We start from the raw sequence: 72,089 nt of genomic DNA, 5'->3' as shown, positions 1-72,089 counted from the left end.
TATATAAATAATTATGAATTCTTGGAATTTCATGGGGATAGTTGGCGTTTTGAGATTATACAATTGGACAAATATAAAGGTTATTGAATGACATTCGATAAGAATATAATGTTATTGAATGTAATTAGATAAGAATAGGGAGTAATTAAGCACTTTTAAAAATTTAGAGGGTTGTTGGAATGTATGAAACTTATTATTTGATACTGATTAAATATCTCACACAAATGGTCTAGCTGATATAACTGTACTTACTGATTTCACAACTTTGGTTTTCTCTGTTCCTCTCTTCTATTCTCTTCTTTGTAAATATGTGTGCATTCTACACTACAAGAAAAACAAGCAGCAATGACCAAAACTTAATGAGTGTACACTATACCATCATTAAAAGCATTATTTTTTATAATTTTAATGATAGGAATACCTTTAGTGATCAAATATTAATTTTTTCAGTAACATAAACAAAATTCCGCTTATTATTATTGTTTCCAAAATTTATGGAGACAAACTTCCCACCAAAATAAAACAAAAACAAGTTATAATAAATAAAAACAAATAAAACCCTAAAAAACACGGTTTCTCTCTTCCTATCTATGTGAGAAAGCCCCTCTACGCAGACCCTAATTTTGCCTCCGCCTTTGTGGTTGCCTCCGCCTCCGCCTTTCGCCTCCGCCTCCGCCTTTCGCCTCTGCCTCCGCCTCCGCCTCTACGCAGACTCTACTTTCGCCTGAGCCTCCGCCTTTGTCACTACCTCCGCCTCCGATCTCTGGTCACTACAACAAAAATTACCTACGGTTTTTTTATGTGTAGGGGCGGTTTTACCGACCGCCCCAAATCTGCCGCCAAAGGGGACCGGAGCTACAAAATAGCGACGAAAATTATCACCGACGGGGTAGATAAAATTTAGCGACGGATATATAGAGGCAGTTTAAACCGCTCCTAGTGTCGTGCTGGAATATTCCCTTCTCAGCTGTAGGGGCGGTTTTAACCGCCCCTATCAGTGAATTTTGCTTTTTATTTATATTATATTTCTTATATTTCAATTGGTACCTAATACTAATTATGAACCAACAATTCAAATTTATATCCATAGAACTTTCAAATAGAGCATGTAACATCAATTTTTTTGAATTTTCATACATTGTTAGATTCAACACATTATCCTAAATGGATCCAAAAGTTAAGACCCCTTGGCATCATCTTCATAATCAGTCCGGAAGCCATCCATATCATCATTATCTTCAGCTTCTTCTTCCTTTGCAACTTCTTCTTTCCAAAGCCTCTCCCGGTAATTGATTTGCAAGAAGCGCAAGTGATGTCAACCCCAAGCAACAAACCTTCTTGTCATGCTCCCTAAGAATTTTGAAAAGGACAAGATAAAATAACTTAGTTAAACGTGTTCATAATGTATGATAAGTATCACAAAATGTTTACTGCCTACGTTCATAAGATCAATTCCTTAAATTTTGAAAAGGACAAGATAAAATAGAACACGTTCAAGCATTGCCTTCCATAAGACCTCATTAACAATTCCCCCATGAATTTTCTTGTTTATTTTGTTATATAAACGACTTATATTAACAGTTCTAAAGCCATGGAACAAATGCAGAAGGATAGGCTCAACATACATACATACATACCATACTGATACAACACAAAAATCTTTATAATCCATTAATGGGTGTTGATTGTGGCAAAGCATTATCTCTAAACCCTTCTTTCCATTCTGCTTCTCTCAATTCCATACACTCCATTATCTCCTTCCTCCAAACCAAAGGCATCCGCCAAAAGGATTTGCCTAGGATCTTTGGTATCTCCTCTAATCCTAACTTCTAATGTCAAAACCCATCTTACCCCTGTTTTTTATTTCCATTCTAATGATCTTAAAGTCCCAAAAAATATATTTACCTTGTAGAGGTAGCATACCCCTGAGGTAATTGTAGCTGAAATCCAATGTTTCCAAGTATCTCAACTTCCCTAGCAAAATATATACATATATCTTTAAACTCCATATTATCATTATTGCAGGCAATTGTTATTGCAGCCTCAGACACCACAGCAATCACTATAATATGGGCATTATGCAACTTGTTGAACAACAGAAATGCAATGGAGAGAGCTCAAGAAGAACTAGACCAGAAAATTGGAAAGAATAGATCTGTACAAGTTGATGATATTGATAAACTGGAGTACCTGAGGGCTGTGATTAAGGAAACACTGGCATTATACCCTGCTGCTCCATTAGGAGTTCCACGTCAGGCAGCTGAAGGTTGCTACATATCCGAATACTTTATTCCCAAAGGAACTAGTCTCTTTACAAATTTTTGGAAATTGCAGAGACCCCAATATTTGGTCCAATCCTGATGAATTCATACCTGAAAGATTTTTGACAAAGCAATCGTATTTGAGAAACTAAATTTACTGTAGAACCTAAGTTTGTCACCTATAATGTTATCAAAGAATGGTGTGTTTTATGAGAAAAGACAATATAAAGCAATTCCCATAAGAACTATCACAAGAGTGAAAATAAATTATAAACTTAGCCTATACGCCTTAATGGGAGAGAACAAAGAATAGGCGCTAACTCTGTGGATGTATGATATGTTTGTTTTACCAGGGCCTGCAACTATAATTCCACCCTGCTGCCTGAAAAGCATAAAACAAGAGTGAAACTTGATTGAGCTCTGAAATGGAACTTCTTAAACTTCTACTGAATATTCCCAATCAGAAGATAATAAACAAATTTAATAAACTCAAAAACATGTAACCCAGTCCCCGGATCATGTCATTTACCTTTATCGGAAGCAAGATAATCAGAACGTTTCCTGCAGAAACACAATTGAAAACCAACAGAAAATATAAGATGGAATTAATTACCTAATTAAGCCTCAAATTAGTGCTAAAACCAATCATAATTTACTCAAAATGGCAACAACTTTCAAACAAGAGAGACACTCTTTGATTTACATTATTTAGGACATGCTAGTCTTTGTAGGTCTCACTACTAATTGCCTGTTATGATGCTTGGTTTACTTTTCACTTAAGGTATTGTCATCAGCTGTTGGTGAACTTGGTACAAATGGAACGAATCCCCGACCATCGAACACATGTCCATGGATTAAAAGCAATTGGATTTGTATAGGTGTCAGGATTCATATGAATAGAAGATGGAACAACCATAACTGTCCAGCCTTTCGGAATGGTATATCCTGGATTCAATTCAATTTTTTCATTGTTTCAAAATCCAATCAGATTATTATGATTATTATGAAAATAATAATAGAGATTTACCATCAATGTGGATGTCTTGAATTGTTCTTCTTAACATTCCTACTGAACCACTGAGTCTAAGGGCTTCATTGATAACCTATATACATATACATATTCTTTTTAAGTTTGAACCCAAAACAAAAATATGAAAAGAGATAGATAAGAACTGATGTGAAAATATTGTGTTACTAATTACAAATTTACAAGGTTCTCTTTAAGCAATTAATACTTCAATCAATTACAAAGTTCTTCTTTTAAGACCAAACTTCTCTATTAAACCCTCTTCCATTAAACAGAGGTAGAGATGCAGAAGTATAAAAGCATAAAGGCCCAAGCATCAATGAGCAAAAACTGAAGCAGAAGCATTAAAGCTCAAGCAGTATAAGATTCCTGTTAATTGACTCAAGGACAGAGAAATTACCTTTTGGGGAAGAAAAGCAGACCGGAGGACTGATTGGACAGAACGCAGGGACGACCGGAGGTGAGTGATGTGATGATCGACCGTTTAACTTCTAGGGATTTCAGAAATTTTAGGGACCGAGCTCAAGCATCACTGGGAGAAATAAGCAGAAGGCAAAGGCAATTTATAGTAAGATCTAACGATATTGTACAGAAATAAATATACTAGAAAAATCAAAACAGGACTAACCATGACTTCGAATAAACAAGCAGGAGGATTTTTCTTCACACAATCCCGATCTCTCTCTGTCCTTATTAGCCATCACTATCCAGATTGATCATAAGGCTTCAAATGTAATCGCCGAACAAAAACACATGGAGAACAGAGGTTATAGGAATTGAAAACTAAGTTGTTTGGAACATGGAGAAGAAGAAGAAACAGGCGATGAGATGAGATGAGGAAGAAGAAGAAAGTACATCGTTCAGAGTAAACCTAAAAACAGATAGTTAGGAGTTAGAATGGGCTGCCAAAGACTCTCTAATATATGGGCCGCCCAAAAGAATTTCTTTTGATAAAGCCCATGGGGCGGTTTAGAAAAGGGCCACTATTAAAAGGCTGCTAAAGCCTTCTTTTTTTGTAGTGGGTCCACCTTCTAGGGGTGGTTCTGAGACTCGTTGCGGCTGAGAGATGAAGCAACTTCGTATGCTTTTCTAACACCCTTGTTTTCTTCCTCTGTTCCTCAAACATATTATTACATTCTATTATCTTAGATTTCACTGTGTGGAAGCATGTCTCACTCTGCTCAATTCTTGGTTCAAATTTTCTCTACATTTATCCGTTTGTTTTGTCTATCTTATGATTTTCAATTGATGGATTTTGTATGTAGAGCTTCCTTTTTGAGTCGCAATAACATACTCAAAAAGCTTTGGTTGGGTTATTTCATCCAGAGATTTCATGATGTGTTGTAATTTCTAATTTGGATTTATTGTTTTCCTAATTGAGTCGAGATCTAGGATCTGCTTCTGGTTTCTAGACAAAAGCTTTGATTTGGTTATTCTATTTTTGGTTTTGAGATTGATCTTGTGAAACAAGTGGGATGACTTATGGTTTTTGTTGTAAGGGTAATGGTGTATAACAAAAGAAGTGGTTCTATACTATTTTTTCTTAATTCCTTATGTCCTATGTACTGTGATGTTTATTTGATGATTCATTAATATTAGTGCTTATCTATTGTATGGTTTGTGAGGTATGAATTTGAAATAGCTTAGAGGTGTGGTTTGCTTTATTGTATATGAAGATGTTTGGATTTGTAACCGGGATGATAAATAATTTTTAGGGTATGAAGTCAAGATGAAAGATGATCCCAGAAGTTCTGAGGACTCTTCAGTTGGGGAACCTCTTGAAAAAGTTGTTGCTCGATCAAAGAAGCAGCCAGTAGATCTCAAGAATGGCTCCATTATACCTCTTGCTAAGAAAAGGAAAGCAGACCTTCGGATCATAAATCTAGTGTGGATGAGGTAAAATTTCTAATACTTCTTTAAGTGATCATGAACAATTTAATTGGCCAATTCAGTGTAACCAGAATGATAAATAATGTCTGGAATGCATGTTCTGCAATGATGCACTGAAACGCCTATTTATGGGGGTGTGTGTGAGTGTTTCTTATGGTGCCTGACATGGAGACACCTGTAAACCAGTATGAGACATCATCATAATTTTGGGTAATTCCATCTAATGCGAGTCAGTGAGTTAGAGGTCAGGACATCAGTGTGACCGGAAGGAAGAGGAGTGAAAGGAGTGAAAGAAGTGACCTGGTCAGTGACTGGAATAACGTTTTCAATCTGCACTTGAGTTTCTGGGATAGTTGATTGATCGGAAGAGATGGTAATAGGAGAAGTAGTAATACGAATACTGTTTGTGCTGACGGGGGCAGAAGTGTTTGGAGTCAGCACCATGCTTGAAGAAATAGCATGCACAGTAATCGGCTCAACCTGACTGGTTGAGGTGGCAGAAGCATTTTGGTCAGCATGTTCCTGTTGAGAAGAAACAGAGGCTTGCTTTTCTAATGACGCTGATGTAGTAGAAGTTGGTTGGCGTTTGAAAAATTTGAGCTTAACTGATGACGGGTCCTTGGTTGTCTTTGAAACAACAAAGTCGGGAAGAGATGGTGGTGGCATAGGAGGTTCACTAACAGGCATCTCACTGGTCTTAACCAACTTTCTTCTTCTGCGAGGTGGAGTGACAGTATGAGCAGGATCTCCTGAGTGAGAAGGAGAAGATTCTTGTTGCTCATCATGAGGCTGGTCAGCTTGCTCTTGGACTTGATCAACAGTGTGTTGGTCAAGTACTTGCTCATCTCCAGCAGCCAACCCAGTATCAGCATGCTCAGCCTCACGTTCACTGGCTGTCTCCTCAGAGTCCTCAACGTCATCCTGACCGCTGGCTTCTTCTTCTTCTTCCTCTGAACTGTCACCATCAAGTTCTTCTTCAACTTGGGAGATGAAATGATCATCCAGTTGTACCTCATGTTCATCATGCTCAGCTACAGTACCTTGACACTGGGTGAAGTGAGAGTCACCAGGTACAACAAAGTCTGTAGGTATGGCATTAAGGGGAGTCAGTGTAGAAGGTTTCTGCTTCTTTTGAGGTTGCTCAGTAGTTTCCTCAGTTCCAGGCTCACCTTGCCTGATTCGTTTCTCAGCTGACTTACCAGCTGACTTCTGCCTTTTTGCTAGAGACTCAACATTTTTGGAAGGAGTCTCATCAGTTTTTCTTTTTCGGGAAGCTGGGGCCTTAGTCCTTCTCCCTTTCTTTGGCTCAGCAACTCCCTCAGCTTGCTGTTCAGCAGCAGCAGCTTTACCTTTCTTCAAAGGCTGTCCGAATTTCAATGCTCTCAGCGAAGCCGCTGTGATCTCGGATCCTCGAGTCTTCTCTTCACCTTCGAGATCAAATTTATGGTCAATCAGGATTCTGGTGATGATTGATCCTAGCGTCAGCGTACCAGAGCTGTGTAGGAAGCCAGCGACAAGAAAGACTGGCATGTTGATTGGTTTATACGTCAGCATATGCCAGATGAAGCATTGTTCGAAGTTCGTTGCCGAGGTAGTGCAGTTGATCTTTGGGTAGATGAAATAGGTCAGCAGATAATGAGCCATCTTCTGGTGCGGACCTATAGATGAAGCTGAGACTTCTCCTGAGTGTCCCTCAGGTTTGCAGAAGTTGACCTCGTACCCAGTACCATCCTGATCTCCAGATTTTCTCAGCCTTGCTCCTTCAGTTTTTAATTTGAGCAGATTTCCTAAGTAGAGAGGGTTGATGAAGATGGTTTTCTCTTTTACCACTGTACACAGATAGTCACTGTTGTCATTTGCAACGCGGAGGTTGTGGTAAAACTCCCTTACCAGGTCAGGGTAGGTATCATCCTTAATCGAAAACAGCTCCGTCCAGCCATTTTGTGAAATCCATTCGCAGAAGGGTTGTTCATTTTGTACGAAGGTTTCCGATACCCATCTTGAGGGCTCAACTTTCCATTCACGGACGTTTTCAAAGACCTTTGAGTAGGTTCTGACATTGGTAGGCTTGCCCTTACCAGAGGAATGGCCAGCTTTTCCTTTGCTGGGTGTAGGAGGATTTCTGGTAGGTTCATCGGAGCTAGGTTTAGAGTGACCAGCGCTGGAGATGTTGTAGGAAACCTTAGTCATAGCTTTGGAGAAGAAGATATGGAAGTCTTAGAGAGAGAGAGAGAGAGTTTCTTGCCAGAGAGTTCGATAATCGTAAAGAATAAAAATGGGGAATTACCCATTATTTATAGAAGTGATGTACGGTGTGGATTTAATCGAATCCATGTGTCAGTTTTGCCTTGGGATTGTGAACCGATAAAGATCCTGGCATTTATGACACATACGGTGTATACATCATCCTAGGGCTATACGCGTGCTATTGCATTTATACTAACGGATCTAACACTCAGCGTTTGAGAATACTAAGCGTTTGATATTCTGAGTGGTCAGTATTGCATAAACGGATGATTTCTAAGTTTAAAACTAACTTACTCAGTATGCAAGTTTACTTAGTATTTTCTTTTTAATTAATTTCAATGAGTACACAGCAAAGACAATCATTCAGCATAGTAATTCACTCAGCATACATATTCATTTAGTTCAGGAATTTACTGAAGAGGATTAAACATACCAATAGCTTCTCTCAGTATGCTGAACTGCTCACGACCCAGTGGCTTCGTGAAGATATTCGCAAGCTGTTCGTCCGTTGGGACAAAGGTCAGCTTGATCTCACCTTTGAGTACAGGGTCTCTAATGAAGTGATGTCTGATGCTGACATGCTTCATTCTGCTGTGTTGAATTGGGTTCTTTGAAAGATCAATTGCACTTTTGTTGTCACATTTGACTTCAATTGTCTTCGTTTGAACACCATAGTCTTCAAGTTGTTGCTTAATCCATAGGACTTGAGCAACACAATGACCAGCAGCAATGTACTCAGCTTCAGTGGTAGACAAGGCTACTGACGCCTGCTTTTTGCTGAACCAGGATACAAGACAGCTTCCTAAGAAGTGACATCCTCCAGAGGTGCTTTTACGTTCCAGCTTATCCCGTCCATAGTCAGCGTCAGTGTATCCGATGAGTGTAAAATCATGAGTATTTGGATACCATAAACCTGCGTTCACTGACCTTTGCAAATATCTAAGGATTATTTTTACAGCAATGTAATGGGATTCCTTAGGGTTAGAATGATATCTAGCACAGTAGCATACTGAAAACTGAATGTCCGGTCTAATGGCTGTTAAGTAAAGTAGAGAGCCTATCATACCTTGATATAATTTGCTGTCTACTGACTTACCATTCTCGTCAGCGCAGAGGACAGTATCAGTGCCCATAGGAGTGGAAATTGGCTTGCAATTCTCCAAGTCATATTTCTTTAATATCTCCTTGGCATATTTGGCTTGACTGATGAAGATGCCATTCTTTCCTTGTTTAATTTGAAGACCAAGGAAGAAGTTGAGTTCTCCCATCATGGACATTTCAAACTCAGTCTGCATTTGTTTGCTAAACTCCTTGCACATTGATTCGTTAGTTGCACCAAATATTATATCATCAACATAAATTTGGGCCAGCAGGGTATCTTTACCCTTTCTCTTAATGAATAAGGTAGTATCAGCTTTGCCCCTGACGTGATTTCTAGTCAGCAGGAAACTAGTCAGCCTCTCATACCAAGCACGTGGTGCTTGCTTGAGGCCGTACAGAGCCTTTTTGAGTTTATAAACATGGTTAGGGAATTTATGGTCCTCAAAACCTGGAGGTTGATTAACATAAACCTCCTCGTTTATAACTCCATTAAGAAATGCACTTTTGACATCCATTTGGAATAATTTAAAGTTCATGTAAGATGCATATGCACATAGAATTCTAATTGCCTCTAGCCTTGCCACTAGGGCAAAGGTCTCACCGTAGTCAATACCTTCTTGCTGACTGTAGCCCTGAGCTACAAGCCTTGCTTTGTTCCTGACTACATTCCCTTATTCATCCATCTTGTTCCTGAAGACCCATCTTGTTCCAATGGTCTTTTGACTCTTTGGATGAGGCACTAGCTCCCATACATCGTTTCTTCTGAATTGATCGAGCTCCTCTTGCATTGCGTTCATCCAGAATTCATTGTACTCAGCTTCAGCGAGATTCTTCGGTTCTTGAATTGAGACGAAGGCAACATTGCTGAGGTACTTCCTGAGTTGATTCCTCGTCATCAGGGTATTCCCAGCAGAATCAAGGATTGCACTTTCTGAGTGCCCTCTTGGGATCCTTATCTCTTTAGGTAGATTTATGTCTTGTGCTGTCTGTGTTTCAACAATCTCTGCAGAAGTAGATGGGTCAGTAAAAGTAATCTTTGGTTCACTTTTACTCTTGGTCAGCCTTTTCGTGAATGACTCAGTAGCTGGTTCTAGGTCAGCGGTGGTTACTGAGTGTGGATCATCTTCGGTCAGCGGCTGGTCTCTACCTGCAGGGTTAGTTTCGTCGAACTCTACATGTACTGACTCTTCTAAAACTTGAGTTCGCTTATTAAAAACTCTATATGCTTTGCTGTTTGTTGAGTAGCCCAAAAAGATACAAACTTTTGGTTCTTGAATTCTCCACCGTTATCGCTACGGATGTGAGCTAATTTTAGATCTTTTTCATTTTCAATTTTTCTAACCAAATTTGAAAATGTCTCAAAGGTCTCATCCTTGCTGGTCAGCAAGATGACCCACGTGTACCGAGAGAAGTCATCTACAATGACCAAGGAAAATCTTCTTCCACCCAGACTCAGCGGCTGGACTGGACCGAAGAGATCCAAGTGTAGTAATTCTAACGGACGCTTAGTTGAGACAATATTTTTGCTATGAAAAGATTGTTTGGTTTGTTTTCCAGCTTGGCAAGCATGGCATAATTGATCTTTTTCAAATTTAAGTTCAGGCAGTCCCTCAACCAATTGCTTTCTTGCTAATTTGGCTAGGAGGTCCATGCTTACATGACCAAGTCTCCTGTGCCATAGCCAGGAATTTTCTTCCTTTGAAACTAAGCATACAGTTTTTGAAAACTTTTTCTCTAAGTCTAGCATAAAGACATTATCTATCCGAGGGGCAGTTAAAATTAACTCATTTGTTTTACCCTCGTATATTTTACATCCAGTAGCATCAAATATAACTTTTCTCCCATTGTCACATAGCTGAGCTACGCTGAGTAAGTTATATTTGAGTCCGCTGACTAGGGAGACAGATTCAATAGTAGGATTACCTCCGATGGTTCCTGACCCTACTATCTTACCCTTCTTGTTGTCTCCAAAACTTACGCTCCCTCCTCGTTTACGCTCAAACGTGATGAACTGAGTTTCATCACCCGTCATATGCCTTGAGCATGCGCTATCAATATACCACATCTTTGACTTCTCGGCAAATCTCAGGCTTACCTCATTTGATTGCTCCTCGTCATCTGATGTGATGGATGGGTCAGCATGCTCAGAGACGCATGGCTCAGCAAGTTCGTCAGCCATGAAGCATATCTTCGCTGACTCGGTGGCCTCAGCTTCTGTGGATGAAGACTCATCACTGTCGCTCCAAGTAGCCACCATTGCCTTCTTCCCGCTCTTCTTGTCTTTCCTCAGTGTGGGGCAGTTTGACTTAATATGGCCAGTTTGATGGCACTCAAAGCATGTAATGGGCTTTGAGCTATCCTTTTTCTATTTGCTGTCGCTTGAGTCAGCTTTATACTTATCAAACTTTCTGTAAGGCTTTTTAGAATATTTGTCGTTCTTCCTGAATAGCCTTTTCATCCTCTTGAATAGCCTCCTCATCATCAGTTGAGCTCCCGTTAGTGGAGTCAGCTTTCATGACAAGTGACTTCTGCTTCTTGTCTTCAGATTTTTCCTTCACCTCAAAGTTTTTCATGGATATCTCATGGGTCAGCAACGAGCCGATGAGTTCGTCATATTTGTAGGTGGTTAAATCCTGACCTTCCTCAACAATGGTCTTCTTTGCTTGCCAATCTTTAGGAAGACTCCTGAGTATCTTTTTGACTTGTTCTTCCTCAGTGAAGATTTTCCAAAGTCTCTTGAGCTCATTAATGATGTTGGTGAACCTTGCATTCATGTCTGAAATGCCCTCATCATTGTTCATCTCGAACAGCTCGTACAGTCTCATCTGCTGATTCACCTTGGACTCCTTTACTTTATTGGTTCCCTCGTAGGTGACTTCCAGCTTTTTCCAGATCTCTTGCGCCAACTCACAACCTGAGATTTTGTTATATTCTGCAGCATCGAGCGCACAGTGAAGCATATTGATAGCCGAAGCATGGTTTTGGAGCTTCTTTAGATCATCCTCTGTCCATTTAGCCTCAGCTTTTACAACTGTTAGGCCAGCCACAACTTCGACAGGTACAAATGGGCCTTGGACTATAGATAGCCAGGCACTCATGTTTGTAGCCTGAATGAAATTTTTCATCCTATTCTTCCAGAAGGTATAGTTTGACCCGAAGAATAGGGGAGGCCTAGTAATGGACAGCCCCTCAGGCAATATCTGAGTTGTTTGGTTTCCAGGGAGAAACCGAGTGCTGTTTTCGCCCATGGTAGGGATCAGCTCAAGGTTGTTAGACCTTTTGCAGTGAGCTTTTAAGCTCTGATACCACTTGTTGGTCCCTTATAAGGTTGCAAGTATAGTTCCAAGGGGGGGTTAGGAACTATTTAAACTTTTTCGCAATTAGGGCAGACTTCTTTTTCTAAGGAAAAAGGTTTTAACAGCGGCGCTGAGTAAATAGCAAGATACTGACGTAGTCAACTGGTGACTAGGTCAGTTTCTTAGCTTGAGTCAGGAGATAGCACTTAGAGTCTATTCCTGAGCTCAGATGTTTAACGCGCACAACTCAACTTGACCTCTTTACTTGGTCAGTTTTTGGTTATTTTAAGCAAGCAATATATATAAGGAGTTAAAGGTAAGAAATACTTTACTCAGTAGATTTATCCAGGTTCGGCTTCTTCTAAGCCTATGTCCTGTCCCCGGAACACGTTCCGAGATTTCGAATCCTCTACTGAGCTCTTTAAAGGTAGAGCCTCAAACCTTTTACAATCTTAGCAACTGAGTATAACAAGAGTACCTTCCTCTATACCTCTACTCAATCCTAATCTCTCGCTGAGTACTATAACCGAGTACTCAGCCTCTCCTTTCTATTTCTAGAAATGATAAGTGTTTTGTCCTATACAATGATTTGCTAAGACACTTTAGACGATTGAAATAATCACTCTAGACTTTTAAACAAATGTATGAATTGTAGTGTAAGATTTGCTTTGCTTCTTGCTTGCAGAACTTGTGTAGAAATTTGGTCAACGTAATGGCTTGATCAAGTTCTGTATCGAATGAAGCTTCTGATGGCACTATTTATAGAGACATCTGGGCATCGGTCATTTCGAATTTCGAAATAACCGTTGGAGGAAAACGGCTTCCTGTCGTTGTCATCCTGACTTGCTTAGAGCTCTCGGCCAATCAGATTTGTGTATCTTCTGTCCTCGGTCAGCTCAGCAGACTGTCTCTCCTTTTATGGTAAAGTCAGTTGGACAGCATACTGTGTCGTCTGAACTTTACCCAAAGTAGAAATACTTTGTCTGGAAGTTTTCATTAGTCAGCTGCTGTCTTGTACGCTTTGTCGAGACTACTCAGCAGCTTCATCTTGAAGTTGTTCCTGAAGGTCTTCTAGATCCTTCTCTTGCTTAGTTGCATTTTCTCCAAAGCGACAACGTTTTAACAAACGCGGACCGAGTTGTACTAAGTTGTTTGACTTGGGCCTTGGTTTCCGTATTGGGCTTGGGCCTTTTAATTCTTGTGTCTTATAAACAATTTTAACTCAACATTGAACAAACACATTAGTAGAATAAATCAAAGCATTTAACCTTAGTGTGTTTAGAATATGTATTTCAATTATACTTAAAGAATTTTGTCAAATCAAAATTATGTGGAAAGGTGTTTCAACAGAAGGAAGGGATATCACCTACAGAGGGAGTCAAGTATAAGGCTAGAGTTGTTGCTAGAGGTTTCAATCAAAGAGAGGGAGTGGATTATAATGAGATATTCTCACCAGTGGTCAGACACACCTCTATTAGAGTGTTGCTAGCTATAGTTACACATTAGGATTTGGAGCTTGAGCAACTTGATGTAAAGACAGCATTTCTGCATGGAGATTTGGAGGAAGAGATATACATGACCCAGCCAGATGGTTTCCAGATTCCTGGAAAGGAGAATTATGTTTGCAAGTTGAAGAAGTCCTTGTATGGACTTAAGCAGTCTCCCAGACAGTGGTATAAGAGGTTTGACAGCTACATGATGCAGCTGAGCTACACCAGGAGCCCATATGATTGTTGTGTCTATTACAATAAACTAGAAGATGAGTCTTTTATCTATCTGGTGTTGTATGTAGATGACATGTTGATAGCTGTAAGGAAGAAGCACGACATTCAGAAGTTGAAGGGTCTTCTCAGTTCAGAGTTCGAGATGAAGGATTTGGGTGCAGCTCGGAAAATTCTGGGAATAGAGATTTATAGGGACAGAAGCAAAAGGAAACTTTTTCTGTCACAAAAGGGCTATATTCAGAAGATCTTGTCAAGATTTGGCATGTCTACCGCAAAGCCCATAGATACTCCTAGTGCTACAAGTGCACATCTGTCTATTGCTTTTGCACCTAAGTCTGCTGAAGAGAAGGAGTACATGTCTCGAGTTCCCTATGCTAGTGCAGTAGGAAGCTTGATGTATGCAATGGTCTGCACTAGACCTGATCTTGCACAGTCTGTTAGTGTTGTTAGCAGGTTTATGGGTGAACCTGGCAAGGAGCATTGGCAAGCTGTGAAGAGGATCTTTCGGTACCTAAAAGGTACATCTAGCGTTGGTCTCATTTATGGAGGTGATACAGAGTGTTTGGTGACAGGTTTTTCAGACTCTGATTATGCTGGAGATGTTGATAGTAGAAGATCTATGACTGGTTATGTTTTCACTCTTGGCAGTTCAGTTGTCAGTTGGAAAGCTACTTTGCAGCCTACAGTGACTTTGTCTACTACAGAAGCAGAGTATATGGCACTGACTGAAGCTGCTAAGGAGGGGATTTGGCTTAAAGGACTGGTTAGTGATCTTGGTCTACATCATGATCAGGCTACAGTGTATTGTGACAGCTTGAGTGCAATCTGTTTAGCCAAGGATCAGGTTCATCATGAGAGGACCAAGCATATAGATGTGAGGTATCATTTTCTGAGAAGTGAGAAGAGGGACAAGGTGAAGAAGGTAGGCACTGCTGACAATCCGGCTGGCATGTTTACCAAGCCTGTTCCACAGAGCAAGTTTCAACACTGTTTGGACTTGCTAAACGTCAGACATTATTAGTTACCCTGTGGGGGCGACTCTAAGGCAGAGGGAGAAGTCTGTTCATCTGGCACTGTCAGGGGTGCATCTGTTATGTTTTCAGGAGGATTCAAGTCAAGGTGGAGATTTGTCGTAATGCCTTGAATCAGAATATCCCGTTTCCTATTCGGAGTAGGATTGGGTTTCGGTTTCCTAGTTGGATTAGGATCATGGGTTCCTAGTTGGATTGGGATCATGGGTTCCTAGTTGGATTGGGATTGGGATCATGGGTTCCTAGTGGGATTAGGTTAGATTGGGTATTATAAATACCCCATTATGTAACCTAATCATTGTAATCTGAATTTTTCTCCCTCCTAATAAATACTATTCTCCTTCTGCCCATGGACTAGCCAACACAACGTTGGTGAACCACGTAAATCTGTGTTTTTCGATTGTTTATTATTTATCTTTCATTAATTCCGCACAACAAATCATCACAGAATAAAAAGCCATAAGCAACAAATAGCAAATGCCAACAAAAACTCATAAATAACTTGCAAGTACCCAACTCACCCCTCTAAACAATAATAACCTTTCTATACTAATAATAACATGTTTGTGCTAATAATATTTGTACTAATGATAACATGTTATTGTGGTAATACAATCTTCTAGATTAAAAAAAATTATTAGCAGAAACATATGCCACCATATTTTGTCAAAACCACGACTTTGATCATGGTGCATAGTGAATCCTCATCAAAGCTTAATGACCAACTCCTTGAATTTGAATTTTTGGGAGCATTTGAATCTCCATTGTTGTGTTGATCACCACTAGTTTCCAAAACAGTCCGTGGGGCAGTCATCACCATCTGAATCCCATTGATTCTGATTCCCATTAACAAAAGAGACGATGCAAAATAAAAATCAAGATCTAAAATTAAATTACCTACATCGTTAGAGTATCCCGTTTCAGTTTCCTTTCTTTTTCTATCTGTACTTTTTTAGAAATAATGTTTCTCCATGTCGGTTTTGCTTCAATGCAATATAGCACATATATAATCTTCTAATTCACAAATACGTTGTCTTTACTTGTAACAACCCAATCTAGTGAATCCAATCTTCTAATTCACAAATACACTATACCTCATCAACTTTTGTACATCTTACATTTCCAATCTAGTGAATCTATTGTATTTGGTGTTTTTTCTCTTTACCTTCCATTTGATTCTGCCTCTTATTCCATTTGATTCAGTGACAATTATTCTTAGATTATCGGGCATATAATTCGTGGTCAGATAACATGTAGCAATTTAGTTGCTGTTAAAGTTATTTTAGATGACATATTGGAACCGTCATTTGAAGCATCATTAGACGGCAACCAATCATGTGTTAGATTGTTTTTTCATAAATTTGTTTAATGGTTGTTTTTAAACTTTTACCAGAAATATATTTTTTTTACCTATGTTTGTTGTATTTTCTTTTTTCCTTGGAAATGAATATATATATATATATTTTTTTATTAATGGAAAAAAACACAAAATATTTGAAATGTTAATATATATATATATATATATATATGTGTGTGTGTGTGTGGGGTGCAAAAAATAAAAAATTAAAGAAATAAAAATAAATAAGCAAGATTGGGTAAACTTTCCATAAGAATCTTATAATAAATAATACATATATTATATATTAGGAATGGTGTGTTAAATTCTTATCCTCCTCTTATTTTTATTTTGTACACATAAAGAAAGCAATATATAGATGGTATGATCCATATAGAGAAACAATGAAGAAAAAAGGAAAGGCAGAAACAAGTACAACTGCTAAATGAAACAAGGAAAATATAAATAAGAATCTTTGGATGACATTATAAAACAAAAGAAAACCCTGAAATCCATGAGAGGAAAAACAGACAGACAACCACCATGATAATGATGAGAAAAACCTTCTTCTACAACTTTTTTCCGACAAAGGCAGAAGAAGCAGGGCATGAGGTCGGGAGAAGCCTGGTAGAAATAAGAGACTAGAACCAAACTGAGTTCCAAATGACAAACCCATGGCAGATAAGGCGGGTTATAACCAGAAAAGAAGTGGTTAGTGGTGAGATAACTCTGTGCGAGGAAGAAATGCTTCAATGTGTACTCAAGTCATGGAAACTTGACTCTGCAAAGCATGTTATTAGAGGTAATAAGTGCCTTGTGGTTTTGGTTGATTACACTGAAGATAGAAGGCCTAAAACTTTTCAGAATTCTTATATTAAGGTTTCATGGAATACCTGTCTTGTTGGTTTGATGGATGTTTTTCGTACTAGGTCTGTTCAACCTGGTGATGAGATTGTCTTGTTTTGGGATATGAGGCCTACTTCTTTTGGCTTTTGTTTTAAATTACTCTATCACTCCAAATAATACTTCTTTCTTTCTTTCTTTCTTTCAAATTATTGTGTTTTTGAGATTGTTTGTTGTAACCACAATTCTTTATTAATCAAATATATATGCAAGTTTCCCAACTACTCTTTCGAACTATGTTGATGAATATTCATATAGGAAGTCAGGAAAATGAAATTATGCAATTTACTCACTTTGTTAATGATACTTTAAACTATTCTAAGGTTTCTCAATTAATTTTCTATGGAAGTTACAAACATTTCAGAATTTATTTAACTTAAAAGAAGTTAAGATGTAAAATGATATGAGTCGAAGCAAAAATAGCTATATCCGAGCATGATTCCTATTCCCTATGCTTTAGAGAGCATTTCTTCTAGTTCTTAGTTAAAGGCTTGTAAATGGCTTTACTTATATATTGTTATATTTTTATGAATGTTTTTTTTATGAAAATGTTTATATCATTCCATTAGATGACAAAAGTAGAACTACACCAAGAAAATAATTATAAGGAATGAAACCTTATACAATAACATATTAAAACCAATACAAGATCCACGAAAGGAATAAAAGGAATATTATTAAACGATCATGAGCCGGCTCTTGACCAAACAACACCTAAATGACATCATACTGAAAAATTTCAAGAATTAAAGTTGCTTAAAATATTATTAAACTTTCAAATTTTTTATTATGAGGTTGTTAATGGTTGTTTTGATGTGTTGAGTGGCTATGGGTGTTAAAAAAGTGTAAAATAGAGTGGGTTTTATGTTAAATTTTGAAGTTCAGTGGTCATACTTAAAAAAAGAAGCAAAGTTCATTGGGTGTAATTTACCTCCCAATTTTTTACACATTTCAATTGATATAATTTTCTTTTCCATATAGTGGTGAAGCTCTTAGCGTGTTGGTTGATAGCTTACCTATGACCCTAGAGGTCATGGGTTCGAATCGCATGGGGTGGGGTGGGTTGAGGATTTCCTTTATCTTTAATGTAATCATGATACCATATGTGTCAAATGACAAAATGACGAAAACTAACGTACAAAATGGTGTAAATTTAATCTGTAACGTATCGGACAATCAAAATAGGTTTATGGATAAATTGAAGCAGTTTCATAAATTTGTTTGTTCCTTATTTGTAATTATATTAGCAACATAGTAATATTTTAGACAGTTTGACAACATTTTATCAGTTTTTTTTTTGTATTTGTTCTAGTAACATACTAAATATCTTAGAATAATGGGGTAAGGTTCAAAATTGCCCTTAACGTTTTTGGGAAGTCATATTTACACCTAACATATGAAATGATGCAATTTTACCATTAAAATTTCCAGTCAATATCAATTTTACCCCTACCCAATAGAACTTTGAACTGATTGATTTGACAGTTATTTGTCTATCAAATCGGATCTTCTAAACAAATTTGTTGATAAAATAAAACAGTTATGTGTATAGTTTATGAGTGTTTTAATAATAACCTACAAAGTAAGGTTTTTTTTTCGTGGGTAACTTGTATTTGTCAAACTTAAATATTGACATTTCAACATGTTGTTTATAACTGTGTTATGACGATAATAAATATTTCAGAAATTGTTGACTTTGAAATGTCTGGTGTGACAATTAAATAACGAGTCAAATAACAGTAAACCGATCTTTTTAATTTTTTTTTGTTAAAACATAGATAAAATTTATCTTATTTGAAAACATTAGAAGTAAAATTACACCATTTCATATGTTATGAGTAAATCTACAAGGTAGGCCAAGACTATGATGCCTTGGATCTCTTGCAACTTCTTTCATATTTCAAATAAAGTGAACCTATATCCCGGTAGGCTTTCCCACACTTCATAAGTCTTGGTTGCATCTTGCTCTTTGAGCCTGTATCCCCGTCGGCTTTCCCAAAAATAATAAGGGAAGTTTGCAACTAATCCCTAAAATTATTGATGTTTGGAAAGAGTAAAGTGCAATAAAACCAGTTTTTTTAAAGTTTTCGATTAACATATATTATAATTTCTAGGCCTAAACAATACACAGCCCGTGAACTTGTCACTTTTGGTCATTTTTCCCCTGAACTTATGGAACGGCGTATTTGTCCCTTCAACTATTTAAAAGTGGTATTAACAACCCCATTTTTTCATTATAACGGAAACAATCATGACATGTTCTCATTGCGAACACCAAGATCATAATAAAAAGGGCTGTGAAATACTAAAACAAGCTGCAAATGAGGTTAGTATAGACCGTACATAAGTTCTCTTATAAAAATTGCATATAGCTTAACTCTTTCTAAATCGTCTACATATACACCGTATGATTCTAATACTTCCATAAACACTTATACTAATGTTGAAACTACATCTTGTTTCTGTTATAATGAAAATAGAAGTTTGCTAATACCATTTTTAAATAGTTGAGGGGAAAAATAAGTTATCCCGTAGCGAATGATTGGGGTGCACTGATCTGGAAACAATATAACCCTCTGAGGCGGTCTTTTACGTGCTGGTTGGTTTTGCATAATAAAATACCAGTTCAGACAGCCCTTCAGTCCCGCGGTTTCCATTTGGCATCCTGCTGCGAGCTTTGTAAATGTCACCAAGAATCTTTCGACCACTTGTTCCTTACCTGCTGTTACACGCATGAGATTTGGAAGGCCATTGGCGACCTCTTTTTGCTTCCTATTAACACAACAAGTCATTTCACTGTTTTCCTTGTTAATTTATTGCAGCTTCCGACGCCGCGCATATTTGCTCGTGCCTGGAAATTAGCCATTACCTCGGCCACCTAGCTTTTGTGGAACCTACGGAATAAAGCAATCTTCGACAACGAACTCCCTTCAATCCAAATGTCTATCTCTAGGCTTCACGGCATCCTCAGAGAATCAAACCCTTTGCTGAACCAAAACTTGTCAATACCACCGCCTGCGCCTGATTATGTTTACGTACGATGGATGTTGAAACACCTTTCCACATGATTTTGATTTGACAAAATTATTTAAGTAATGATAAAAATATTCTAACACATTAAATTTAAATGCTTTGATTTATTTACACTAATGTGTTTGTTCAATGTTGAGTTTAATTATTTACAAGACATTAAGATTAAAAAGCCCAAAGGCCCATAAGTGGAAGTCAAGCCCAAGTCAACACATCAAGACCATTCGACCCAAGCTCTCAATACGCGATCGTTTTGTACCAAGCACAAGCTCAGCATGAAGAAGGATCGAGAAGCCTTCTTTCAAATGCTTCACGAAGAAGCTGCTGAGTTGGACGACAAGAAGTACAAGGACAGCGGCAGACAAGAACCAACTTCCAGACAAAGTATTTCTACTTTGGGTAAAGTTCAGAAGGCGCATGAAGCTGTATCATGGACTTTGCCTTAAATGTCGAAACATTCTATTTAACGGTCGAAAAGCTATCGAAGACAGAAGATGCAAGAATCCCATTGGCCAACGACGCTGAGCATGCCTAGAGTGACAACGACAGGAAGCCGTTTCCCTCCAATGGTTATTTCAAAATTCAAAATAACTGGTGACTCAAGTGTCTCTATATAAAGGCCATCCATTTGCTTCAATCGATGCAGATCTTTGATTAGTCAAAACGCTGACCAAATTCATACTCGAAGTTCTGTGAGAAAAGCAAAGAAAATATCTTACACCAATTTCCAATCTTTGTGTAAAAGTCTAGAGTGATTTCAATTCATCTAAAGTGTCTTAGCAATTATTGTTTAGGACAAACACTTTATCATTCCTAGAAGAATAGAAAGAAGAGGATGGGTACTCGGTTATAGTACTCAGCGGTAGATATAAAAGTGAGTAAAGGTAAAGAGGACGGTACTCTTGTATACTCAGCTTTTATTGTAAAAGGTTTCGTGCTCTACATTTAAAGAGCTCAGTAGAGAATTCAAAAAGCTCGGAACGCGTTCCGGGGACTGGACGTAGGCGGAGAGGCCGAACCAGGATAAGTATATTGAGTAATATCTTTCTAACCCTTTAAACTCCTTTAATATATATTGCTTGCTATAAAATTGACTAAGTAAAGAACTCACACTGAGTTAAGTTTACTAAGAAGCTGAGTTCAGGAATAGACTCTAAGTGTTATTTCCTGAATCAAGTAAAGAAGCAGACTTAGTCACAAGTTGACTAAGCTTGTGTCTTGAAACTACTTAGTGACGCTGTGTAAACCTTTTCACAAGAAAAGAAGTCAGCCTTAACAGACAAAATTTTAAATAGTTCCTATCCCCCCCCCTTGGAACAAACTTGTCACGTTATAAGGGACCAACAAGTGGTATCAGAGCTTAAAAGCTCACTGAGCAAGGTACAACTACCTTGAGCTGATCCCCACTATGGCTGAGAATAGCACTCGGTTCCTCCCAGAAAATCTGACAACTCAGATTTTACTTGAGGGGTTGTCCATTACTCGGCCTCCTCTATTCTTCTGATCTAACTATACCTTTGGAAGAATAGAATGAAAAATTTCATTCAGGCAACAAATATGAGTGCATGGCTATCTATAGTCCAAGGCCCATTTGTTCCTGTTGAAACTATTGACGGCCAAACGGTTGTTAAGGCTGAGATCAAATGGACAGAAGATGATCTCAAGAAGCTACAAAATCATGCTTCGACTATAAACATGCTTCACTGTGCGCTAGATGCTGCATAATACAACAAAATTTCAGGTTGTGAGTTAGCACATGAGATCTGGAAGAAACTGGAGGTTACCTACGAAGGAACCAACAAAGTGAAGGAATCCAAGGTGAACCAGCACATGAGGTTATACGAGCTGTTCGAAATGAACGATGATGAAGGAATCTCTGACATGAATGCAAGATTCACAAACATAATCAATGAGCTCAAGAGACTTGGCAAGATCTTCACTGAGGAATAGCAAGTCAAGAAGATTCTTAGGAGTCTTCCTAAAAGCTGGCAAGCAAAGAAAACTGCCATTGACGAAGCTCAAGACTTAACCACCTACAAGTATGATGAACTCATTGGCTCGCTGCTGACCCACGAGATCTCAATGAAGAACTTCGAGGTGAAGGAAAAGTCTGAAGACAAGAAGCAAAAGTCTCTTGTCATTAAAGCTGACTCCACTGATGGGAGCTCATCAGACGATGAAGAAATGGCTATGTTAACTAGAAAGCTGAAAAGGCTGTTCAGAAAGAATGACAAATATTCCAAGAAGCCTTACAAGAAGTTTGATAAGTACAAAGCTGAGTCCAGTGACATCAAGTACAAGAAGGACAGCTCAAAGCCCATTACATGCTTTGAATGTCATCAAACTGGCCATATCAAGTCAAGTTGTCCCATGCTGAGGAAAGAAAAGAAGAACGGCAAGAAGGCAATGGTGGCAACATGGAGCGACAGTGATGAGTATTCATCATCAGAAGCTGATGCCACTGAGTCAGCAAAGATTTGTTTCATGGCTGATGAACTTGCTGAGCCGTGTGTTTTTGAGCACGCTGACCCCTCCATTGCATCTGATGATGAGGCATAATCAACTGAGGTAAGCCTGAGGTGTGCTGAGAAGTCAAAGATGTGGTATATTGACAACGCATGCTCGAGGCATATGACTGGTGATGAAACTCAGTTCATCACACTTGTGCGTAAACGAGGTGGAGGTGTAAGTTTTGGAGACAACAAAAAGGGTAAGATAGTAGGGTCAGGAACCGTTGGTGGTAATCCTACTATTAAGTCAGTCTCCCTAGTCAGCGGACTCAAATATAACTTACTCAGTGTAGCTCAGCTATGTGATAATGGGAGAAAAGTTATATTTGATGACACTGGATGTAAAATACTCGAGGGTAAAACTAATGAGTTAATTTTAACTGCCCCTCGCATTGATAATGTCTTCATGCTGGTTTTCAAAAACTGTATGCTTAGTGTCAAAGGAAGAAAATTCCTGGCTGTGGCACAGGAGACTTGGTCATGTAAGCATGAACCTCCTGGCCAAATTAGCAAGAAAGCAATTAGTTGAGGGACTGATGGAACTTAAGTTTGAAAAAGACCAATTGTGCAATGCTTGTCAAGCTGGAAAACAAACTAAACAATATTTTCATAGTAAAAATATTGTCTCAACTAAGTGTCCATTAGAGTTGCTACACTTGGGTCTCTTCGGACCAGTCCAGACGCTGAGCTTGGGTGGTAGGAGATTTTCCTTGGTCATTGTAGATGACTTTTCTCGGTACACTTGGATCATCTTGCTGAGTAGCAAGGATGAAACCTTTAAGACATTTTCAAATTTAGTAAGAAAGCTTGAAAATGATAAAGACCTAAAATTGGCTCACATCCGAAGTGATAATGTCGGAGAATTCAAGAATCAACAGTTTGTTGAATTCTGTGAAGCCAGCGACATTGACCATAATTTTTCTGCTCATAGGACACCTCAACAAAATGGGGTTGTTGAAAGGAAGAACAAAACCTTGGTTGAAATAGCCAAGACAATGCTGAGTGGGCATAGGCTTCCAAAGTACTTTTGGGGAGAAGCTTTTAACACAGCGTGCTACATTCTCAATCGGGCTCTAGTTAGACCCAAGAGCAGAAAAGTTATGATCAATGCCGCTGGCTTCACAGAATTCAACAAACTGTTGGTTCTTGAATTCTCCACCATTATCACTTCGGATGTGAGCCAATTTTAGGTCTTTATCATTTTCAAGTTTTCTTACCAAATTTGAAAATGTCTCAAAGGTTTCATCCTTGCTACTCAGCAAGATGATCCAAGTGTACCGAGAAAAGTCATCTACAATGATCAAGGAAAATCTTCTTCCACCCAAGCTCAGCGGCTGGACTGGACCGAAGAGATCCAAGTGTAGTAACTCTAATGGACGCTTAGTTGAGACAATGTTTTTACTATGAAAAGATTGTTTGGTTTGTTTTCCAGCTTGGCAAGTGTGGCATAGTTGATCTTTTTCAAATTTAAGTTCAAGCAATCCCTCAACCAATTGCTTTCTTGCTAATTTGGCCAGGAGGTCCATGCTTACATGACCAAGTCTCATGTGCCATAGCCAGGAATTTTCTTCCTTTGACACTAAGCATACATTTTTTGAAAACTTCTTTTCTAAATTCAGCATGAAGACATTATCAATGCGAGGGGCAGTTAAAATTAACTCATTAGTTTTTCCCTCCAGTATTTTACATCCAATGTCATCAAATATAACTTTTCTCCCATTATCACATAGCTGGGCTACACTGAGTAAGTTATATTTGAGCCCGCTGACTAGGGAGACATACTCAATAGTAGGATTACCACCAACGGTTCCTGAACCTACTATCTTACCCTTTTTGTTGTCTCTAAAACTTACACTTCCTCCTCGTTTACGCACAAGTGTGATGAATTGAGTTTCATCACCAATCATATGCCTTGAGCATGCGCTGTCAATATACCACATCTTTGACTTCTCAGCACACCTCAAGCTTATCTGCAATGTAACTAGTTACTTTTAGGTACCCAATTCTTTTTGGGTCCTGGCTTGTTAGGTTCAACAGGTAAAGCATCATTTTTTATTTTATGACGACATACTTGGGCAGTATGTCCATTCTTTCCACAGAAGTCATAGCTGACCTTCCGTTTAGGATGTCTCACTGACTGGTCAGCACCCTAGTGCTGAGCGTGCCAACACACCTTTATGGTGTGTCCTTTCTTCCCATAGAAGTCACACTGGACATTCCGCTGAGGATTCCATCTCTGCTGACCAGTACCTCGGTATTGAGTGTTCAGAGCGATGTTTCTTTTATTTGGAACCTTTAATTGGTTCTAAATGGATGTGACGTCCTTTCTCAGTTTCTTGGAATCTGATTGGACCTCAGAGACAAACGTATGCATGATTTCCATGTTATCATGCAAAGTCGAGTTGTCTTGGAGAAGGAATCTAAGGTCGCTTAGTTTGACCTCTTCAACCTCATCACATCACCTGCTGAGTGCTCTAACTTTCTTATTACACTTTTTGACAAGTGTAAGTACAAAGCTGAGTCCAGCGACAGCAAGTACAAGAAGGACAACTCAAAGCCCATTACATGCTTTGAATGTCATCAAACTGGCCATATCAAGTCAAGCTGTCCCTCGGTGAGGAAAGAGAAGAAGAATGGCAAGAAGGCAATGGTGGCAACTTAGAGCGACATTGATGAGTCTTCATCATCAGAAGCTGATGCCACTGAGTCAGTGAAGATTTTCTTCATGGTTGACGAACTTGCTGAGCCGTGTGTCTCTGAACATGCTGACCCCTCCATTGCATCTGACGATGAGGAACAATCAAATGAGGTAATATCACTACCCCTGCTCAGAAATGAAATGGTTAATGTCTTGTAAGGCTTCTTAGAATAGTTGTCATTCTTTCTGAATAACCTCTTCATCTTTCTGGTGAACATAGCCATCTCTTCATCGTCTGTTGAGCTCCCATCAGTGGAGTCAGCTTTCATGACAAGAGACTTTTGCTTCTTGTCTTCATCTTTCTCCTTCACCTCGAAATTCTTCATTGAGATCTCATGGGTCAGCTGTGAGCCAATGAGTTCATCATACTTATAGGTGGTTAAGTCTTGAGCTTCCTCAACAGCAGTCTTCTTCGCTTGCCAGCTTTTAACAAGACTCCTAAGAATCTTCTTGACTTGTTCTTCCTCAGTGAAGATCTTCCCAAGTCTCTTGAGCTCGTTGATGATGTTGGTGAATCTTGCATTCATGTCTGAGATTCCTTCATCATCGTTCATTTCGAACAGCTCGTACAATCTCATATGCTGGTTCATCTTGGATTCTTTCACCTTATTGGTTCCTTCATAGGTGACTTCCAGCTTCTTCCAGATCTCCTGCGCTGACTCACAACCTGAAATCTTGTTGTATTCTGCAGCATCTAGCGCACAGTGAAACATATTTATAGCCGAAGCATGGTTTTGTAGCTTCTTGAGATCATCCTCTGTCCATCTGGTTTCAGACTTGACAACCGTTTGGCCATCAATGGTTTCAACAGGAACAAATGGGCCTTGGACTATAGATAGCCATGCACTCATATTTGTTGCCTGAATGAAATTTTTCATTCTATTCTTCTAGAAGGTATAGTTAGACCCGAAGAATAGAGGAGGCCGAGTTATGGACAGACCCTCAGGTAAAATCTGAGTTATCAGATTTCCTGGGAGAAATCGAGTGTTGTTTTCAGCCATAGTGGGGATCAGCTCAAAGTAGTCAAACCTTGTACAGTGAGCTTTTAAGATCTGATACCACTTGTTGGTCCCTTTTAATGTGACAGGTATAGTTCCAAGGGGGGGATAGGAACTATTTAAAATTTTCGTCCGTTAAGGCTGACTTCTTTTCTTTATTAAAAGAATGACACAGCGTGCTGAGTGAATTTAAGACACTAGCTTAGTCAACTCGTGACTAAGTCAGTTTCTTTCCTTGAGTCAGGAGATAGTACTTGAGTCTATTCCTGAACTCAGATACTCAATGCACACAACTCAGCGTGACTTCTTTACTTAGTCAGTTTTCAAGCAAGCAATATATATCAAAGGAGTTTAAGGGTTAGAAAGATATTACTCAGCAGATTTATCGAGGTTCGGCCTCTACGCCTACGTCCTGTCCCCGGAACGCGTTCTGAGCTTTTTGAATTCTCTACTGAGCTCTTTAAAGGTAGAGCACAAAACCTTTTACAACTAGAAGCTGAGTATAACAAGAGTACCTTCCTCTATACCTCTACTCACTCATATGCTACCGCTGAGTACTCAGCCACTCCTTTCTATTCTTCTAGAAATGATAATAAAATTGTCCTAAACAACAATTGCTAAGACACTTTAGATGATTGGAAATCACTCTAGACTTTTACACAATAATATGGAAATTGGTGTAAGGTATTTGCTTTGCTTTTGTCACAGAACTTCAAGTGTGAATTTGGTCAGCGTAATAGCTAGTTGAAGATCTGCGTCGAATGAAGCAACTGAAAGGCCTATTTATAGTGACACTTGAGGCAACTGTAATTTCGAATTTCGAAATAACCGTTGGAGAGAAACGGCTTCCTGTCGTTGTCACCCAGTACATGCTCAGTGCCGTTGGCCAATCAGATTCTTGCATCTTCTGTCTTCGCTCAGTGATGAGCTTCTTTTTGTCAGAACAACAGAATGTTTCGACATTTTCGGCAAAGTCTTCCAGACAGCTTTCTGTGTCTTCTGAACTTTACCCGAAGTAGAAATACTTTGTCTTGAAGTTGTCTATGCTCAGCAGCTGTCTTGTACTCTTTGTCGTTCAACTCAGCAGCTTCGTCTTGAAGTAGTATAGAGAAGTCTTCTCGATCCTTCTTCATGCTGAGCTGCGTTTTGCTTACAACGATAGCGTTTTGTTTACTTGGGCCGTGTGGTCTTGATCTGTTTGACTTGGGCTTTGACTTTCACTTATGGGCCTTTAGCCTTTTAATCTTTATGTCTTATAAAACAATTAACTCAACATTGAACAAACACATTAGTGTAATAAATCAAAGCATTTAAACTTAGTGTGTTCAGAATATTTTTAATCATATACTTAAATAATTTTGTCAAATCAAAATCATGTGGAAAGGTGTTTCAACAATGCGTAATCCACATAGATTGAAAACGGAACCGGGAGACATGAACCGAAACTTTTTTGCATCCTAGAAGAAGTGAATAGTGATCTGAGCAATGACGAGGTAGCGTAGTACAACTGACTGATCCCCAGGAATCGTTGAAAGCTTCTGACACCAAACTTCTGTCTAACCTGCATTCGACATGATTTTCCCCTTGCTTACCATTACTCCATGTAAACTGAGGACCCGATGTCTCAACATCAATTAGACCACAACTGCTGATAAAACTAAGAAAATCTTCACAGGCCCTGGCAGAAGGAGCAACCCCAGACTTCTCATGAGCCCCAATAATGGTGTTAAAATCTCCAATCAGCGCCCAAGGAATGTTATGATCAGCCATGCCAATTAGATCTGCCCACAGTTCCAATCTCCCCCCGTAGAGTCGATAGCATAGACAAAAGAAATTCTTTGTAAAATGTTACCTACACAGATGTCCATAGTAAGGTGTTGATCATGAATACGAGCATTTGTAACTGTAACTGAAGCACGAGCGAGAACCCAAAGCGAGGGGCATGCTCGGTTATTGTAAGAAATAAGAGAAAGTCCCAGAGAGTTCTAGAAAGCAGGCAAAACAGAATCAAAATTTATCATAGGTTCAGCTAAGCAAACCAAATCAGGACTGTGCGTTTGACATAGCATCTCCAGTGCTCTTTGAGTTTTGGGGTTACCGAAACCCCTGCAGTTCCAAAAAGAATAATCATTGATACCTCTTGGGTGGCCTGCTAAGCCGTTTTGCCCGAGTACCAATAGAAGGAGTACTTTGCTTCGTTCTTTTTTTCTTTTGAACTTCAGTCCAAACCTCAGTGGACGACGCAGCTTGCAATGTGGGTTCTTCTGCAACTTCCTTAAGCACCATCTGAAGGGGGTTGCAGCTGTGATCCAAAGAGGATTCGAGTGGAGGCGGCTGTGCAATATGAAGGGGCAAAGTCCAGTTCCAGTCGCTAAACTCATAGGCCTGTTGAATTCCGGTGAAAATTTGTATCGATGTGTCTGTGTTTGTCTGCTCAGATTCTGATTCTAATCCAATGCCAGAGTCGGAAGCACAGATATCCGAGCAACACCCCTGAACTTCCGCATTTCCTTTTTTAACAATTCCGGACTGTTCATTATGTTTTTCATTTTTGCTGCCCCCTTTGTCGTTTCTGTCACTAGCCTGATGAGAAGAGCTTCTACTAACCGGTCTCTTTTGCTGTTTGTTATCCTTTTGAGGCATACTATTCTTGTTTCCAGGGTTCTTACGACATAGAGAGTCCGTATGCCCAATAGATTTACATATCGAACAGATGGCGGGCATGTTCTCGTGGTCCAAGTTTACCCATTGCATTCTATTATCCGTGTCCACCCTCAATCTATACTGCAGATCCTGGGCATTATCTACATCAATCAAAAGTCTAGCATAGTGACCAAACTCGCCTTCAGTAGTGTTTTTTCAAAACGCAGAGGCACCCCAACTACACTGACAATGCTAGCTAGTATCCTCCTATCCCAATAATCCCATGGAAGATTATAAAACCTAACCCACACTTGAACTGAGGTCGGCTTATGCGACTCTGGATCGAATCCAGGCATCCAAGGGGAAAGACGCATTATTCCTGGCCTAAGAGAAATCGCCCCTTGGCTCGAAACACGTTTTACAGCTTCCTCTGATGGCAAAATTATGTGATAGAAACCTCTCCCCAGTGGGATGAGCTTCCAATCAAGGTTTCTGTTCCAGATGGCATTCAATTTGAGTTTTAATTCCGATTGTCACCAAGGTGATTCACCTTTTAGAAGGGTAATGCGGCCAATAATCGAATGTTGACAGGCAATTAGACGCTCTTTGTATATGGATTGTGGAATCTTAATTGCTTTAAAACCTCCTTCATCAGAGATTTGGGGGGAACCCGAGGATTGGATAATAGTGGATTCGATGTTACCTGAGAGTGCCGCCACAAATGAGCGGTTGATTTTAACCGGAATTGTGCTCGATGGCTCTGTGGAATCCATGGCGGCGGCAAAGGCGTTCCGGTAAAAGAGGTGAGAAATCGATTCCGGGGCTAATGTCTCTGGGGCATGTTTTCCATTGCGTGAAGGGTTTATTTGATTTTGTGAAAAGGCTTGGCGTGAAAATAAGTGGGCAATGGCGAAGGGGGCATTTGGTGAGGATGACGGGAAGGCCATGGTCGCCGTAGAGAGAGCTAGGTCATCTCTAAAAAATCAGCTTTTTTGGCAGAATTTGATATTAGTAGCAAGTGACACCCCATCATAATCTTCTTTGTACAAAAGACATGGATAGAAAGCATGCTTAAATCTCAAAAGAGATTTTAGAGGCAGCCTTAATAGAATTTCTGTCACAATCTCCTCTGGTAACAATTCCATCATGGCCTCTTGTTCTGAACTTCTCCTTTTTTTTTTATCCATTTCGCCTTTATTGTTTTGGCAACCAAATCAACTTCTGCACATCTTAAAAAGTAGATGTATTTGGTGTTTTTCCTCTTTACCTTCCATTTGACTCTACTTTTGGCTTTTCTTTATGCAGTTTAGAAGAAAATTAAAGTTAGTATGTATTTTAACATAAATTGGTGGCGTCTGATTTTCTGAAATGGTATTATTGTTTTGCTTCAATCCAGTTGCCTAATTTTAGGGAGATTGATGCAACTCATCTACTTTTTATGCTTCTTCTGTATTCTTGTTTGGTATTTTCTGGTAATAATTCATTGCATTTGTAATGCCTTTATGTGGATATCTTAGATTACCCATTTGTTTTATTATAATTACAACTGCATCCTGCTTTTAGATGGTGCTCCTTATTTTTGCATCTTGTCTGTAGTTAATGGAAATCCGAAGCAAGGGGATTCAGATGGCGATAATTGCTCAGGGATTTTTTTTTCTAAAAAAGATGGATGCAGCAATGGAGATTCAGATGCTCCATCATCTGGTTGTTGCAAGAAGAAATTCAGAGTAGGTGGTCATTCAGCTTTAATGTCCAATCACTATGTGCCTTGACAAGGGTGATGGCTTTGACAAGTTGTTGTAGCAAGCATATGTTTCTGCTAATAAACTTTTTGCACATAGGGTTATAAAGATTATTAATCTTGAAGATGCTTTTGTATGGGTTCATGACCATCACTCTATGGTCCACCTTACATTTTTGAGGAATTGTTCATACCTAGTTAAGCTTGGTTTCTTCATTTGTAGTTCATTTTCCTCGTCGGAAATTTATCAAACTCTACAAGTTAGAGATGAGATTATGTAAGCATTGCTCAATACTCTAATATAATTAGTAGAATGGTTTTTGTGTTTTTAAGTTAGAGTTTGATGCAATGAAACTAATTTTGTTCTAAATTAGTAAATGAACATGTTGTTTTAGACATGTGCATCCAGTGATGTTCAATTTCCAATTCCAAATAATTATTTGGAGTTTCTCATATTTGGAATTTGCCCTCGAATTCCATTCTTAGCCAAATAAGAATAGTTTAAGCTTCCCAGTAACTTCATCACCAGATTGAAGAAAATTAGGGATAAGATATGTTTTTTTTTCCGCCACTGGCTCAGCTCTTTCTTAACTCTAGCAGCACAAGGGTGGGACTCAATCAAACTGTTCTTCTAGAAACAATGGGATAGTGACGACACCAAACAAATCTTATTTTTAGATTTAGTTTCAAACAAATCAATCTACATAATCTTATAATTAATAAATTTTAATAACTTTTTTAATTGCAATAGGATAGTGACGACACCAAACAAATCTTATTTTTAGATTTAGTTTCAAACAAATCAATCTACATAATCTTATAATTAATAAATTTTAATAACTTTTTGAATTGCAATATCCTTTCAAAAATCAAGCACAAACATAGTATGCATATCATGTGATTTTAATTTGTTTAATCCATTATTTTTTTCAATTAAATACTTATAAGCCTAACTCCTTCCAAAGTCGTTGAAAAAAATAATAATTTTGTCCTTATCTTATAAAACAGGTTTATTTTGTCCATTCATAATGTTTTTGTGATTTTTATTTTGATAATAGAAAATTTGGGTTGATTTTATCATTTTCAAAATAATTTCGAATAAAACGTGTCCACGGAATTTATAAGAAAATGATAAAATTGAACCGATTTTTTTACGGCAAGGATAAAAATTAAGCCATTTTATAAAATGAGAGGGAAAATCCCAATAACCTCAAGATTAATTAAAAGTGGGGTTTTCCTAAAAATAAATTTGATCCGTAGCAAAATTATATATGACACCATAACACCACACGTAATCGATACTATCCCGATTAGGTTAATACGAGATTGATATGAAATTTTTTGGATTGGATTATGGTTTAATCATTTTGACACTAATTCAAAATTGACATGACATGATCACAATACAAACTCAATAATTGCAACATGTGATATTTTTTTTTTAAATTTGCGCAATGCGCTTAAATTAAAGAAGAAAGAAAAATCTCCACCAGTCCCGGATATGATTCGAACCTCCCAAGGCATAGGTAAGCTCTCAACATGTGATATATATGTTGCAAGTTTTTGTACATTTTATTTATTGGGATAAGTGTCAAATTTAACTATAACGCTTTAATCAAAGTGCATATTGAGCCCCTAACATATGAACTGATGTAAATTAAATCCTAATTTTTTCAAGCAAGACCAATTTTAGCCAAGCGTTGTTGAAAATTTAAAAAGACTGGTTTACTGTTATTTAATTGTCACATCGTATCCTCCAAATAAGTTTGTCAATAAATTGAAGCATCTTCATATATTTTTTGTTTGTTGTTTATAACTATATTAATTACACTCTAAATATTTTAGACAATTTGACAAAAAAAGTTGTGATTAATTAATGTGTAGCAGATTTAGTTTTTAGCATTTTAACAGAATATTTATAATGTTTTTTAATAATAAACTAATAACCTAAAGTGATAGTAAAATACTAATAAAATATGTTTTTTCTAATTTTCGATAACGTAGGACTAAAATTGATCTTACGTCGAAATATTATAGTTAAATTTGCACCATTTTGTAAGTTAAGGTTAAATCAGCACTACACTTAAAAATATTAGGGTTAATTTAAGACTAATATTTGGCCCAAACTCTTACAGTGAGAGACGCCCTGTGTCGCATGTCAAAAAATTTATAGGTAAATACTTTTTAGGTAAAGGTTGGGTTAGAGGCTAAGATCGAAATGTAAAGATCCCAACTAGGTTGGCATCTTCCCAAAACCAAACAAAAACCCAGACCCGAATTTTATTAAAATGAGGAAAAAATACAGGAGAAAAATTAAGAGAAACGAAATTATTCTAAACAATATATATCATCAGAAATAAATCTATTGCAAAAAGCTGGTGCAGAATTCCACCAAACAATATGATCTGTTGTGATGCCAAATTTAGCCAATGCATCAGCCGTTCTATTTAATTTGCGAAAAATATGAGTAACATTTAGATCCATAGAAGAACAATGCCGGAGACAAGCAATCCAATCCTGATAGGTAAATACTTAAGAGCTTTTATAAATTTAGAAAACAATTGAAGTTTTGAGGCTATGGAATTTAATTATATAAAGATATAAGTTATTAAATGCAATTGGACAAAACTAGGATGTTATTAAAGATAATTAGAAAAAAATAGAGGGTCTAATTTAGAACTTCAACACTTTAGGGAGTAGGTGAAGTTTGAGAGTAAGGGATGGCATCACCTATATAACTGGACTTCCACCTTTGCTCTTCTCAATCGCCGAATAGCAATTAGGGTTTCCCAGTAGATATCTCCTCTGTGAGATTTGAATAACAGTATCCCATATATCAATTATGGATACGGTTAAGATTAGGGTTTATCTTCTCCAAAAAGTGGCATAATCAAATATATAGAAATGGATGGTTAGGATTAGGGTTTATCTTCTCTAGGAAGTTAGCATTCAGCAATGCTTTTAGGATCTGATCTCTAACTGCTCGGTTGTCGGGTAAATTTCCAATGAGAATCAAGCTTAATTCGGTAGAAACCCTAAGAAAGAAGGGAGGGGCATCAAGTGATGGTCATGAACCCTACAAAATCATCTTCCGGATTAATAACCTCCATAACTTTATGTGCTAAAATATTATTAGCAAAAAAGGGCTGTGTTTGTTTACAGGTGAATTGAACAATTGTAACTTCTTTATGTGTTTTTGTTTTTTTTGTTGGTCACCAAGCCATATGTATTTTGATCTTGTCTTAAATTTTTTTTTGCAGGAAACCATCTTGCTTAACAAACCGAATTAGTGCTTACAATTGTTTATGGTAAATCTTTGCACTTTTTCTTTGTTGGGTTTTATGTTTTAATGGCAATTCTGAAGATACAATGAGTTTTTGCAGCTACTCCATCTTATTATACGTGTTTACAAATGTTGTATCATTATTAATCTTTCTGTAATTACTTGTTTACTATAGTGGTTTCTTTAAAATGATTGTAATTGTGATTTCAATAGTTGTTTTTTTTTTTGAAAAAAATCAATAGATCTATTGTTAAATGTGTTCGTTTATGAGTGGCTTACATAAGCTGTCTGATGTGTTCTATGATGATATTATTATTTGAAACTCTATAAATTTGTTTTAAACTGGATATACTAATTTTTGTTAATAGATGTTGCTCTGTGGTGTGTTTTTCTATATAACCTAGCTATCTGATGTGTCATGATGATATGATGACATGAGATTGAAACCATAAGTTTGCTTATGCTTGTTTTGTTATGATAATTTTTTTTATACAAATCAAGATTGTTTGTTATTTGCTATGATGAAACTATGCTGGTGATGCTGGATCTGAATATTATCTAAATTTCATCAGACAATTATCTTTGTTGTAATTTCATTTCCAACTAGTTCAGATTGAGGCTTTGGGAGTAACCATTTTTAGCTTAATTTGCAATGGAGAAAATTGCAGAGTCCAAATGGGTGTTTGTTCATTTAGTAAAGCATTAGCAATTGTTCATTTTAGTTTGGCAATGCTAGATATTTCTCTTAAAATACTAATTTGTTGTTTGTAACAAATGATAATGAATTTGGCGGCCTCTTATTTTCTGAAATGGTATTATTGTTTTGCTTCAATCCAGTTGCCTACTTTTAGGGAGATTGATGCAACTCATGTACTTTTTATGCTTCTTCTGTGTTCTGGTTTGGTATTTTCTGGTAATAATTCATTGCATTTGTAATGCCTTTATGTGGATGTCTTAGATTACCCATTTGTTTTATTATAATTACAACTGCATCCTGCTTTTAGATGGTGCTCCTTATTTTTGCATCTTGTCTGTAGTTAATGGAAATCCGAAGCAAGGGGATTCAGATGGCGATAATTGCACAGGGATTTTTTTTCTAAAAAAGATGGATGCAACAATGGAGATTCATATGCTCCATCATCTGATTGTTGCAAGAAGAAATTCAGAGCAGGTGGCCATTCAGCTTTAATGTCCAATCACTATGTGCCTTGACAAGGGTGATGGCTTTGACCAGTTGTTATGGCAAGCATATGTTTCTGCTAATAATTTTTTTGCACATAGGGTTATAAAGGTTATTAATCTTGAAGATGCTTTTGTATGGGTTCATGACCATCACTCTATGGTCCTCCTTACATTTTTGAGGAATTGTTCCTACCGAGTTAAGCTTGGTTTCTTCATTTGTAGTTCATTTTCCTGGTGGGAAATTTATCAAACTCTACAAGGTAGAGACGAGATTATGTAAGCATTGCTCAATGCTCTGATATAATTAGTGGAATGGTTTTTGTGTTTTTAAGTTAGAGTTTGATGCAATGAAACTAATTTTGTTCTAAATTAGTAAATGAACATGTTGTTCTAGACATGTGCACCGAGTGATGTTCAATTTCCAATTCCAAATGATTATTTGGAGTTTGCCCTCGAATTCCATTCTTAGCCAATTAAGAATAGTTTAAGCTTCCCAGTAACTTCGTCGCCAGATTGAAGAAAATTAGGGATAAGATATATACTTTTCTTGCCACTGGCTCGACTCTTTCTTAACTCTAGCAGCACAACGGGTGGGACTCAATCAAATTGTTCATCTAGAAACAATGAGATACTGACTGCACCAAAAAAATCTTATTTTTAGATTTAGTTTTAGACAAATCAATCTACTTAATCTTATAATTAATAAATTTTAATAACTTTTTTAAATATTGCAATATCCTTTCAAAAACCAAGCACAAACATAGTATGCATATCATGTGATTTTATTTTGTTTAATCGATTATTTTTTTCAATTAAATACTTATAAGCCTAACCCCTTCCAAAGTCGTTGAAAAAAATAATAATTTTGTCCTTATCTTATAAAACAAGTTAATTTTGTCCATTCATAATGTTCTTGTGATTTTTATTTGGGATAAAGTATCAAAATAGGCTTAAGGTTTTTGGGGAAGTGCCAATTTAGGCTCAACGTTCAAAAAACACCAATATAAGCTTAACGTTTACAACATAATATCAATTTAGGCTTAACGTTTACAATATAGCATCAATTTAGGCTTCACGTACAAAATAACACGTTTACAAAATAATACGAATCTAAGCTTAACGTTTACAAAATATATCAAATTTAAACTAAATGTCTCAACTAAATTAACCATATTATATTCTTTTCCTATTCACTTTATATGTTGTCTTTTTATATAGTTTTATTTTTTTTATTTATTATAATACAATTAATTAGTTTTCTTGCCCATTAAAACCTTATATTTGTTTTTCATCAACCATTCTATGACTCCTAAATTCCATGGCTCATGTAATATATGCAAACTAAAAGTAATTGAATATCCACAATATTTTGAACACTAGTTAAAATAATATTGATACATGTTAGTGTTAGAAATATTGTGGATATTCAATTACTTTTAGTTTGTATATATTACATGAGCAATGAAATTTAGTAGTAATGGAATCATTTATGAAAAACAAATATAAGATTTTAATGGGCAAGAATACTAATTAATTGCATTATAATAAATAAAAATATAGAACTAAATAAAAAGATAACATACAAAGTTAAAAAGGGAAAAATATAATATGATTAATTTAATTATGACATTTAGCTTAAATTGTATATATTTTGTAAAACGTTAAACTTAAATTCGTATTATTTAGTAAACGTTAAGCTTATAGTGATGCTATTTTGTACGTGAGACCTAAATTGATTCTATATTGTAAACGTTAAGCCTAAATTGATATTATGTTGTAAACGTTAAGCCTATATTGGTGCTATTTGGAACGTTGAGCCTAAATTGGTGCTTCCCGAATACCTTAGGCCTATTTTGGTACCTTATCCCTTTTTATTTTGATAATAGAAAATTTGGTTTAATTTTATCATTTTCAAAATAATTTCGAATAAAACGTGTCCATGGAATTTATTAGAAAATGATAAAACTGAACCAATATTTTACGGCAAGGATAAAAATTAAGCCATTTTATAAAATGAAAGGGAAAATCCCAATAACCTTAATATTAAAAGTGGGGTTTTCCTAAAAATAAATTTGATCCATAACAAAATTATAGATGACACGATAACACCACATGTAATCGATACTATCCCGATTAGGTTAATACGAGATTGATATGAAATTTTTTCTATTGGATTACGGTTTAATCATTTTGACACTAATTCAAAATTGACACGACATGATCACAATACAAACTCAATAATTGCAACATGTGATATTTTTTTTAAAAAAATTTGCCCAATGCGCTTACATTAAAGAAGAAAGAAAAATCCCCACCAGACCCGGATGCGATTCGAACCCATGACCTCCCAATTTTAGCCAAGCGCTGTTGAAAATTTAAAAAGACTGGTTTACTAGTGTCACATCGTATATTCCAAATAAGTTTGTCAATAAATTGAAGCAGTTTCATATATTTTTTATTTGTTGTTTATATTTATATTAATAACACTCTAAATATTTTAGACAATTTAACAAAAAAAGTTGTGATTAATTTATATGTAGCAGATTAGTTTTTAGCATTTTAACAGAATATTTATAAGGTTTTTTAGTAATAATCTAATAACCTAAGTGATAGAAAGAGACTAATAAAACATGTTTTTTCTAATTTTCGATAACGTAGGACTAAAATTGATCTTACTTGGAAATATTATAGTTAAATTTGCACCATTTTGTACGTTAAGGTTAAATCAGCACTACACTTAAAAACATTAGGGTCAAATTTAAGACTAATATTTGGCCCAAACTCTTACAGTGAGAGACACCCCGTGTCACATGTAAAAAAAAAAATTATAGGTAAATACTTATGAACTTTCAAAAATTTAGAGAACAATTGAAGTTTTGAGGCTATCGAATTTAATTATAAAAAGATAGAAGTTATTAAATGAAATTGGACAAAAATAGGAGCTTATTAAAGATAATTAGACAAAAATAGAGGGTCTAATTTAGAACTTTAAAACTTTGGGGAGTAGGTGAAGTTTGAGAGTAAGGGATGTCATCACCTATATAACTGGACTTCCACCTTTGCTCTTCTCAATCGCCGAATAGCAATTAGGGTTACCTAATGTTTGTAGATATCTCCTATGTGAGATCTGAATAGCAGATAGCCCATATATCAATTATGGATACGGTTAGGATTAGGGTTTATCTTCTCCAGAAAGTGGCATAATCAAATCTATAGAAATCGATGGTTAGGATTAGGGTTTATCTTCTCTAGAAAGTTAGCATTCAGCAATGATTTTAGGATCTAATCTCTATCTGCTCGGTGGTCGGGTAAATTTGCAATGAGAATCAAGCTTAATTCGGTAGAAACCCTTCCTCAAGAAAGAAGGGAGGAGCATCAAGTGATGTTCATGAACCCTACAAAATAATCTTCGGGATTAATAACCTCCATAACTTTATCTGCTAAAATATTATTAGCAAAAAAGGTTGTTTTTGTTTACAGGTGAAATGAGCAATTTTAACTTCTTTATGTGTTTGTGTTTTTTTGTTGCTCACCAATCCATATGTATTTTGATCCTGTCTTAATTTTTTTTTTGCAGGAAACTATCTTGCTTAACAAATCGAATCACTCCTTACAATTGTTTATGGTAAATCTTTGCACTTTTTCTTTGTTGGGTTTTATGTTTTAATGGCAATTCTGAACTAGATATAATGAGTTTTGCAGCTACTCTATCTTATTATATATGTTTACAGATGATCTATCATTATGAATCTTTCTTTAATTACTTGTTTTCTATAGTGAATTTTTTAAAATGATTATGCCAAAAGGTGAGAATTTTAGGATTCTAATTGTGATTTCAATAGATCTATTGTTAAATGTGTTTGTTTATGAGTTCCTCACATAAGCTGTCGAATGTGTTCTATGATATGATTATTTGAAACCATACAAGTTTGTCTTAAACTTGATATGCTAATTTTTGTTATTACATGTTTCTCTCTGGTATGTTTTTTTATTAGTGCATTATATAACCTATCAGATGTGTAATGATGATATGATAAGTTTTTTTTGACACAAATCAAGCTTGTTTGTTATTTCCTATGATGAAACTATGCTTGTAACGCTTGATCTGAATGTGAGAAAATGGCTTTGTTTTGAAGAAAATGGCTTTGATTGGTGAGGGTATGTTTGTCATTAGAGACTTTGCTCTTCAGAGCTCTTTTCCTGTCCCACATGGAAAACTTACCAATATTTGAAAGGGTATATATAGAGTTGGGTCTCACAAGCCCTTCATTGCAGTTTTAGGAGTAACAATTTTTAGCTTAATTCGCAATAGAGAAAATTGCAGACTCCAAATCTGTGTTTGTTCATTTTAGTTTGGCAATGATTAGGAAGTTGTTGGTGTCTGATTTCTGAAATGGTATTATTGTTTTACTTCAATTCAGTTGCCTACTTTTAGGCAGATTGATTCAACTCATGCACTTTTTATGCTTCTTCTTTATTCTTGTTTGGCATTTTCTGGAATGTATGAAACTTATTATTGGAATGTATGGAACTTATTATTTGATACTGATTAAATATCTCACACAAATGGTCTAGCTGATATAACTGTACTTAATGTTTTCACAACTTTGGTTTTCTCCGTTCCTCTCTTCTATTCTCTTCTCTGTAAATGTGTGTGCATTCTAATGATACCTCCCCCGAGAGATCTCAAATTTGGAAAGTTGTTGTGATCTCAAATTTATGAAAACCAATTAACTCAGCATTCAGCAATGCTTTCAGAATCTCATCAAGTCATGGTCATGAACCTTGCAAAATCATCTTCACTATTAATAAACTCCTTGACTTTATTTGCTAAAATATTATTAGCACAAAGCACTATATTTGAATTGGCGAAATCCAAGTTATTTTTGACTTTTTGTTGGCATTTACTATTTGTTGCGCATTGGATTTTGATTTTATAATGAATTTTTTTATTTTTTTGCAGGAAATATTTTGTTTCCGAGCAACTAGTTAAAAGCTATTAAATTTTAGAAGCATAATTCTTTCTGGTAAATCTTTGGACTTTTCATCTGTTGAATTTTAGGGTTTAATGAGAATTGTGAAGATATATATTACTCCTAATCTATGCTATTGGGAAATATGCTTATCTAATATGAGTTTTGCTGGTAATGAGTTTTGGGGCTATTTATTTGTTTACTAACTGTCAAAAAAGATTCTCTGTAATTATAAATATGGAATAGTAATAGTCTTCCAATTCAATTGAATTTCTAGTTTGAAAACTTTATTTGTTTATAACCAATTATAATTCAATTTAATTAATTGTCATAGTAAAATCAATTAATTATTTTGTAAGTGTAAAAAGAAGACTATAAAATGCATAGTCCATTGTTGATTCTGGCTGGTCTGGAAGAGATTCACGTAGGGACTAATTTATTTGGAATTTACTTTCTATATGAGCTAGCAGGGCGGGCTTTCCAATGGTAGTTCTGAGAGTTTTATACCCCATCATTTCCACAATACATGTCTTTCTAGAGAATTTTTTTTTGTTCCACAATACGTGATATTTTGCTTCAATCTATGCATATTAGTTTGCTTTTACCAAATATACCCCTATTTAAGTTGACTTTTTACCTTGGGAATAGATAAAGTCACTAGTGGATGCAATTAATATAAGGGTAACAAAGTCTTTCACTTAAAATTAATTGCATTTCTTAATTAGTGTGCATTAACCTTAAAAGACATGTATTGTGGAACAGAGGAAGTACTTGTCATAGAAGCTTCACAAACTCCTTTTACTAGTTCAGGGATGCAGAATCACCAGATAGTAACAAGTCTTGGAAATAGGTACATTGGAAGTATCAATCCATGAAAAACAATAGTATAAAGAAGTGATTATAGTTCATGTTCGGATGTGAAAACCACTGGTACCAAAGAAAATGGCACTTTCTTAATTCCTATTTATGAATAGGAAACATCTAGCAGATAAATACCTATAACTTGAACAAGCATGTGAGAGTTTTTCTAGAGGTAGTCAAAGGGTCAGATTTGACTCTTACAATACTTCCTACTATCTTTTCTTCAAATTTTTTGAATCCTCAGAAGCTCCTGAACTAAACTTTTTTTTCAAATAGATAAGTTTAATATTATCAGGAATAATGGCAGACTGATAGCAAATTCAATTTTGACTGTTGTTAGCTGTTTGAAATTAATTGCATTATTGTTAATGAATATCTCCTTGCCTTTGTTCTTTATTTGTTCAGAAAACTAGCAAACAAATAAAGAACAAAGGCAAGAAGATATCCATTAACACTAATGCAATTAATTTCAAATAGTGAACAACAACCAAAACTAAATTTACTACCAGTCTGCCATATTCCTGATAATATTAAACTTATCTGTTTGAAAAAGAGTTTAGTTCAAGAAACATTTGAAGAAAAGATAGTAGGAAGTACTGTAAGAGTCAAATCTGACCCTTATGGCTACCTCCAGAAAAACTCTCACATGCTTGTTCAAGTTATAGTTTTTTATCTACTAGCTGTTTACTATTTATAAATATGCATTAAGAAAGTGTCATTTTCTTTGGTACTAGTGGTTTTCACATCCGAACCTGAACTATAATCACTTCTTTATATTATTGTTTTTCCTGGACATTGGGATAATAATTTGAAGTCAACATCCGAATTCGATATGTATATGGAGCAAATGCAACAAGTCTTGGAAAAAGCTGGGATGTCCTATCATGCGAAAGAGCAGGCTTATCAAAACTTGAGTATCCAACATCAAATGTTGCTTAGCGAGTTCGATCATCAGAATAACATGGTTCATAATTTGCACAAGGCGAAGATGGAGGAGCAACAGAGAAGACATATGGACATTTCTAGGCTCATACAGGAACTATACATGACGAGAAATCCCTTAGATGGCTATGAAAAAGCTTTGAATGAGACAACTAAAGAATTCACCGAGTATAGAAAGAAATGCCCTTTGCCTGAAGAACCAATTTACATGGATATAGGGTCTGGTGGTCCTGTTTTGAGCACGAGTTAATCGGAGAAGTTGCCTTTTAAAGAAGAGATGACACAATGTCACAATGTTCTCCACCTGAAGAACAATATATGACAGAATGTGCTCAATCCGAAAAACAAGTTACTGAACAATCTATTTAACTGATACAACTTTATGTTTTAAGTGAAATTTGCTGGAAATTTCTTAACTTTGTTTTAAACATTGTTGGGATGCTAATTTTTGTTATTAGACGAACATACGCTCGGTCTCCCGTGGTTGGAATGACACGGATTGCTGCATTTGGGAACAAGACCCTTCTGGCGTCTTCTCTGTCAAAGGTTTCTACAATAGCTTACAACAGAGCTCAACTGAGAAACCTTGGTCCCGTTTCGTCTGGGGAACTCAAGTCCCGCCCTCGCGATCCAGTACCTGCTGGAAACTGATATATAACAAACTCGCCACTCAAGATAACTTACAGAGTCGTGGTTTTCAGCTTGCGCCCAGGTGCGCGCTTTGTCTTGGTTCGGGAGAAATGGCGGATCACCTTTTCGTGCACTGCGAATTTGCAAGGAATATTTGGAATTTTCTCGGATCAAAATTCGGGATAATTATCACAGCCACAAGTTCTTTCTCTGACTTCTTCTCCTCTCTTATCAATTACCACTTCGGCAAGCAGGTGCAATATGCATGGCAAACTGCGGTCATAAGCACAATCTGGTTAATATGGCGACATCGTAATCTTGCCATTTTCGAGTCTGAACTCTCTTCAATCTAAATCACAATTAACAAGTTACAATGCTTTATAAGAGAATCTCAGGGGCTGTGCAAATGATTTTGCAGTAGCCAAAATGACAGAAGAATCCTAAGAAACCTTCAAGTGGATCCTCTACTGCCGCCTGCTCCCAACATAACCAGCGTTCGTTGGATCGCTCCCCCTGCGAATTGGCTTAAAGTAAACACGGACGGCTCCGCTCTAGGCTCACCGGGTCCAGCAGGGGCAGGGGGCATATTCCGAACAGCCAGGGGCTTCGCTAGGGGCTGTTTCGCCTTCCCAATTCCTTCAAACCACGCACACATTGAAGAAATTATGGCTGTGGCATTCGCAGTGGATATCGCTTGGGAAAAAGGTTGGTTGCACCTATGGATTGAATCTGACTCTCTATACATTGTAAACCTGTTAAAGAAGAGGTCTTCGGAAGTCCCATGGTCTGTCGGGCAATTATGGCACAAGTGCCTGAAGCAATGCTCCAACATGCAAATTATTGTCTCTCACATCTTCAGGGAGGGGAACCGTGCAGCAGACGCTCTCGCCCGTTACGGGGTAACCACCTCTGGCATCAAATGGTGGAACTCCTCACCATGTTTTTGTCACTCTTTCATTTTGGACGATATTTGTAATTTTGTTAACTTTCGCTTTTAGTTTTCTCCTTCCCCTGTAAGACTTTTCTATTTTTTATATCCATTTGGGGTGGCAGGGCTAGTTTCTCGGGGGTGCCGACCTAGTTGGGATGTCCGATGACTAGTGCTGCTATCTCCAATTTTTACTCAAAAAAAAAAAAAAATTAGTTTGTCTATGATAAAACTATGCATGCGATGCTTGAAAGGTAACTTAACTATATGAGATGTTTTTAATTTAAATTGTTTGATCCATCACTGATAAAGAGAGTCAATTTAATTTCATTTGACATCTTAATGTATTTCCAACGTTTCCAAGTAAAGAGAGTGAATTTATAGATGAGCATTTCTGAAATTACATCATATATGAAGATTCACTAAAGGGAACACTGAATTTATAGATGTTTGATTTTAGAAATTGCATTCTTTTAAGGGCATATATGAAGATTCACTGAAGGGAACACTGTCTGTTTGCATAACGGTACCAACATATTTTTTACTACGAGAACCATCATATTTTTAACTGTACATGGAGCACCGTTTGGGTAAAGGCTATGCTTACTTTGTTTTTTTACAAAGTAAGCCTTACTTTGTGTGTTTTCACCATTGGATTAATTTTATGCTACATCGTCCAATGATGAAAACATACCAAGTAATGGTACTTTGGAAAAAACAAAGTAACCATAGCGAGGACCCAATGTTTGTATATGTGTGTTTGTATAACTGTATACTTATTTATCCTATTATTAATTTTTTCAAATTGTAATTATTTTTTAATATAATATCTTTAAACCAATATTTAATATTATTATAAATTTTTTAAAGTCATTTTTTTCTTTATCATAAAATCTATTAGAATTGTAAAAACTTGTTACAATGATAGTTTTACTCCTATTTAAATAATTTTTTAAATATTTTTCATTCATTTTTTTAGTCAATAAATTTTACGTTATTAAATTAAAGTTCTATAATTATATAAAAATTAATAAATGAATTACTTTATATTGGACAGATTGTGATTATGTAAAAAAATGAAAAAAAATTATATAATAGGAAAAATAGTTGTTTTATTAATAAAACATAAGGTAAAAAGTAATTTTGGTATTTTAAAATTTATTTAGTATAATTTGACCATTGACCCAACCATAAGGATTAAGGAGTGAACAAAAACAAAAATTGGGGGACTATATAATTATTTCTAAAAACACAAAGACTAAGTAGTGTATTAGTTAAATTGTTATTATTTACCATAAATAATAATGAAGTTTTGAAAGTTCATAAGGACTTTGAGATTATTAAATACAATTGGATAAAAATATGAGTTATTGAATGTAATTAGAAAAGAATATAAAGTTATTGAATGTAATTAGATGAGAATAGAGGGTAATTTGGAACTTCCAAATGTCCTATTATTTGATACTAATTCATAACTGCACTTACAGCTTTCATAACTTTGATATCACCTATGACAGATCTCAAATGGTTGTAAATGTGGCTGTCCATTAGAGATTGATATCTCAAATCTGGAAACTTGTTGATCTTAACAGATTCCGAGGCAACAAATCAAATCAAATCAAAATCAAGTAGGCAATCAACATCCAAGAGGTAAAGAAAATCATTATTTTATAGATAGCCAAGAAACATACAAGAAAAATCTGAAAAAACTTTAACTATATGCAAGAAAAACAATGGTCAAGAAACACCAAGAAAATTCATGTCAAGATCTGAGTACATCAGCACAGATCTTCTCCCCTATCTTCGCTACTCTTTGGACTCACCATGGACTTCCTTAGCCATGGGTTACTCAAAATATCACAATTTTCCCACTCATTTGCTTTATGCAGACGATGTTCTCCTGTTCTGCAAAGCTTCTTCCAAAGACGACTTCCAATGTCCTGTAGCTAGCGTTTATATATTTTGCATTCTTCATAGATTTATTTTTTAGGACTAGAACGATTGTATATGATTTTTTATGTGAAAATTAAAATGTAATTTATAATTCACTATTTATTTGTTGCTTTTTGTAACTGCCTGACAGGGAAAATATAAAACGGATTAGAGTATAGTTAGTATTTTAACGAAAATCAATTGTATAATTTTGTCAATTAAACCCTCATCCATGTGATAATTCACGAACATATCTTTGAAGAGATGGAATTATGTGAGCGCGTATCGTCTTAATTAATTTTATGGGATTTAAAAACCCGGGTGCAGAATCTCAAAATGGCATTAACCTAAAACATGATAAAAAAAAGGATTAATTAAAATGTGGCACAAGCCACGATATAATAAATAAGAAGTATGCACAGAAAGGGATCCACCAAGTGACGTTCTAAGTCAACGTTAAGTGATGCTGTACTTTACATTTAAAACTCAGTCTTTTCTAAAAAAGGTCTGGGCGTTAACAATCATCTTCATTCGCTATTCGATAAAAATTAAAAAAAAAACAAGGGTTTGAGCCTAGCTAGGATGTCTGACTTCTAAACATACTCTGTCTCAACTCTCAATAAAAAAAATTATATTCGATGTCCTTTTAATTTTTTATTTATTTTTAGGCAAATGATATATACAATTCTAAGGATTGTATATAAGCATTAATTTTTTATATGTTTTCAATAAAATAAAATTAAAAATCTTAATTCTAAAGCATTTATTTGTATTGGAAATATAATCAATTTACTAGTTTTTATGAATATTTAATAAAGTATCAATAAATGTTATTATAAGATTATAAAACAAAATTAACACTAATAATGGTAATTTATGGGTTTTTTATTTACAACTCTTAGGACTATAAATATCAGGACCCTTATTTTGAAACATGATGAAAATGATTAATTAAAATGTGGCACAAGCCACAACATAATAAATAAGAAGTATGCACAGAAAGGGATCCACCAAGTGAAGTCTTAAGACAAAGTGACAGTGTACTTTACATTTAAAACTTTGTCTTTTCTAAAAAGTTTCAGGCGCTCACAATCATCTTCATTCGCTATTCAATAAAAATAAAAAAATCAAGGGTGCGAGCCTAGCTTCGATGTCTGACTTCTAAACTTACTCGGTCTCAACTCTCAATAAAAAAAAATTATATTCAATGTCCTTTTAATTTTTTTTAACAGATTATACAACTAATATATAAAATATTACATAGGCGTCTACTTTTTAGGGTCCTAGGCGGCCACTTTATTGCTGAAGGGCAGAGCCGACCCTCGTTATTTCTGAATAGAATCTGCTGGGTGTAGAAAGTGAGAGACACACCAAATATATAAATAATTATGAACTTTTGAAAGTTCATAAGAATTTTGAGATTATTAAATACAATTGGATAATAATATGAGTTACTGGATGTAATTGTATAAGAATATAAGGCTATTTAATGTAATCAGATTAGAATAGAGGGTAATTTAGAACTTTAAAAATTTAGGGGGTTGTTGAAATGTATGAAGCCTATTATTTGATAAGAATTCAATATCTCAGACAAATGGCCTCGCCTACAAAAATGCATCGTTGTAAATGTGGCTTTGCATTAGACATTGATATCTCCAATATGAAAACTTGTTGTGTTGGGGATTGTGTGTCATTAGGGTTTACCTTCCACAAAAACCGGCTCAACAGATCTGGCAGCCAACAAATCAAATCAAATCAAATGGAAATCAACATCCAAGAGGTAATAAGAATCATTATTTTATAGCTAGCTAGGGTTGTGAAAGAACCGAAAAGAAACACAAAAATCTGAAAAAACCTTAACTATGTGCAAGTAAAACAATGGTGAAGAAACATGAGAAAACCTTAGCTATGCCAAGATCTGAGTGCATGCAACGATCTTTCAGGCTTTCTCAAATCACTGATTGCAGAATGTTGCCGGCGAAAACAATATCTTCTAAAAACATTGTTATGAACCTCGTCCCCCTTAAGGATATTTTGCTCAATGCTATTGAAGATGAGGGTGTTTTATGTCAGAAATGTCAGCAGAAATCCCTCTCACTGCTATGAACCTCGTCCCACTCAGGGATAGTGGAGAAAGAAGTTTCTTTAGAAATGTTCCACCTTAATAAGTTTTCAGCTATCACTCTAGTCAAGAATTTACTTAACTCCGTGTGTTCTAGGATTTTCACTGACATATTGCAACATGTTCTAAGATCGTCAAGCTCAAGCCAAGCGCTAGTAATTCCCGGTTTTCCTCATCTAGTGTTGGGGAGTGTGAGCAATCTTCCAAGAGCAGTGGATTTTGACTTTGGTGCAGGTGGATTATGGGGCTGGGATCCTTGCAAAACTGTCTCTGAAGATGATCAGACTATGTTCCTGATGTTTTCAAGAGGTTTTCCAGTGACGAAGGAGGAAGTTACAACTCTTTTTACTGAGGTAATTGGTGTGGGTGTTGTTGATGTTAAGATGCAACAAAAAATGCCAGAAAATGAACAACCATTGTGTGGAAAAATGATTCTGGATTGTTAAAGGGATTATGTTGACTGCACTACTTTGGAAAAAGAGGAAGAATCAAAATGGAAGGTAAAGAGAATAACCACCAAATTGAATGGATTCAATGGACTGCTTTGGAAAAAGAGGCAGAATCAAATGGAAGGTAAAAAGAAAAAACACCAATCACAATGGATTCCCTGGATTGGGAATGTAAGATGTGCAGATGTTGATGAGATTGCAAAAACAATAAAGGCATGTAGAATGAACAACATCCTTGCTGGAGGAATAAAGGTATATTCATTCCCAAAAAAACTGATGATTTTTCATCCTGTTTCTAAATCCCGATGCTTAGTAAGTCGTGATGTTTCAATGTGTAATTGGATGCTCTCTAATCTTAAAAACAATAGATGTTGTGTTTGGATCATTATCTTTGCTGTTAGGTTATTTGGGAATGGAGAAATAATTCCATTGAACATCTTAATCAATTTCGGTTGTTTCCAAGTAAAGAGACTGCATTTGTGAATTAGAAAGATTATATATATGATATGTGTCTAAAAAAGTATAGCTATATAATAGAAAAGAAACTGAAACGGAAATGAAACCCGGAAATGCTCCACTCTTGTGAATTAGCTAGAAACGTTATTATATGTTCCTAATGAGTTTTGGAGCTACTCTAGCTTATTATATGTGTTTACAAATGATATATCATTCTTAATTTTTGTTAATTACTTGTTTTTTTAAATGATGATACCAAACGGGATGCTATGTCTTCTATGATGATATGATTATTTGAAACCCTAGCTATCTGATGTTTCTATCATTGTTACTTTGGCATGATAAGTTTTGTGATAAAAACCAACATTTTTTTGTTATTTGTTATGATGAAACTATGGTTGTGATGTTTGACATGTAAGTTGATATGTATTGTATATTTCTCTTAAAATTATAATTTGATGTTTGTAACAAATGATCCGGAAACTGTTAGTGTTTTTCTTCAACAAATGATCCTAACTTTTTTTGAACTTTTTATGCTTGTTCGATCTTTGATCTATATGTAACAGCGAAGAACCCAGTAAGGGGAATATAAAATATTTGAGATTGATGTTGGTTATGAGATATGCTCAGACCCATGACAAACTCAGTGCGGGGAATATCTTATATAAATGCCTTTTATGTGGATACGTTAGGACACGCATTTGTTTTGTTATTATTAAACTATAATCTACTTTCTTATGTTGCATTCAGATACTGTCGACGCAATAATGGACATTCAGATTCTCATAAAGATTTAAATTCGAGCATGTGGTCATTCAACTTTTATGAGGGCAGATTCACTAAGTGCGCTGAAGACGGTGATTGTTTTGATAGGTTGATGGGACAAGCATACATTTATGCTAATAAAAAAAATTCACATTGGATTATAGAGGTTATTAACCCTGAAGATGATTTTTGCACATCGGGTTACCGAGGTTATCATTTGATGGTCCTCCCTACTTTCTTGAGGAAGAGTTCATATGGAGTTAAACTGGTTGCTTCCTTCATAGTCCATTTCCCTAATCGGGCGCTTATGGGACTACCAGTTAGAGACTAGATTAAGTAAGCATTGCTGAATGCTGATTTTTGTGTTTTGAAGTTACACATTGGTAATATGTTGCTCTTTTTTTTTCTGAACTAATGTTGTTATAAATTAGTAAATCAATTCGAATTGTGTGACAGTACCCAAGAGTGGGTTGACTGAGGATGAAGGTAAAGAAGATTTGAATGAGAATGTTGCTTATGATCTTTAATTTCGTTCAGAAAACGTGGTGTTTACACTCTCCAAACCAACTCAATTGACAACAGATGTAATTCAGGTTGAGACACCTTCAATTATTTCAGTCAAGAACAGACTCAAATCATTTGTGTTAACTACAAATCTAAGTGATATAGACCTTTTGATAACCAAGGTAACACCATATTTTATGAATGAAATGAAATATTGGTGTTACTTTGGGTTATCACGGTGTTAGCTTGTGTTATCAAAAGGGCTATATCACTTAGATTTGCAGTTAACAAGAATGATGGGAGTCTGTTCTTGAGTGAAATAATTGAAGGTGTATCAACTTGAATTACATCTGCTGTCAATTGAGGCGGTTTAGAGAGTGTAAAACCATATTTTCTGAATGAAATAAAAGATCATCTGTAGCTTCATCAAAACTAGGAACATTCCCATTCAAACCTCCTTCAATGATTCCTTTATCCTCAGTGAGCTCACTCTTGGGTACTGTCACACGATTCAAATTGATATGGCTTCCTTTAATTCTTTTCATCCACTACTACTATGAAACTAATGTTGTTCTACTTATATGTGTTGGAAATGTGCCTTACTTAATTTATTAACAGATAATGTTTTATTTAATTATTTGAATTCTTATTCAGTTATTGCTTATGTTTAGGAGAGGTTATGAAAGTCAGTTGCAACTGATGTCTGTATTTCTGTATAAATTTCGTGAAGTTCAATAGAAGTTTATGTTGGTTTCAAACTCTTAAAAGTTAATTACTACAAATTGGTATCAGAGCAAATTATCTTGAGGGATCTGTGAGAATGGAAGCAGATGCAGTATCTTTTAATCAGGTTGCTGCACCAGTTTTTGATGGCCAAAATTATCAAGCTTGGGTTATTAAAATGAAGGTTTATCTTGAAGCATTGGATCTTTGGGAGGCTGTAGAAGAAGATTATGAAGTTGCTCTGCTTCCATAAGGAGAGAAAGACAAGGAAGTCAAAAGCTAAAGCCTGTCTTTTTTCTTCTATTTCCAACACCATATTTACTAGAATTATGAGTCTGGAATCAGCAAAAGAAATATGGGACTACATCAAGAAGGAGTACCAGGGAAATGAAAGAACCAAAAACATGCAGGTGCTCAATTTGATTAGAGAATTTGAGATGCTGAAGATGAGGGAGTTAGAAACAATTAAAGACTATTCTGACAAGTTGATGGACATTGTTAAGAAAGTCAGGCTGCTTGGTAAGGAGTTCTTTGATGAGAGAATTGTCCCAAAAATCCTTGTTACTTTGCCAGAAAAATATGAGTCTAAGATTTCTTCTTTGGAGGAGTCTAAAGATCTGTCAAACATATCTTTGATAGAATTAGTGAATGCTTTACAGGCTCAGAGCAAAGGAGAATGATGAGAAAAGAAGAAATGGTAGAGGGTGCTTTCGAGGCCAAAACTGAAAGTTCAGGAGGCAGCAAAGACAAAAATTACAAGGAGAAGAAGAAGAACAAGTTCAGCAGTGATGACAAAAATGATGTGAGCACACCTTGCCCACATTGCAAGAAGATGAATCATATGGAAAAAGATGCTGGTGGCGGCCTGACATCAAGTGCAGAAAATGTGGTAATATGGGCCACATGGAAAAGGTTTACAGATCACAACAAACTGAAGCCGCAAAAGTTACAGAAGAACAAGATGAACAGCAACTCTTTGTGGCAACGTGTTTTGCAATTAACAACAGCTCCAGCGATGCGTGGTTGCGTGGTTGATAGATAGTGGTTGCACAAATCACATGACCAACAATCAAACTCTTTTCACAAAAATAGATAAAACTCGCATTTCTAAAGTAAAAATTGGAAATGGTGAGTTTATCTCAGTGAAAGGAAAAGGAACAGTGGCCCTTGAAAGCTTAGTAGGTGTAAAACATATTACTGATGTTTTATATGTGCCTGACATTGATCAAAACTTGCTTAGTGTTGGACAACTTGTTGAAAAGGGCTTCAAAGTTATTTTTGAAGACAAGTGGTTCTTCATCAAGGATACAAGGGGCAAAGATGTGTTTAAAGTGAAGATGAAAGCCAAAAGTTTTGCCTTGAATTTGATGGAGGATGAGCAAGCAACACCAACAAGTCATGTTAGCAATCAACTTACAACACCTTACACACCAGAACAGAACAGTGTAAGTGAGAGAAAGAATCGGAGTGTCATGGAGATCGCTAGATGCATGCTTCATGAAAAGGAATTGCCAAAAAGTCTTTGGGCGGAACCAAGCATTTTTATTGGCTATAGCGGCACTTCAAAAGCTTACAGAATTTTCCAACCACAAAATGGGAAAATTATTGTGAGCCGGGGTCAAGTTCATGGAAAATAAACAATGGAGTTGGGAGGAGTCACTTGAAAGGCAATCTCCAACAAATTTGCAGATTCTTGATGAAAAGATGGATGATGTTCCTGTTCGTGGCACAAGATCTCTATCTGATATCTATGAAAGAAGTAATGTTGCTGTTTTTAAGCCTTCAGAATTTAAAGAAGCCGAGAAGGATGGCAAATGGATAGAAGCCATGAAAGAGGAGCTTCATATGATTGAGAAGAATGACACTGGAGCTAGTTGACTTGCCTCAAAATAGAAAGAAAATTGGAGTTAAATGGGTTTTCAGAACCAAACTAAATGCTGATGGTTCTGTCAACAAACACAAAGCTAGGCTAGTTGTTAAAGGGTACTGTCGAGTTTTTGGTGTGGATTTTTTAGAAACTTTCGCTCATGTTGCACGTTTGGACACCATCATAATGTTATTGGCATTGGCTGCACAAAATGGGTGGAAGCTTTACCAATTGGATGTTAAATCGGCCTTTCTAAATGGCATCTTCCTGAAGAAATTTTTGTTGAGCAGCCAGAAGGTTTTGTAAATACTAAGACAATGAGGAGTTTGTTGGAAATGTGTCTTAGTTAATTTATTAACAGATAATGTTTTATTTAATTATTTGAATTCAAGAGAAGTTATTCAGTTATTGCTTATGACTGTATTTCTGTATAAATTTTCTAAAGTTCAACAGAAGTTTATGCTGGTTCCAAACTCTTAAAAGTTAATTACTACAATATGCACAGAAGTTGATGATGAAAATTGAGAATGCTGGTCCTTTTTTAAGATAATTTTGCCTTATCAGCAAATTTCTTAATTTCTCAATTGTTGAGTGGTTAATTTCTTCCCAGCACTTACTTGTTTTGAACATTGTCAGATTTTTGTGTATATATAATTTATTGAACTTCTTCCCAGCACTTATTGATTTTGTTTTATGATAATATGTTTTCAATGGTATTTAATTTCTTTAAGTTGAATCTTATCTTGGAAAATTATAAGTAATTACATAATTCAGTCATTTCATTCATGTACACATCCTAGATGAAAACTTGTGCTCTAGTTATGGAGTTGACAGTATTGGAAATTTGTAGTTCAGAACAGAATTGTTCGGCTAAATGTTCATATTTCATTTTAAAGTTTGATGTTTTTCTACAAAGTGTACATGATGGTAAGACAAATGCTCCTCTTTTGGAACTGCTACTTGTTCCTTTTTTTTAAAATGATGATGGGAAAACAAGAGAAGTTTTGGATATATAATAGCACTCCTAATACCTAAATGAAGGCAGTAGAAAGTTTTGAAAAACAGCATAATATTGAGTTATATACACGGATAGCTATAGTTAATTGTCAATTACACCTTCCTTATTGATTTAAAGAATTTTTTTTTTTTTTTCCTTTTTCTCATTGCTAGCTCAATAAAGGTGAATTCTACCTTGACTCTTCAGAAAACAAGTAATTCTTGTGTTTACATAAGTCTAGGAATAATTTTCGTGTTTATATAAGCTTACTAATCAGGGAATTCAATTACGTGCCTGCTTTTAAGCTAATTCAACATATTTCTTTGTTATTGCCACCAACTCAAGACATTTTTTGGTTAATTTGAAATCTTTGAGATTATTACTACTGATAGGTTGTGAAAGTTTTTATATTTTAATTGTGAATTCACTGCTTTCTTTCAAAATACTTCAAGTGGTAATTTTCTCAACCCTTCTTCAAATTATGAGCTTCTATAAGGGGATACAGTGAGAGGCACTCCAACTAATGCCAATGCCAATGCAAGTGAAGAATGCCAATGCATTTAGCAAGTGAAGAGTGCCAATGCAATATCTTCAAAGTTTAGAAGGTCAATTGGATCATTAGGCCAAATAAAACGAGTTCTAATTTATTAAGCCAAATTATATAATGTTTGAGAAAAGGGAATAATAAGTAAATGCAGGGGTCGTAGATGCACTGGAAGGCCACAAAAACAGATTGCCAATATCCTTAGTGGTTCTTAGTGGATAATCAATTCTACTTTTAGTTGCCAATATCCTTCTTTTGTTTGCTATTTTCATTTGTTTTGTATAATTAAAACTGTAATCTACTTTTAGTTCTTGATTGTTATTTTGCATCCTATCTTTAATTAATGGAAATCCGGAGAAAGCATATTCAGATGGCGATAACTGCTCCAGGAATTTTGTATGAAATAGGTGGTGGTGAAAATTATAAAAAGATATAGAGGGTGAGAAAGCTGCTGTCATTGCATATAAGTCACATACGAATATGTGGTCAGACACTTATATGTGGTCAGAAACAATATAGTTGATGTTCAATTCTGGGCTAGTGATGAAAATTGAGAATGATTACTAAGTTTTATCTCTTTATTCATAAATGATTACTAGTTTTAGGGGCAAGGTCCAAATTTACATTTAATGTAAAAAATGGTAAGATTTTGTCTATAGCAAAAATAGTAACTTTTTCAATCTATAGCAAAAATGACTGAAACTGAAAATGTAATTGTAAGTTTGGAGAATTGATAGGCAGAGAATTTTTTTAATTTAATTATGAATTCACTGCTTTCTTGCAAAATAGTCTATTTTAGGCTAATGTCATATAGAACTTAGAACTTGCTTTGTTACTTTTAGCAAGTTCAGAATGCTAATGTGATATTTTCAAATAGGAGGTCAATTGGATCATTTCCCCAAATACAACGAGTTCTAAGCCAAATTATATAATGTTTGAGAAAAGGGAATAAGAATTAAATGTAGAGGTAGTATATGCAGTAGAAGGCATAAGATCACAAATAGCATTTGGCATGAGAGTTAAAGTCAAAACAGATTGCCAGTAGCGCACTTGTGGTAGAACATACGAGTTCCAGTCATTGTTGTAATCACATTTTAGCTTTATCTAACATGCTAGTTTCAAACTTATTTGATTATCACATTGGATTCAAATAAGATGTTAATGCACCAAAATTGGAATTGATCTCCTTGACTTTAATTCTGATTTTACAAATAGCAACAGATTATACCAATGTGTAACTTCAAAACACAAAATCATCCTACCAATTAAATCAGCATTCAGCAATACTTACTTAATCTAGTCTCTAACTAGTTGAGTCCCATAAAGTAGAGACCATCAAGTGATAACCTCGGTAATCCCATTTTCAAAAATCATTTTCAGAGTAAATAACTTCCATAATCGGATGTGAATTTTTTTTATTAGCAGAAATCGTATGCTTGCCCCATCAACTTGACAAAACAATCACTGTCTTCAGCGCACTTAGTGAACTGAATGACCACATGCTCGAATTTGAATCTTTTATGAGAACCTGAATTTCCATTGTTGCGTCCATCAACACTATGCCAATGCAAGATAAGAAAGTAGACTACAGTTTTAATAATAACAAAATAAATTGGTTTCCTAATACATCCACATAAAGACATTTACTTTAAGATATTCCATGTAGAGAGTTTGTCATGTGTCTGAACATATCTCATAAGCAAAGATAGAACAAACATAAAAAGTTCATAGCATAACCAGTTGAATCAATCTGCTTAAAAGTAGGGAACTGAATTGAAGCAAAACACACAACTCACCATTTTTTACAAACATCAAATTATAATTTTGAGAGAAATATACAATACAGATCAACTTATCATATAGTTTCATCATAACAAATAGCAAACAAATGTTGGTTTTTATCATAAAACTTATCATGCCAAAGTAATAGTGATAGAAACATCTAATAACAAAAATTAGCATACCAAGTTTAAAACAAACATAAGGTTTCAGGCAATAATATCATCATAGAACACATGAGATAGGCTTATGTAAAAGAAACACAACTAACACATTTAACAATACCTCTATTGAAATCACCAGTACAATGCAAAAATCCTCCCCGTTTGGTATCATCGTTTAAAAAAAGAAGTAACTAACCCAAATTAATAATGATAGATCATTTGTAAACATATAATAAGCTAGAGTAGCTGCAAAACTCATTAGGAACATATAATAACGTTTCTAAGTGTCACAACGAGAAACATAACACATATATAATCTTCTAACTCACAAGAGTGCATTTTTTCCCTGTTTCATTTCCATTTGAGTTTCTTTTCTGTTATTTAGCTATTGTTTTTTAGAAGTATAGGATATAGATAATCTTCTAATTCACAAATGCAATCTCTTTACTTGGAAACAACACAAATTAATTAAGATGTTCAGTGGAATTATTTCTCCATTTCCAAATAACCTAACATCAAAGATCTATTGTTTTTAAGATTAGAGAGCATCCAATTATATAGTGAAACATCACCAACTGACTAAGCATCCAAAGGCTAAATACAATTGATTCGCAAAATTATAAAAGTTTGATACTGAAAATTTAAAACGTCCTTCTCTCATTAAAAAGTTATTGACACTGAAAACACTTAATGATTCTTCAAAAACTAGCATATTACGTGTCCTAAGAACTAAATAAATAGAAACAACCTTCAAATTCAGAGATAACCATGAATTAGACAAGATGATTAAAAAGTGGGCAATATTGATACATTAACTCTGAACTGAAGTACAACCAAAGCCTGTAATCTCAACTACTTGGAATATTTATACCTTTGTGCATTCTAAGTGTCTTTATTATTTTGGCAACCTCATCAACATCTTCACATCTTACATTCCCAATCTAGTGAATCTATTGTATTTGGTGTTTTTTCTCTTTACCTTCCATTTGATTCTGCCTCTTTTTCCAAAGCAGTGCAGTCAAGATAATCCCTTTATGTAGCTACTGCTACTGCTGCTTTGAATTACTATGCTGCTGCTGCTGATGTCAAAATTACTCACGGAGGTGTTCTTTTGCCCAATATGACAGAGAAATCTACAGAGGATCATTTTTCCAAACAATGGCTGTTTACTTTCTGGCATTTTTTGTTGCATCTTAACATGAACAACACCCACACCAATTAAGTCAGTAAAAAGAGTTGTAACTTCCTCCTTCATCATTGGAAAACCTCTTGAAAATGCAAGGAACATAGTCCCGTCATCTTCAGAGACAGTTTTGCAAGGATCCCAGCCCATAATCCACCTGCACCCAAGTCAAAATCCACTGCTCTTGGGAGAATGCTCATACTCCCGAACACTGGATGAGGAAAACCGGGAATTACTAGCGCTTGGCTTGAGCTTGACGATCCTAGAACATGTCGCAATGTGTCAGTGAAAATCCTAGAACACAGAGAGTTAAGTAAATTCTTGACTCCAGTGATAGCTGAAAACTTATTATGGCGGAACATTCGTAAAGAAACTTCTTTCTCCACTATCCTAGCAGTGAGAGGGATTTTTTCTGACATTTCTAAAGATACTGTGTTTGCATCAAGACATTTCAGACTTAAATTAGCCTCACCTGCAATGGCATTGAGCAAAATATCAAAGAGGGGGACGAGGTTCATAACAATACCCTCCGCTGCTGCTGCTTCTCTGCTGTTGCTGATGATGTAAAAATTACTCATGGAGGTGTTCTTTTGACAGAGAAATCTAGCCATGAGCAAACGTGTCCTCTGAATCGATTCTGTGAACAAATTGATCAATATTAATTTTTAGGTACACCACCATGTTTTTGTAGGATCAATCAACCAAAAATGCATCTAAACAACACAAGATCTCTATAATGATTTTCTTTAAATAATGCATATTTAAAGAAGAAATTAGTAATTTAAACATAAACTTACTTGCAGTCTCATATGATCCTCGGTGTTAGAAGAGATTGTTTTGCCCGGCAACATTCTGCAATCAGTGATAAAATATCCTCTTTTTTTTCTTGAGAAAGCCTGGAAGATCTTTGCTGATGTACTGACATCTTGGCATAGTTAAGGTTTTGTCATGTTTCTTCACCATTGTTTTTCCTGCACATAGTTAAGGTTTTTTCAGATTTTTGTGTTTCTTTTCCGTTCTTAACAACCCTAGCTATCTATAAATTAATGATTCTTATTACCTCTTGGTTGTTGATTTCGATTTGATTTGATTTGTTGCCTGCCAGATCTGTTGAGTCGCTTTTTGTGGAATGTAAACCACAACACATAAGATTGGAGATATCAATGTCTAATGCACAACCACATTTACATCATGCATTTATGTAGGTCAGGCCATTTGTATGGGATATTGAATTCATATGAAATAATAGGGTTCATATATTACATTAAATAACCTTATAATCTTAGACAATTACATTCAATAATCCATATTATTGTTCCATTGTATTTAATAATCTCAAAAATCTCGTGAACTTTCAAAAGTTCATAATTATTTATATATTTGGCGTGTATTTCACTTTCTACACCCAAAATGTTATCTAAAAAATTCTAACAAGAATTCCTTTCTCTTTCTCCGATGAGTCACTAATTATTGTGTATAACTTTTCCTTAATCAGAATTAATTAAATATCTAAAAAGCCAGTCAACATAAGAATTGAATTCCTAATATGGCTCAAATCATCCTTCCATTTCCCGTACAAACTGAGACATTTTTCTTTTCCGTAGTTTTTCCGCATTCTGTTTCGTGCAACATAGCACATATATATTCCTAAAAAAGGACAATCTCTAAATTCAATCTCTTTACTTGGAAACAATGGAAATAGATTAAGAAGTTCAATGGAATTAAATTCATTCGGTGTTGATCAAACAATTAAAAAAACAGATAATATAGTCATTACAAATGCAATGAATGATACCAGAAAGTACCAAACCATAATACAGAAGAAGCATAAAAAAGTACATCAGTGTTGAATCAATCCGCCTAAAAGTAGGCAACTGAATTGAAGCAAAACAAAAATACCATTTGAGAAAATCAGACACCAAGATGAACAATTTCTAGCATTGCCAAACTAAAATGAACAATTTCTAATGCTTTACTAAATGAACAAACACAGATTTGGACTCTGCAATTTTCTCCATTGCAAATTAAGCTAAAAATGGTTACTCTCAAAGCCGCAATCTCAACTAGTTGAAAATGCAGGAAATTACAACAAAAATAATTGTCTACTGAAATTTACATAATATTCAGATCAAGCATTAGCAACATAGTTTCATCATAGCAAATAACCAACAACCTTGATTTATATAAAAAAACTTATCATAACACAAGAAGCATAAACAAACTTGGGGTTTCAATTTCAAGTAACCATATCATCCTCACACATTATATAGGTTATATAAACAAACACACCAGAGAGCTTATGAGCATATCAAGTTTAAAACAAACTTATAGACACTCACAAACAAGCATATTTAACAATAGATCTATTGAAATCATAATTACAATCCTAAAATTCTCACCTTTTGGGATAATCATTTTTAAAAAACCACTGTAGAAAACAAGTAATTAAAGAAAAATTAATAATGATAGATCATTTGTAAACACTTATAATAAGCTAGAGTAGTTGAAAAACTCATTATATCTTCAGAATTTCCATTAAAACATAAAACCCAATAAAGAAAAAGTGAAAATATTTACTATAAACAATTATAAACAGTAATTCTATTTGTCAAGCAAGATGGTTTCCTGCTAAAAAGAATAAAAATTAAGATAGGATCAAAATACTGACCATCACTTGATGCTCCTCCCTTCTTTGTTGAGGAAGGGTTTCTACAGAATTAAGCTTGATTCTCTTTGGAAATTTACTGGACGACAGAGCAGTTAGAGATCAGATCCTAAAAGCATTGATTAATGCTAACTTTCTAGAGAAGATAAACCCTAACCTTAACCGTATCCATAATTGATATATGGGCTATCTGCTATTCAGATCTCACAGAGGAGATATCTATGAATATTGGGTAATCCTAATTGCTATTCGGCGATTGAGAAGAGCAAAGGTGTAAGTCCATTTATGTAGGCGATGTCATCCCTTACTCCCAACCTTCACCTACTCACTAAAATTTTAAACTTCTAAATTAGACCCTCTATTTTTGTCTAATTATCTTTAATAGCCTCATATTTTTGTCCAATTCTATCTTTATATAATTAATTTCAATAACCTCAAAACTTCAATTGTTCTCTAAATTTTTAAAAGTTTACTAGTATTTACCCATAAGTTATTTTCTTTTGGGAAAATTACAAGATAAATCAAGTTTGAAAAGTATTTTACAGATATGTAGAGTAAACAATTTTTATATTTCTTTTTATTAATATAGACAGTTACTGTGTCAAATTAAAAACGGATACTTATTAGTGGATATGAAATGTGCAGTTTTTTTTTAAAAAAATTTGACATAATAAGAAATAATTATTGGAGAATTGATATAATAAAAATTACCTTCACAAATTATAGAAACTTGTATTTATTTATTGAGATGTGAGTATTGTGTAACTATCCCTTTTCTTTTTGACATTGTAACACATGGTGTCTCTCACTGTAACAGTTTGGGCCAAATATTAGTCTTAAATTTAACCCTAACGTTCTTAATTCTAGTGAAGAATTTAACCTTAACTTATGAAATGATGCAAATTTAACTCTGCTAGTAACATCAATTTTAGTGCTACGTTACCGAAAATTAGAAAAAAACATGTTTTATTAGTATTTTACCATCACTTAAGTTTATTAATTTATTAGTAACAAAACTACAAAAATTCTGCTAAAATGCTAAAAACTAAATCTGCTACATATAAATTAATCACATTTTTTTTATCAAATTCTCTTAAATATTTAGAGTGTTATTAATATAGTTATAAAAAAAATATATGAAACTGCTTCAATCTAACGACAAACTTATTTGGAAGATACGATGTGATAATTAAATAACAGTAAACCAGTCTTTTTTCATTTTCGATAGAGCTTGGTTAAAATTGGTCTTGCTTGGAAAAATTAGGGTTTTATTTGCATCACTTCATACGTTAGGAGCTAAATCTGCACTTTGATTGAAGCGTTATGGTTAAATTTGACCCTTTTCCCAATAAAAAAAATACTAAACTTACAAAATAAATATTACAGGTTGCAATTATTGAGTTTCTATAGTGATTGTGCCGTGTCAATTTCGAACTAGTGTCAAAAGGATTAAACCGTAATCCAACCCAAAAAATTTCATTTCAATCTCGTATTAACCTAATCAGGTTAGTATAAATTACGTGTGGCATTGTCGAGTCGTATATAATTTTACTATGGGTCAAAATTATTTTTAGGAAACCTCAATTTGAATTTCCCTCTCATTTTATAAAAAGCCTTAATATTTATTATTGCCCTAAAATATTTGTTCAATTTTATCATTTTCTAATAAATTTTGTGGAAACTTTTTATTCGAAATTAATTTGAAAATGATAAAATTAAATTAAATTTTCTATTATCAAAATAAAATTCACAAAATAGTTTATGAATGGACAAAATTATAACAAACAAATTTGGATTTGTATCACAAAACTAATTACACCTAGTACACCAAGTTCAAAACAAACACATAGACAGGTTATGTAAGGTCCTCATGAACAAACACATTTAACAATAGATGTATTGAAATCGCCATTATAATCCTAAAATTCTCGCGTTTTGGCATCATCATTTAAAAAAAAAACCACTATAGAAAACAAGTGATCAGAGAAAATTAAATCACAATCTGCAAAACTCATTATAGGAAAATATATTGGATAAACATATTTCCAAATTGCATGTTTTCAGAATTCCCATGACAAAATAAAATCTGACAAAGCAAAAGTCCAAAAGCAAATGCCATAAGCAACAAATAGCAAATGCCAACAAAAACTCATAAATAACTTGCAAGTAGGGGCAGAGACAGCCCGGAGCTTGGGGGGCCGAAGCCCCCCAGCTCCGACGAAACCCCTAGGGAGGATACTGTTCCGCCCCTGTACAGCCCCCTCTCTTCTCCATTGTTGGAGATGGCCGCTCTCCTGTCTGTGTTTCTTTTTCGTTTCTTCAACGAAGAAGAAACAGACCATAGTCCCTGCCCAATTAATGTTGGGTTGGGAACTATTCTTTTAAAATTGGGCCCAGTCAAAACGATGTCGTTTTATCTGGGCCCAGTTTAAACAAAAAACTGTCAAATACATGAATATCATAATTAAGAACAAAATTACAACTAAATCATATCACCGAACTTAATTCTTGATATGTCATTATTCTTTATATATTATGATTTTACATCATACTTTAACAAGTCTAGACTCCAATTCATAAATTATAAACCCTAGAAAATTGGTTCTAGATTTCTAATTTATAAATTCTAATCCCTAAAATATATTAAAAGTATAGTTTGATATAATCCAAAATTATGACTTGACATAGTTGTAAATAGTTTTTGAAAAATGAATTTCTGTGTAATTTTCCCAAAAAAAACACATTGAATTCGCTGATTCCAGTAATATCTGTGTTTGGATTTTGAAGATGCAGACCGCTGCTGCCTTCAATCTCTCTTCATCCCGGTCTTTCCCTCTTCTCAAGCCAAACAGGGTTCTTCTTAACCCTAGATTCGATTTTGTTCACGCCTCTTCCAAACGGCAGGATACCATCGTTTTTCATGGCCTATGGTCTTCTCCCTCCCTTCGTAGGCAATGGAATCCTCTGCCTCCTCTCTTTCCTCACAAATCTAACAGCATCAACAAGCTTCAGGTTCGTCCTTACTGGATAATTTTCTCTATTCAGTATTATCTTGCCAATACAAGTTATTGTTTAAGTTCATGATTAATTTGAGCACTACAACTATGATATCTTATGTTGTTTGGTTAATGATTATTATGGAGCATATGGATGAATTGTACAATCAACACATGAAGAGAACTGAGATGAATTTTATTTGTCTAGTTACAGGATTACACAGATTCCCTTCAAAGGCAACATGCCTGTTGTGGTCGAACCCATAAATCGTAATGGTAAGAGACTTTTTCTCTAGTAATTTGAAATAGCCAAAAGAAGAGTTGGTAGTTCAGGTTGTTTCTTTTACTTAGGTTATATTGGTGAAAGTAGCTTGGTCTTATAATTAGATTTTTTCTATTTGCATTGGTATTAGCTAATATGTAATATTTGCTTTTGACTTTCATAGGAAAAGTCCAAGAGGGGTGCTTATATCCCCGGGACCAGGTTGGTAACATTTATTTATGATGCAGAATCAAAGTTCAGCAGGACCAAAAGAAGAAAATAAAAAAACTGAATTATATATTACATTTCCTTGTGTAGGCACACCACAGGATTTTGGAATATCCTTAGAGACAGTTCTGGAGCTTGGTCCTCTTGTACCTTTATTCCATGTGTGTATGTGGCTGCATTGTATTGGAGAGGCTTTTGGGGGTGAGTCTTCTAATGCATTTTATTAAAAGCTCTTCAAATTTGTACTTATTGAAACTTACTTCTTATGTTTACGTTTGACTGGTGATAATGTTTTTGATTGTACATGTATAATATGGTGGCTGTTGGTTTTATTGTCCTTATTGTTTCATTGTGTTTCAGGAAAGATTGTGCGCGCTCCTTAGTTTTAAGTACTGATGTAGATTTATTTGAATTCTATACATTATTGGTTCTTTCAAAACGTTTGTAGTGAAGTGTTAAATATTATCAGTTGTTTGTGAGTTCTTGTAGTTCTTGTGCTTGAATTCCTGTGTAAACCCCTTATCAAAGTTCTTGTTCTTGTAGTTCTCCTACCGGTTCATTTGGTCACCGGAAACTATAACTTCTGCAGTGTTGATTTATGGATTCTTCGCAGTGTTTGGTGGTTTCAAACTATGGATTGTTTGGGTTATTTATTCACCCCTCATGGAACCTAGATCAATGTAAGCCTGAATCTCTATGTAACTTTTCCTTTTTCTCTTTTTCAATTACTGTTTCAATTTAGTATGTTTTCTTCCCTTTCTAGGGTTCTGTTTTTTCTTCTTCTATTGTAGATTGATTTCCCTACTTAACCTTGACTGATTACTTTTCTTTGGGTTTAAGTTCTAGATTTGAAATTTTCTTTAGGTTTAAGTTCTAGATTTGAAGTGGATTGGTCCAAATTACTATCTTTTGCTTGTAAACTAAATTAAAAACTATTAAATGTCAGCTATCTTTTAGTTATTCTTATTGCCTAATAGTATTTTTATTTTTTTTAATATTTGCAGGTCCAGACAATCAAAGAATGGGAGACAACACATGGAAACTTAATCCACTACAAGAAAACAGCTTGTTAGCTACCGCAATTCTGGTAGCTAATTCGGTAGCTAAAGCGGTTTACCGACCGAATTTCGCTGTTTACCGACCAAACACGTTCAGTCGATAAATGCCTAGTCGCTGGACAATCAACGACTATTTTTTTTATAATAGTCGCTGACTATAGCGACCATATTATTCAGTCGCTGGTCAGTCGCAATGTTACCGACCAAAGTATGCGACTACTAATAGTCGCTAATGGGCTAGGTGAAACATAATCTGATCGATTTACCGACAACATTCCGACGGAAATCTGTCGGTATTTACTGGAAATTTTGTCAGCATTTTGCTATAAATTTTTCTTATCGCATTGTACTGGATAATTCATTTATTTAATTGGTAATTATAAATTTTATAAATAATTAGTATTTGTAATTACAATTATAAACATATTTTAACCTTTCACAATAAATTGATCACAATATTCATAAAAAGTGAAATATTTAAAAATAATATTTTTTTGAATGCAAACAGGGGAAGGGCCAACACCAGATATCCCTGAATTTATTTAAGTAAACAAAGAATACAAATACAATCAGTTTAGCCCGAACGGGCAAAAAAATACCTAACTACATAAACCTATAATTACCAACACCATTAATATCATCATTGATCAAAATGTTGCAAAAGTCGAGCGAAGAGGCCCGCCCTTGCGCCTCTGTTGTTGAAGACCATAATTAGCAAGTTTGTAAACTGTTCTAACCACACTTGGAGCTGGAGGTGCACCCGAAAACCTGTATCTCCGAGACTGATCCCTGCAATAGATGAAAAACAAAATGTCAAAAGACCACAAAATTCTTAAGCATATGTAAACAGAGAATTGCTTTCATGATTTCCTTTTTTACATTTCTGAAATCTTACTTTTGCAACGATGATAATAGCCCACAATATACGGTATTATCAGGCAAAGGAACCTCAGACGTATCAATCTCTGGGTTCACAACATGTATGTACACTTCCTGACCCAGATACCATGAGTTCAGAATCTATGCACGGAGATTCCAAATTCCCGCATTATCTGGAGAAACTAAGATGGCAGTCCAGGCCCTAGGAAAGACCTGTAATCAGATGAGCAAAGAAGATTTCTTTAAATGACGGGTCTAGATATTAGTTTCGTATCCAAAGTTCACATTTTCACATGAAAAGAATTTAAAGAAATTATCCTTCACACCATAAACTGTTTCGAAAATGCAAAGCTTCCTCCTTTCAGACATGACTACTTATGAAATGACAAACAAAATCCACAGTGGATATCTGATATTTCCATGAGAGACAACGAAGTACCTGTACGGAGCTTCGAGCAACACCATCCATTTGTTGTATGTGCCTCTGCTATTCTCTGTCCAGACTCCAAAATCCATACTACAACAAAAGAGAAATTACAAAGTTGCATTTCAAGTTATTGGCATTCCATTTTTTAGGCATAAAAATGATAACCGCAGCAAGACGACTGAATCCTCACCCCACCACAAAGAATGCATAGCCATCCATATGGTAGCTCTAGATAGTGTTATCATTGTTCTGGAAGATTATCTCCATAAAACCTTTGAAAATTAATTAGAGATGTATCAACTTTTGAAGGTCTGTTCATTAGCAAATTTGTGGTCAACTCCTATATATATATATATATATATATAAAATTTTCTTGAAGAACATGATAATCTATTTTCCAAATCTATAAATTGTGTATCAAATAACATATTCCTTACTAATGATACAAAAAGTACTCTTAGCTAGCTAACAACTATTTACTCCTAACTATCATAAATGATACAGTAAGGGTCCAATATTAGTAAATTAGACCAATTTTAGACATTTTTAAAAACCAGAAGAATGCACCATTTCAAATCAGAATCTATACTGTCATCTTAATTTCAATGTCTCTAAATGAGACCACATTATACTATAATTCCAACTGACCTGCCCAACATGAAATTATGCATGTGAAATTGAGCAGCATGAACATCTGACTAGAAGTCTATAAAAATTTGTGTAAATACTTCTCACCTTAGCTACTTCAATTTCAGCACGTATGCAGTTACACTCAGCAATTTCAAGTTTCAATTTGATTGACTGGGATGCAGCTTCCCATCTCCTATTTTCTTTCTCCTGGTAGTAAAACAAATTTCAAAAGGAAGTGAACTCAACATATCTTTACACAAGATAGAAATACACTAACATTGCAAGGAAGAAAAATAAAGAGTATATGCCGCCAGGAAAATGCAAAATTTCACAGGCTAGCAATAATCTGTCAAAGAAAGGATTTCACATCTACTCTTCTACAAGTATTAAAAGACTTATTTCAGACCTCAACCACTGAAGCTTTTATTTGCACTCTATGTATGGGAAATCATCGTCCAACAATAAGACAATTGCTGAATGCCCTCTTAACTTGTAATAAGATATTACAAAATAGTAAGAAACTTATTCAACCTTATAAACCCTGAATTCAACAAATTATAGAAATAAAATGATATTAAGGAGCGAAAACAGAAGCAAAATCTGTTTAAGTTCAGCTGTGGTGACCACCTCAAAATCTTTAGGTTCTTTGTTAAGAAGAAAATCCCACACGCATCCATGCTTTTAACAAAATGCAGACAAAGACATAGGAAAGAATTAACAGAAATTTGCTTACCCAAAATTGTCATCTCCCGAAAACTCTGGATAATGAAGGCCGACTACTCTTGTCCTTGATCGCTCCTTGTGATTTCACTTCGGGCTTCAGTCTATCATCATCCTCATTTAAGTTACTAAGCCCGGACTCCGTCGATGCTATATTTTCATTATGAATGGAGAAGGAGGTCGTATAGAAAGGAGAGGGAACAGGTAGGAGGTCTGAAATCAGATGAATTAGGCCGGAGAAGAAGAGATGAGATGGGACTTAGATCAAGATCGGAAAGCAAGGAAGAGAGAAGAGGGGGCTTAGGGCGAGATCGGAAAGCAAAGAGAGGAGAAGGGGCTAGGTCGATGTCGAGAGCAAAGAAGAAAGGAGACGGCGCTTTAAATCATAAAGCCGAATTAAACTAAACCGCGTAATTGCACCATATGGACGAGACTGTGGGTTCGATTAATGGCTCGATCATTTCGACCGTTACCAAAACTACAAGAAATATGGTCCGATTTGAGTGTTTGTTTGATTTGTGCCTGAATGAGGAGAACTGTAATATCTCTGCTTCGAATAAGCATGCGATTAAACGAAACGTTGATTTTCTATAACCACACTGAGATGATATAACCCGTGAATTGGAAGAAATAAAGAGTTGTTGCTAGACGAAAGATTGTCATGCGCTCGAATAAGACTCATTGTCTTTTCACGTGGCCAAAACGAGCAAGTGGATTTTTTACGCTAGAAACAAACACGTTACGCGATGATTCCGTTACCAAAAATAAAATCCGAAAGTGATACCATCACTAAACGAACACGTGGTTACGTCTCTCAATAGATCCAAAAGATCCCGTCGTAATCCAAAAATCGAGACACAAACCCACGCGAATAAAAGGGGACGAATCATTGTCAATAACGAACCATTGAATCAAAAGAATAACTCGTACCACGTCTAAATCCGAGATACGCTCAAAGGGAGTCAAAAACCCGAACTAGCGCGTCACGCAAAATGACAAAAGACGAGTTATTCGAAAGGACAATCCAATTTGGTCGATATCTTAGTCATCGAACGTGGATACGTCAGAACGAATTGTATTGTTTGATGAATGATTTATTTTTCCACAATAATCGACGGCATTACGCGTCCTATGGACCGCAATATGAGCCCATGCCAAAATCCTAGGAAAGAGACTTGGACCATCGAGTGTGTGGAGTAATAAGGGTGGAAGAGAGATGTTGTGATACGTATACTTAGACTAACGTTTGTTCTTCTTATCTTATATATCTGTATATAATAACTGCACACACCACGAATCATGCATACAAAGTAACGGGTACCGCTCCCGCAGACGTCACCATTAAGAGGTCGTTGTTCTGTGAGAGTAGTCGGCTAGTCAGACAGTACGACCAGTTACAGATTGTCAGTTCCGAACCATCACAGTCAGCAGTTGTGGCTTCTGAATCATCTTCGTCCGAGTTTGCTCAGTCTTCGATCAGTATGTCTGCGACCAATGAAAAGGTGGCCGAGTTGGAGAATTCTATGAACAACATTAATGATCAGTTGGCCGCAATTCTAGTCCAGTTAGCTGAGTTGGCATTGAAGGATAACAAAAGTGGTACTAAGCGTGCTGAGAACGATTGTTGGGCGTACGCCCAACAAGTTAAGGGCGACACCCAACATGGTTGAGCGTACATGCCCGACGCCATCGGGCATCTACGTTAAACCTTGGGATCCGTGCCTATAAAAGGCACTGATCCCCATGCATTAGAGGATGAGAGCTCTTTTTGGGAAAAACTATTTTTCTAGAGAGAGAAAGTGAATTTTTTTTGGGAAAAAATTAATTTTTCTAAAAAAATTGAAATTTTATAAAGGTTAAATATTGGACAAAAAACACAAAAAAAACCATAACTCGTGGAATCAACCGGCTTCGACTCTCAATACCGATCTTGAGGTATTATCTGAGGGCGAGCCTTGGCGCAACGGTAAAAATGTTGTTGCCGTGTGACCTGAGGTCACGGGTTCGAGTCTTAGGAGCGGCCTCTTGCCAATTAAATTGGCAAGGGAAGGCTTGCCCCCAATACACCCTTGTGGTGGGACCCCTCCCCGGACCCTCGCTCAGCGGGGACGCGTAATGCGACCGGGCCGCCCTTTTTTTTTATAGTTTCGTTTATTTATTTAATTTGTTTAAAGTTTTAGTTATTTATTTTATTTGTCACTTTTATTTATTCATTCGTATTTATTTAAGTTTCGTCTCGTATTAAATAAATATTTAGTATTGATTTAAATAAAATAAAAAACCTCGTTTTGAGTCCCAATACGAACCATGACCCGGTTTGAGGGTAGTTCGGGACTAAGATGTTGTAGATATAGAATATCAAACGGTTTTTAAAATTAAAGTTAAAAATAAAACATGGTTTTGGGAGAGTCTGTTATAGACTATGACCCTATTTGGGTAGTTCGGGGACCAAAATGAGAGAATAGAGTAGATTTAAAGCTTTTTAACGAATCTAGAAAGTATAGGGACTGGTTCTCTAAATCTGTCTTTTCTATCACTAAAAGCAGTTTAGGAACGAATTTTCCTCGATAAAGTTGCTGGAATCCGAAAAATGCCTTTTTAACCCTCTTTTCTTAACTTTTTGACATTTATACTTGTATATAATTATGTAATATATTTATTAATATCATCTTGGGAATATATGGCTAATAATTATGAATTATATACTTATCTATTTTCCATTTAAAACTTCATTTATATTGATTTAGCTCTGTAAAATTACATATATATATATAGTTTTTTGGGTTTAGTTATTATTTTGGGAGATTATTGGTTTGAACCTTTAGGATGATTAAGTAATAAATACTTATGAGTTATTAAGGGATATTTTCTATTATCTATATTTAATGAATATTTGAGGGGTTATTTTCTATATATTTATCATAATGACTATTTTGGGTTAAAAGTTATTTTCTTATTCTTTATGAACCTTGTTCATTGTTTTTACATGTTTTCAATTGTAGTGTTTTTATTACTGTTTTTACTTATTATTAATCATAGTATGTTAAGCCCAAAATATACCTAAAATATCATATATAAATACGTTAAAATTACATTAAAATCGTGCTAATTATATTCATTTGGAATACTTTTACGTCTTTATTTACTTCTTTGATGCAAGGTACTTAATTATTTCGTTAAATCCAAATAGGAGCAAAAACGGAGCTAAAATGGAGGAAAAACCTAAAAAACGTACCAAGAACGCATAACAGCCAGAAGAACGCTCAAGAAGGACGAAAAGCAGTCGAGAGACAGGGAGAATTCTCTCTGTCGCGACTGAGATTTTCATAATCTCAGTCGCGACTTACGGAAGCCAGCTCGGGAGAAAAACGAAGTTTTTACTCGCCCCTGTACCCCCTGTCGCGACTGAGATTTTCAGAATCTCAGTCGCGACAGCGAACCATTCTGCACACAAAACACATATTTTTAATCGGAAAAACGCGTCTGTTCGTTCGGATAAAAGCAACCTTTCACCAGCGGACACGACCCATCATTTACAACCCTTCACCAACTATAAATAAGTGATCCATTTCAGAGTTGGAGAGGTTGGAAAAGTTAGAGAAATTAGAGAAGAAAGTTATTATGTTGAGTTTCTGATTCAGAAAAGAATCAGAAAGTTAGATTTCATTTCTGTGTAAACAATCGTGCTGTACACGAATTGTTATTAGATTAGTTATAAAAACAGTATTAGTTTAGTTTTCATTCTGGTAGTGGACGAGATCAGTCTCTATTCCGAAGATCCAGCGAGAAGAATTGACGGCTGAAGCGCATGAGGTTTGACGCACCTACGGAGTTTGAGAGAAAGATTGACGACCCGGATCTCAAAGTTTTCGTTACAATGCTATCCAAGTTTCTACTTCTCTGTTAACTTGTGAAAATTCACATTTCATTAATGATATACCTATTTATTCAATATATTCTTACTGTTGATTATTTTGATATTATTCTGACAAAATGATTTTCAAAATGATAAACTGGTGTTTTTATTAAAACGTTCTATTCCATCTTATTCATATAAGAACTTTGTTGAACACTTGACAGATTTAGTTTTTATGGATGACATGATCGCTGATCGCGGCTTATCAGACATAAAATACTAGTTTGATTAAGGTAGGAGTCACCTCAAGATCAGGGGGATTTCTACGGTTCAAAGCCATTTAATTGAGTATATTGCTATATTGTTACATGTCCATAATCTTACAAAGTTAAAGTTGCTTTCTTTGCTTTATGAAAATAAGTTTTATACCTTCTATTTATTCCAATTACGGAAGTATCTGTCTTGTAATCAAAATTCCAAAACAGAACTGTTCTCTAAACTCGATATAATCCTTCTATCTAATCCTAATTTACCAAGACCAATTCCATCAATTAAAACGTATTTCTTTTATTAAACCTAAACACGTGATTAAACCGAATAAAATAAAGTTTTAGTTAAAAAGCGTTCCCTGTGGGTTCGATATCTTTTATTACTACAAGCGTATACCGTGCACTTGCGGAAATCGCTCAACAAGTTTTTGGCGCCGTTGCCGGGGAATGCCAAAATTTTTGACAAAATTTTAAATTTTTCGTGTTTTATTTCGAATCTAGGTTTAAACATACTTATTTTAACTTTTATAATTTAATAATTTTCATTTACTAATTTATTTAGTTTTCAAATTCTGTTTTGTAGGTAGTTTCGGTTCGTGCAAGATTTCAGGTTCATGCGTAGTTCTTGAAGTTCAGGCATTGTACCAGACCCTATAGACCCAGAAATTGAGAAAACCATTAGGAAGAACAAGAAAAACAAGAAAAACAAAAATAAGACCCCAGTAAAAACATATACCGAGCCAGAAAAAATGGCAGACCCACCAACACTTATGGATTACGCTAGGCCAGGTGTGGCCGGTGTGACCAATAGTATCGTTAGACCTAGAATCACCGCAAATCAATTTGAAATTAAGCCAGCTTTGCTTAATATGCTGCAAAATAATGTAACATTTTACGGGTTACCTAACGAAAATCCTAACAGCCACTTAACAAATTTCTTAGAAATTTGTGACACTTTTAAAATCCCAGATGTGACTGCAGAAGCGATCAAACTTCGCCTCTTTCCTTTCACTTTGAAGGATAGAGCCAAAGAATGGTTAACTTCTATGTCAGTCGCAACTTTTGCCACTTGGGAACAATTAGCCCAAGCATTTTTATCTAAATATTTTCCTTTAGCAAAAACCGCAAGAGTCATAAAGGAGTTAACATCTTTTTCTCAAAATGATAATGAGACTCTTTATGAAACTTGGGAACGTTTTAAAGAACTTCAACATTTATGCCCACACCACCAACTACCCGCTGAACTTTTAATGCAAACATTTTACAATGGACTAAATCCTACAACTAGGGGTGCATTAGATGCTATGTCGAGAGGGCTATTTATGAAGAAAACATCAGCCCAAGCGAGAGAACTTTTGGAGGAAATGGCAATCAACAGC

General features: G+C 35.5%; 5 long non-coding RNA genes and 1 other non-coding gene across 12 annotated transcripts; 2 read left to right on the top strand and 4 right to left on the bottom strand.

The window, feature by feature from the left end:
- Positions 1-1,093: 1,093 nt before the first annotated feature.
- LOC136221639 (uncharacterized) lies at positions 1,094-4,193 on the bottom strand. Of its 6 annotated transcripts, none has more exons than XR_010685230.1 (8): positions 3,917-4,193; positions 3,689-3,820; positions 3,289-3,364; positions 2,965-3,206; positions 2,791-2,822; positions 2,191-2,643; positions 1,906-1,974; positions 1,094-1,350 (listed from the first exon to the last, which is right to left on the bottom strand). It is a non-coding gene; the product is annotated as an uncharacterized lncRNA (long non-coding RNA). The 6 variants fall into 6 exon arrangements; XR_010685228.1 differs by lacking the exon at positions 1,906-1,974 and having other exon boundaries at positions 2,191-2,372; positions 2,583-2,643; positions 3,917-4,192; XR_010685227.1 differs by lacking the exon at positions 1,906-1,974 and having other exon boundaries at positions 3,917-4,192.
- A 29,015-nt stretch (positions 4,194-33,208) lies between these two features.
- LOC136224890 (uncharacterized) lies at positions 33,209-35,259 on the top strand. Its single transcript, XR_010686657.1, has 3 exons — positions 33,209-33,598; positions 33,697-33,744; positions 34,757-35,259. It is a non-coding gene; the product is annotated as an uncharacterized lncRNA (long non-coding RNA).
- A 2,742-nt stretch (positions 35,260-38,001) lies between these two features.
- LOC136224670 (uncharacterized) lies at positions 38,002-41,032 on the top strand. Its single transcript, XR_010686555.1, has 3 exons — positions 38,002-38,381; positions 38,479-38,526; positions 39,865-41,032. It is a non-coding gene; the product is annotated as an uncharacterized lncRNA (long non-coding RNA).
- Positions 41,033-56,341: 15,309 nt separating this feature from the next.
- Positions 56,342-58,604, bottom strand: LOC136224554 (uncharacterized). Its single transcript, XR_010686485.1, has 4 exons — positions 57,781-58,604; positions 57,518-57,691; positions 57,193-57,357; positions 56,342-56,982 (listed from the first exon to the last, which is right to left on the bottom strand). It is a non-coding gene; the product is annotated as an uncharacterized lncRNA (long non-coding RNA).
- A 5,848-nt stretch (positions 58,605-64,452) lies between these two features.
- LOC136221665 (uncharacterized) lies at positions 64,453-66,893 on the bottom strand. 2 transcript variants are annotated; one of them, XR_010685247.1, is made up of 5 exons: positions 66,599-66,893; positions 65,971-66,072; positions 65,248-65,325; positions 64,825-65,021; positions 64,453-64,718 (listed from the first exon to the last, which is right to left on the bottom strand). It is a non-coding gene; the product is annotated as an uncharacterized lncRNA (long non-coding RNA). The 2 variants fall into 2 exon arrangements; XR_010685248.1 differs by lacking the exons at positions 65,971-66,072; positions 66,599-66,893 and adding an exon at positions 65,426-65,512.
- A 4,944-nt stretch (positions 66,894-71,837) lies between these two features.
- On the bottom strand, positions 71,838-71,944 carry LOC136225158 (small nucleolar RNA R71). Its single transcript, XR_010686889.1, has one exon. It is a non-coding gene; the product is annotated as a small nucleolar RNA R71 (small nucleolar RNA).
- Between the last annotated feature and the right edge of the window lie 145 nt (positions 71,945-72,089).

This window comes from Euphorbia lathyris, chromosome 3, assembly GCF_963576675.1.
Source record: "Euphorbia lathyris chromosome 3, ddEupLath1.1, whole genome shotgun sequence".
NCBI classification, from domain to species: domain Eukaryota; kingdom Viridiplantae; phylum Streptophyta; class Magnoliopsida; order Malpighiales; family Euphorbiaceae; genus Euphorbia; species Euphorbia lathyris.
The sequence above is the reverse complement of the archived record's forward strand: the minus strand, read 5'-3'. Positions and strand labels throughout refer to the sequence as shown.